At 48.4% G+C, this 72089-nt stretch overlaps 1 protein-coding gene across 1 annotated transcript; it reads left to right on the forward strand.

The window, feature by feature from the left end:
* Window positions 1-42129: 42129 nt before the first annotated feature.
* On the forward strand, window positions 42130-44458 carry LOC119315082 (alpha-1,3-arabinosyltransferase XAT2-like). Its single transcript, XM_037589752.1, has 3 exons — window positions 42130-42569; window positions 42679-42771; window positions 42875-44458. Exons 1-3 carry the CDS (start codon window positions 42443-42445, stop codon window positions 44173-44175), a joined length of 1521 nt encoding a protein of 506 aa, XP_037445649.1. The 5' UTR covers window positions 42130-42442; the 3' UTR covers window positions 44176-44458.
* The last annotated feature ends 27631 nt before the right edge of the window (window positions 44459-72089 follow it).

The raw sequence follows: 72089 nt of genomic DNA on the forward strand, positions 1-72089 counted from the left end.
GGCAACTGGTATATGGACACTGGAGCTACCGCGCATATGGCCGCCTATCCCGGTAACCTCCACACCTCTTATCCCGTCCACACGTCCGCTCGCATCACCGTCGGTGACGGTTCCTCCCTTCCCATTACTCACATAGGACATGCATACTTTTCGTCTAATTTCACTCCCATATACATTTCTAATGTCTTAGTTTATTCTGAGCTTATTAAAAATCTTGTTTCTGATCGTTCTCTTACATGTGAAAATCCTGTTACTATTGAGTTTGACGAATGTGGTTTTTCTGTTAAGGACGCTCACACCCGGATGGTACTCCACCTATGTGACAACCCTGACGAGCTCTACCCGGTTCACTCCGCCACCTCCGCCACCCTTGTCGCTCTCGCCACCGGAGTGGATCTTTGGCACGCTTGCTTGGGTCATCCCAATCCCGTCACCCTTCATCATATACTTCAGAGTTTTTCTTTCACATGTAATAAGAACGAGGATCACTCATGTCATGCATGTCGCCTCGGCAAACATGCTCGTCTCCCGTTTAGGGCATCTTCTCATGTTGCATCGTACCCGTTTGAGTTAATTCACAGTGATGTTTGGACCTCTCCTGTTGCAAGTAATATAGGCTATCTTTATTATCTTGTCATACTTGATGATTTCTCGTATTATGTGTGGACCTTCCCGTTGAGTCGCAAGTCGGATGTTATATACACTCTCGCCGCCTTCTACTCTTATGTTCTCACGCAGCTTGGTTGTCCCATTATTGCGTTCCAGACAGATAACGAGAAGGAGTTTGACAACCTAACTGTCTGCACTCTCCTCACCACACATGGTACAACTTTCGTCTCACCTTCCCGTACACTTCGCAGCAGAATGGTCACGCTAAGCGTGTCCTTCGCACTCTTAATGACTGCGTTAGGACTCTCCTCTTTCACGCCAATGTGCCACCACACTAAGCTTCCTCGGCCGACCCCACCGCCTCGGCCGGCGCCCCTTCCTCGGGCGCTACGGACTCGGATGCCGCCTCGCCCCGTCACACGGGCTCGAGCTGGCATTCACCGTCCGAGTCTGCGGTACTAGAGCGACGAGTACCTCCTCGCCGCCTCCACCGCGGAGCCGTCCCCTCTTCCTGTGTCTGCTCGCGCAGCCCTTCGTGGTCCTCACTAGCTCGCCGCGATGTAGGAAGAGTTCGACGCTCTCCAGCGAAACCGCACCTGGACACTGGTTCCCCGGACTCCTCGCGCCAATGTCATCACTGGCAAGTGGGTCTTTCGCCATAAGACCCGCTCGGATGGTACACTCGAGCGCTACAAGGCTCGCTGGGTGGCTCGTGGTCTTCGCCAGCGTGCTAGAGTTGACTTCACTGAGACGTTTGCCCCGGTTGTTAAACCGGACATGATCCGCACCGTCCTCCAGCTTGCGGTGTCCCGAGGCTGGCCAGTTCATCAGATGGATGTCTCTAACGCCTTCCTCCACGTCCATCTTGAGGAGCATGTTTATTATGAGCAGTCCACCGGTTTCGTCGACGCATCTCTTCCTGTTCATGTGTGTTTGCTGTCCCGGTCTCTTTACGGGCTCAAGCAAGCACCTCGCGCCTGGTACCAGCGGATCGCCGGTTTTCTTCAGACACTAGGCTTCAGCGTCACTCGCTCGGATGCCTCACTGTTTTTCTATCACCATGGTGACACGACTGCATATTTGCTCCTCTACGTCGACGACATTATCCTGACGGCCTCCTCCACAGCACTTCTCCAGCAGATTACTCTCCGACCGCGTGACGAGTTTGCCATCAAGGACTTGGGTGCTCTACATTATTTCCTTGGCATTGAGGTTGTTCGGCAACCGGACGGCTTCTTTCTTCAGAAGTATGCGCACGAGCTCCTTGAGCGTGCTGGCATGCTCAATTGTCATCTTGTTGCTACTCCTGTTGACACGTAGGCCAAGGTTTCTGCTCTTGAGGGCTCGCCAGCGTTGGATGCTCCCTTCAACCGGTCTATAGTCGGTGCTCTTTTGTATCTGACTCTCATCAGACCGGATCTACAGTATGTTGTTCAGCAGGTGTGTCTCCACATGCACGCCCCTCGTGACTCCCATTGAACTCTCGTGAAGCGGATCCTCCGTTACATTCGCGGCACGGTGACTCTTGGATCACCCTCATGGCGTCCACTTCTCTGGAGATGGTGGCCTACTCCGATGCGGACTAGGCTGACTACCCCGACACCCGTCGGTCCATTTCTGGCTACTGCGTCTGTTGGGGAACGTAGCAGAAATTCAAAATTTTCCTACGTGTCACCAAGATCTATCTAAGGAGAAACCAGCAACGAGGGGAAGGAGAGTGCATCTACATACCCTTGTAGATCGCTAAGCGGAAGCGTTCAAGAGAACGGGGTTGAAGGAGTCGTACTCGTCGTGATCCAAATCACCGGAGATCCTAGTGCCGAACGGACGGCACCTCCGCGTTCAACACACGTACAGCCCAGTGACGTCTCCCACGCCTTGATCCAGCAAGGAGAGAGGGAGAGGTTGAGGAAGACTCCATCCAGCAGCAGCACAATGACGTGGTGGTGGTGGAGGAGCGTGGCAATCCAGCAGGTCTTCGCCAAGCACCACGGAAGAGGAGGAGGAGGAGAGGCAGGGCTGCACCAATAGAGGGAGAAAACTCATGTCTTGGCAGCCCCAAACCCTCAAGTATATATAGGGGGGAAGGGGGCTGCGTCCCCTTTAGGGTTTCCCACCCCAAGGGGTGCGGCCAGCCCTAGATCCCATCTAGGGGGGCGGCCAAGGGGGGAGGAGTGCCTCCCAAGTCAAGTGGAGGCCTCCCCCTTTAGGGTTTTCCCCTTCCCATGCGCATGGGCCTTGGGGGGGCTGGTGCCCCTGGCCCATTAAGGCTAGGGCGCCCCCCTACAGCCCATGCTACTGTATTGGACGTGGTGGAACAATTTCCGGACCTCCGGACCCCTCCGGAATCCTCCGGAACCTTCTGGAAGCTTCCCGGTACAATACCGAAAAAACCCAAACTTTTTCCGGAACCCGAACAACAACTTTCCATATATAAATCTTTACCTCCGGACCATTCCGGAACTCCTCGTGACGTCCGGGATCTCATCCGGGACTCCGAACAACATTCGGTAACCACATACAAACTTCCTTTATAACCCTAGCATCATCGAACCTTAAGTGTGTAGACCCTACGGGTTCGGGAGACATGTAGTCATGACCGAGACGTTCTCCGGTCAATAACCAACAGCGGGATCTGGATACCCATGTTGGCTCCCACATGTTCCACGATGATCTCATCGGATGAACCACGATGTCAAGGACTCAATCGATCCCGTATACAATTCCCTTTGTCTAGCGGTATTATACTTGCCTGAGATTCGATCGTCGGTATACCGATACCTTGTTCAATCTCGTTACCGGCAAGTCTCTTTACTTGTTTCCGTAACACATCATCCCGTGATCAACCCCTTGGTCACATTGTGCATATTATGATGATGTCCTACCGAGTGGGCCCAGAGATACCTCTCCGTTTACACGGAGTGACAAATCCCAGTCTCGATTCGTGCCAACCCAACAGACACTTTCGGAGATACCTGTAATGCACCTTTATAGCCACCCAGTTACGTTGTGACGTTTGGTACACCCAAAGCATTCCTACGGTATCCGGGAGTTGCACGATCTCATGGTCTAAGGAAAAGATACTTGACATTAGAAAAGCTTTAGCATACGAACTACACGATCTTTGTGCTAGGCTTAGGATTGGGTCTTGTCCATCACATCATTCTCCTAATGATGTGATCCCATTATCAACGACATCCAATGTCCATAGCCAGGAAACCATGACTATCTGTTGATCACAACGAGCTAGTCAACTAGAGGCTCACTAGGGACATATTGTGGTCTATGTATTCACACTTGTATTATGATTTCCGGATAATACAGTTATAGCATGAATAAAAGACTATTATCATGAACAAAGAAATATAATAATAACACTTTTATTATTGCCTCTAGGGCATATTTCCAACAGTCTCCCACTTGCACTAGAGTCAATAATCTAGTTCACATCACCATGTGATTAACACTGACAGGTCACATCACCATGTGACCAACATCCAAAGAGTTTACTAGTGTCATTAAACTAGTTCACATCATCATGTGATTAAGACTCAATGAGTTCTGGGGTTTGATCATGTTCTGCTTGTGAGAGAGGTTTTAGTCAACGGATCTGTAATATTCAGATCCGTATGTACTTCGCAAATTTTTAGGTCATATTGTAAATGTTGCTTCCACGCTCCACTTGGAGCTATTCCAAATGGTTGCTCCACTATACGTATCCGGTTTGCTACTCAGAGTCATTCGGATAGGTGTTAAAGCTTGCATCAACGTAACCCTTTACGCCGAACTCTTTATCACCTCCATAATCGAGAAACATATCCTTATTCCTCTAAGGATAACTTTGACCGCTATCTGATGATCCACTCCTTGATCACCTTTGTACTCTCTTGCCAGACATGTGGCAAGGCACACATCAGGTGCGGTACTTAGCATAGCATACTGTAGAGCCTACGTCTAAAGCATAGGGGACGACCTTCGTCCTTTCTCTCTTTTCTGCCGAGGTCGAGCTTTAAGTCTTAACTTCGTACCTTACAACTCAGGCAAGAACTTCTTCTTTGACTGATCCATCTTGAACACCTTCAAGATCATGTCAAGGTATGTGCTCATTTGAAAGTACCATTAAGCGTTTTGATCTATCCTTATAGATCTTGATGCTCAATGTTCAAGTAGCTTAATCCAGGCTTTCCATTGAAAAACACTTTCCAAATAACCCTATATGCTTTCCAGAAATTCTACGTCATTTCTGATCAACAACATGTCAACAACATATATTCATCAGAAATTCTATAGTGCTCCCACTCACTTCTATGGAAATACAAGTTTCTCATAAACTTTGTATAAACCCAAAATCTTTGATCATCTTATCAAAGTGCACATTCCAACTCCGAGATGCTTACTCCAGTCCATGGAAGGATCGCTAGAGCTAGCATACCTTTTAGCATCCTTAGGATCGACAAAACCTTTCTAATTGTATTACATACAACCTTTCCTTACGAAAACTGGTAAGGAAACTCGTTTTGACATCCATCTGCCAGATTTCATAAATGCAGCTAATGCTAACATGAATCCGATGGACTTAAGCATCGCTACGGATGAGAAAATCTCATCGTAGTCAACTCCTTGAACTTGTGAAAAAACTCTTCGCCACAAGTCGAGCTTCATAGACGGTGACATTACCGTCCACGTCCGTCTTCTTCTTAAAGATCCATTTATCTTAATGGCTTGCCGATCATTGGGCAAGTCCACCAAAGTCCATGCTTTGTTCTGATACATGGATCCTATCTCGGATTTCATGGTTTCTTAACCATTTGTCGGAATTTGGGCCCACCATCGCTTCTCCATAGCTCGTAGGTTCATTGTTGTCTAGCAACATGACCTTCAAGACAGGATTACTGTACCACTCGGAAGTAGTACGTATCCTTGTCACCCTACGAGGTACGGCAGTGACTTGATCCGAAACTTCATGATCACTATCATAAGCTTCTACTTCAATTGGTGTAGGTGCCACATGAACAACTTCCTGTGCCCTGATACACACTGGTTGAAGTGATGGTTCAATAACCATATCAAGTCTCCACCATCCTCCCACTCAACTCTTTCGAGAGAAACCTTTCCTCGAGAAAGGACCCGATTCAAGAAACAATCCATATTGCTTTCGGATCTGAATTAGGAGGTATACCCAACTATTTTGGGTGTCCTATGAAGATGCATTTTATCCGCTTTGGGTTCGAGCTTATCAATCCTGAAACTTTTTCACATAAGCGTCACAGCCCCAAACCTTTAAGAAACAACAACTTAGGTTTCTTTAAACCATAATTCATACAGTGTCATCTCAACGGAATTACGTGGTGCCCTATTTAAAGTGAATGTGGTTGTCTCTAATGCCTAACCCATGAACAATAGTGGTAATTTGATAAGAGACATCATGGTACACACCATATCCAATAGGGTGCAACTATGATGTTCGGACACACCATCACACTATGGTGTTCCAGGCGGTATTAATTGCGAAACAATTTCCACAATGTCTTAATTGTATGCCAAAACTCGTAACTCAGATATTCATCTCTATGATCATATCATAGACATTTTATCCTCTTGTCACAATGATCTTCTACTTCACTCTGAAATTACTTGAACCATTCAATAATTCAGACTTGTGTTTCATCAAGTAAATATTCTCAACATCTACTCGAATCATCTGTGAAGTAAGAACATAACGATATTCACTGCATGCCTCAACACTCATTGGACTGCACACATCAAAATGTGTTACTTCCAACAAGTTGCTATCTTGTTCCATCTTACTGAAAACGAGGCTTTTCAGTCATCCTGCCCATGTGGTATGATTTGCATATCTCAAGTTATTCAAAAACAAGTGAGTCCAAACGATCCATCTGCATGGAGTTTCTTCATGCGTATACACCAATAGACATGGTTCGCATGTCTCAAACTTTTCAAAAACGAGTGAGTCCAAAGATCCATCAACATGGAGCTTCTGCATGCGTTTTATACCATTATGACTTACATGGCAGTGCCACAAGTAAGTGGTACTATCATTACTATCTTATATCTTTTGGCATGAAAATGTGTATCACTACGATCGAGATTCAATAAACCATTCCTTTAGGTGCAAGACCATTGAAGGTATTATTCAAATAAATAGAGTAACCATTATTCTCTTTAAATGAATAATCGTATTGTGATAGACATAATCCAATCATGTCTATGCTCAACGCAAACACACAATGACAGTTATTCAGGTTTAATAATAATCTTGATGGTAGAGGGAGCGTGCGATGTTTGATCACATCAAACTTGGAAACACTTCCAACACATATCGTCAGCTCACCTTTAGCTAGTCTCCGTTTATTCCGTAGCTCTTTTATTTCGAGTTACTAACACTTAGCAACTGCACCGGTATCTTAATACCCTGGTGCTACTAGGAGTACTAGTAAAGTGCACATTAACATAATGTATATCCAATATACTTCTATCGACCTTGCCAGCCTTCTCATCTACCAAGTATCTAGGGTAATGCGGCTCCAGTGGCTGTTCCCTTATTACAGAAGCACTTAGTCTCGGGTTTGGGTTCAACCTTGGGTTTCTTCACTAGAGCAGCAGCTGATTTGCCATTTCATGAAGTATCCCTTCTTGCCCTTGCCCTTCTTGAAACTAGTGGTTTCACCAACCATCAACAATTGATGCTCCTTCTTGATTTCTACTTTCGCGATGTCAAACAACGCGAATACCTCAAGGATCATCATCTCTATCCTTGATATGTTATAGTTCATCACGAAGCTCTAGCAGCTTGGTGGCAATGACTTTGGGGAAACATCACTATCTCATCTGGAAGATCAACTCCCACTCGATTCAAGTGATTGTTGCACTCAGACAATCTGAGCACAAGCTCAACGATTGAGCTTTTCTCCCTGAGTTTGCAGGCTAAGAAAATCATCGGAGGTCTTATACCTCTTGACGTGGGCACGAGCCTGAAATCCTAATTTCATCCCTCGAAACATCTCATATGTTCCGCGATGTTTCGAAAAACATATTTGGTGCCTCTACTTAAGCCATTTAACTGAACTATCACATAGTTATCAAAACGTGTATGTCCGATGTTCGCAACATCCACAGACGACGTTTGGGGTTCAGCTCACTGAGCGGTGCATTAAGGACATAAGCCTTCTATGAAGCAATGAGGACAATCCTCAGTTTACGGACCTAGTCCGCATAACTACTACTATCAACTTTCAACTAAAATTTCTCTAGGAACATAACTAAACAGTAGAACTGAAGCGCGAGCTACGACATAATTTGCGAAGACCTTTTGACTATGTTCAGGATAATTAAGCTCATCTTATGAACTCTCACTCAGATAGACATCCCTCTAGTCATCTAAGTGATTACATGATCCGAGTCAACTAGGCCGTGTCCGATCATCACGTGAGACGGACTAGTCATCATCGGTGAACATCTTCATGTTGATCGTATCTACTATACGACTCATGCTCGACCTTTCGGTCTCTGTGTTCCGAGGCCATGTCTGTACATGCTAGGCTCGTCAAGTTAACCCTAAGTGTTTCGCGTGTGTAAATCTGTCTTACACCCGTTGTATGTGAACGTAAGAATCCATCACACCCGATCATCACGTGGTGCTTAGAATCGACGAACTTTAGCAACGGTGCACAGTTAGGGGAGAACACTTCTTGAAATTGTTGTAAGGGATCATCTTATTTACTACCGTCGTTCTAAGTAAACAAGATGCATAAACATAATAAACATCACATGCAATTATATAGTAGTGACATGATATGGCCAATATCATATAGCTCCATTGATTTCCATCTTCGGGGCTCCATGATCATCATCGTCACCGGCATGACACCATGATCTCCATCATCATGATCTCCATCATCGTGTCTTCTTGAAGTTGTCACGCCAACTATTACTTCTACTACTACAGCTAAAGGTTAGCAATAAAGTAAAGTAATTACATGACGTTTATGTTGACACGTAGGTCATAAATAAATAAAGACAACTCCTATGGCTCCTGCCGGTTGTCATACTCATCGACATGCAATTCATGATTCCTATTACAAGAACATGATCAATCTCATACTCACATATATCATTCATCACATCCTTTTGGCCATATCACATCACATAGCATACCCTGCAAAAACAAGTTAGACATCCTCTAATTGTTGTTTGCATGTTTTACGTGGCTGCTGTGGGTTTCTAGCAAGAACGTTTCTTACCTACGCAAAGACCACAACGTGATATGCCAATTGCTATTTACCCTTCATAAGGACCCTTTTCATCGAATCCGATCCGACTAAAGTGGGAGAGACAGACACCCGCTAGCCACCTTATGCACAAAGTGCATGTCAGTCGGTGGAACCTGTCTCACGTAAGTGTACGTGTAAGGTCGGTCCGGGCCGCTTCATCCCACAGTACCGTCGAAACAAGATTGGACTAGTAACGGTAAGCATATTGAACAAAATCAACGCCCACAACTACTTTGTGTTCTACTCCTGCAAAGAATCTACGCAATAGACCTAGCTCTTGATGCCACTGTTGGGGAACGTAGCAAAAATTCAAAATTTTCCTACGTGTCACCAAGATCTATCTAAGGAGAAACCAGCAACGAGGGGAAGGAGAGTGCATCTACATACCCTTGTAGATCGCTAAGCGGAAGCGTTCAAGAGAACGGGGTTGAAGGAGTCGTACTCATCGTGATCCAAATCACCGGAGATCCTAGTGCCGAACGGACGGCACCTCCGCGTTCAACACACGTACAGCCCAGTGACGTCTCCCACGCCTTGATCCAGCAAGGAGAGAGGGAGAGGTTGAGGAAGACTCCATCCAGCAGCAGCACAACGGCGTGGTGGTGGTGGAGGAGCGTGGCAATCCAGCAGGGCTTCGCCAAGCACCACGGAAGAGGAGGAGGAGGAGAGGCAGGGCTGCACCAATAGAGGGAGAAAACTCATGTCTTGGCAGCCCCAAAACCTCAAGTATATATAGGGGGGAAGGGGGCTGCGCCTCCTTTAGGGTTTCCCACCCCAAGGGGTGCGGCCAGCCCTAGATCCCATCTAGGGGGGCGGCCAAGGGGGGAGGAGTGCCTCCCAAGTCAAGTGGAGGCCTCCCCCTTTAGGGTTTTCCCCTTCCCATGCGCATGGGCCTTGGGGGGGCTGGTGCCCCTGGCCCATTAAGGCTAGGGCGCCCCCTACAGCCCATGCTACTGTATTGGACGTGGTGGAACAATTTCCGGACCTCCGGACCCCTCCGGAATCCTCCGGAACCTTCTGGAAGCTTCCCGGTACAATACCGAAAAAACCCGAACTTTTTCCGGAACCCGAACAACAACTTTCCATATATAAATCTTTACCTCCGGACCATTCCGGAACTCCTCGTGACGTCCGGGATCTCATCCGGGACTCCGAACAACATTCGGTAACCACATACAAACTTCCTTTATAACCCTAGCGTCATCGAACCTTAAATGTGTAGACCCTAGGGGTTCGGGAGACATGTAGTCATGACCGAGACGTTCTCCGGTCAATAACCAACAGCGGGATCTGGATACCCATGTTGGCTCCCACATGTTCCACGATGATCTCATCGGATGAACCACGATGTCAAGGACTCAATCGATCCCGTATACAATTCCCTTTGTCTAGCGGTATTATACTTGCCTGAGATTCGATCGTCGGTAATACCGATACCTTGTTCAATCTCGTTACCGGCAAGTCTCTTTACTCGTTTCCGTAACACATCATCCCGTGATCAACCCCTTGGTCACATTGTGCACATTATGATGATGTCCTACCGAGTGGGCCCAGAGATACCTCTCCGTTTACACGGAGTGACAAATCCCAGTCTCAATTCATGCCAACCCAACAGACACTTTCGGAGATACCTGTAATGCACCTTTATAGCCACCCAGTTACGTTGTGACATTTGGTACACCCAAAGCATTCCTACGGTATCCGGGAGTTGCACAATCTCATGGTCTAAGGAAAAGATACTTGACATTAGAAAAGTTTTAGCATACGAACTACACGATCTTTGTGCTAGGCTTAGGATTGGGTCTTGTCCATCACATCATTCTCGTAATGATGTGATCCCGTTATCAACGACATCCAATGTCCATAGCCAGGAAACCATGACTATTTGTTGATCACAACGAGCTAGTCAACTAGAGGCTCACTAGGGACATATTGTGGTCTATGTATTCACACTTGTATTACGATTTCCGGATAATACAGTTATAGCATGAATAAAAGACTTTTATCATGAACAAAGAAATATAATAATAACACTTTTATTATTGCCTCTAGGGCATATTTCCAACAGCGTCTACCTCGGTCCTTCACTCGTCTCGTGGTCGTCCAAATGACAACCCACGGTTTCGCGCTCCAGCGCGGAGGCTGAGTACCGAGCTGTGGCTAACGCTGTTGCTGAATGCACCTGGCTACGACAGTTACTACAGGAGCTGCATCACGATGTCTCTCAGGCTATGGTTATCTACTGCGACAACGTCTCTACGGTGTACCTCTCCGCCAACCCCATTCATTATCGCCGGACTAAGTACATTGAGCTGGACATTCACTTTGTGCGCGAGCCGGTGGCCCTTGGACGTATTCGGGTTCTCCATGTTCCGACTGCACAACAGCTCGCCGATGTGATGACGAAGGGACTGCCGACTTCCACCTTCGAGGACTTTCGTTCCAATCTCTACGTCACTAGCGCCGCTTCGACTGCCGGGGGGAAGGGGGAGGTGTTGACTATATTGTGTACGTGTATATTGTGTCTGGGGCCCACCTCCTGTTCCCTATGTATAGTTGAGGTTGTGGGCCTCTTCTGTACTCATATATACATGTTTGGTGCATCGATTAATGCATTGTGATTGCATAGCCCATACTTATCCTTCTACAGTCGGTACACGCAGACACAGCTTGACCCGCAGCGAAGCAGTTCGTTGAGTCGCAAGCACAAGCATGCTCCATGTACGTAGTACATCCGCTGCACTGTTGTTCGCATGGCAGGTCGCTGTTTGGCGCGGCCGTCTCGCCGAAATAGTAGCAGAGGTTCGGAACCGCCTGTGTACGTACGTATGTCGACTGTCAACCCCTACAAAAAAGTTACTGTATATACGTACGGGCAGAAGTGAGTGTGACTCGGAAGCAACGGCCGTGCGTGCCTCCGACTGTTAAATCTTCCTAACCAAGACACGCTGATTAATTCTGAACAAGAGATAGTATTTCCTCCGTCCGAAAATACTTGTCTGAGGAATGGATATATCGAGACATATCTTAATTTTAAATACATTCATTTTTATTCATTTTTTCTACAAGTATTTCCAGGCGGTGGGAGTACAATGTACAGTTGATGCCTTGCATCCTGGTGAAATGATTGTGAAGGCAACAAAAAATGTCACATCCTCTGCAATCTTACCAAGATTTGCAAGGATTCCGGTCTACGAAGATGTTTTCCCAATATCTGTTACTAGAATTGAAAAATATATTAAGCAGGAGCTAAGGTAATCCGAGACAAGCTGCTTTGAGTTGAAAATGATTGGGAGCGAAGCGCCGAACGCTAATATCTGTGATGACGCGATGCTGGGTCCCCGATCATCAGCTCTCATTCGCGTGCCCCATATATCCAGCCACATGTTATGGTGTTAAACCACCCTAGCCCCCAATTATTTCTCATTTATTTTCCTGCACATGGACATTAGCGTTTGTCCTAACAGAAAGAGACACGGAAGTACGCCGTCACCAAAGCGAAAAGGAAAAGGGGGTGACCCGGCCGCCACTCCTTTCTCGTCGTCGACGGGAACGTCTCCTCCCACTGAAAGCGCATCGCCGAAAATCTTAAAAATAAATTCAAGAATAATGCGAGCACCAGGATTTGAACCCTGATGGATTGGGGATACCACTGTCCACCTAACTAACTCAACCACAGGCTCCTTATCAAACCAAACAAGCAAGATACAACACCTACATGTACGGGTAGCAGGGTGCTAGCTGATTGGCGGAAATCACGATATTAGCATAACCTAATCTCCCGCTGCGGGGCCGCCGGCGACCGCGATGAATCAATCAACGGCCTAGGATTAGGACTAAGATTGTTACCTTTCTCAATAAATTCATCTTCGTTAATGAATGACACAACGAAGTTCTTTTTTAGTTGACCGCCAAAACTGAAAATAAAACTAAGACTGGGAGAACTTGGAAAATTGTTGTGGGATGCCCATTGTTTTTTGTTTGCGAAAAACTTTTGATTTATTCATCTTTAATCATCGCAGTACAACAAACACTAGAAATAATAAAACTTACACGCAGATCCGTAGACCATCTAGCGACGACTACAAGCACTGAAATGTGAATAACATATATATAGCATTTGATGCCACAAAAAAACAAAGAATTTGTAAAACAAGGTTGGAGTGGATGCCATTCCTATGAAATGTAATACACATAATTAATTGTTTAGAATAAAATTCCTATAAGATTCAATATTACAAATAAAACGACGAGCATAGAAAAATGTCTAAGGATTCTAACGCTCCAAAAATCTTATGGAATTCATTTGAATCAAAGGAGCCCTAAAGACAGAAAGAACATCTTCTCCACAACCCTGCAACTGATTTTCACATCTTGGTTTCTCATCAAGTAGTTGCGGGATTTTAAAAATCTTAACCAATGTGGAAATTAGATGCTATCCCCGTGGAGGGCATCTCTTTTCTCACATCACCATCATGCGATTGTGAACCCAAGAGATGTTGGCTCGTTTTGCACACAAGTGATTTCTCGAGTATTAAAATGTCGTTTTATATGTAGGCCAGGTCAAACTCTCTATTGATTTGATGGGCTAACCTTTTGCCTTGGTTGTCTAAAAATGTTGCCACTCTGTGAGTAATCAAATATGTTATGTTGGCCGCAAACCATTTAGCCATGTAACTATAGTGCTGCCGTGTAAAAGAGGAAATTTTCATTTAAAATAGTCTCAAGTTTAAAAATGTGGTTTGATATGTAGGTTGTGCTTCAAACTTTCCAATAGTAACCATATGGCTACTAAAAAAATGTTGCCAATTTGTTGGGTAGTCAACTTCTGGCTGAAGATCATCTACACGTGTACTGCATCATTTTCTTTCTACTTCTCGCCGCATTCGCCGTCGATGAAACCCCCTCCCGGCCATTCCGGTCTGAAGCATCAAACACAAGAGCTCGTCGCCGCGCACAATGAGAAGCCATGACCTCACCGCTCTGAGGAAATCGATGTCTAATAACCAAGTAGAAGTAGGATGTAATTAAGCGTCGGGCCACGTCTTCAGATGCAATGCACATGATCACTTACTACATCCTTCCTGCGTTGGTTGATTTCATATTGAGAACCAAAATAAGATAAGTAGAAATTGATTATCACCAACCGACACTATGTGCATAGAGGAACCCGTGACGGTCGTAGCCCTACAGATGAACGCCGTTGAAACTCTCGATTCAGTCCGAAGCACCTAAATCAAGACTCAGCGGTGCGCACACATGATGAGAACCCTAACCTTACCGGCCCGAGGAGACGGTAAGATTTACAGCAGAACTGGTGAATGACCAAGCAAGAGTAGGAATAGTAATTAAGTGTTGGCCTACGTATTCACTACAGTACACATGATCAGTACATCCTTTCTTGCATTGACTGATTCCATATTATTATGAACCGAAGTAGGATAATACGGAATTTTTCATTAAGTACATATTGTTGGAAGGAAAAAAGAGCACGCTTTTGAAGTCAAAAAGTCAAAAAGGAAAGCTTTGGCCATTTTTCATGAAGTAATTTCACACTTTGAACAGTAGGTTCTTCTCTTTGTATTCGTGTACACAAACTTACGCCTGTTGGCACGTCACACATCACTAGCTCAGTAGCTAGAACTACCCTGACACGGTCATGGCTCGTCCATCAGTCCATGCATCATCATTTCCTTGACGTCGACGCACACCACGACACCCGGCCATACATGAAAGGAAACGGGGCAGAATTAACAAATTTGACCTCAAAACGAAAGTATTTCACAAACTAAACTGTTTTCAAAAATATTTCGCACCGTTGACCCTTTTGTGCAGCTCCCAACAGTAAGGCGCTGCACTCTACTGTGCAACTCCTTACAGTTAGGCGCTGCACAGTGTAGTGCAGCTCCTTATAGCTAGGCGCTGCACAGTGTGGCGCCTGTGTGTTAGGCGCTGCATAGTAAGAGTGTAGCGCCTTGTTGTTGGACGCTGCATATTAGAGGTCAGCTAGATGAAATATTTTTAAACATAGTTTAGTTTGTGAAATAGTTTCGTCCTAAGGTCAAATTTATGTTTTTTTGCCAGGAAACGGCTCCGGCATGATCATATCCCACTTTTAGTGGCGAAACCTCTTCTCGAGTAGAGCTAGAAAGTGGGCTAGCCACTTAGCCAGAACAGGTCCGGTAGCAGCCATGTCCGCATCCGTGCAACAATCAGTGCTACTGGTAACTGCGACATGTGCCGTCATTTCGTGCCCCGGTTCGCTCACGGTTAACCTAGCTGGCTGGCTAGCTAGCCAGGAAGCTTCACGTATCACACTCGAGTCGATGTGGACTCCGTCTCACATGGAGGACACAAGCCACGGGAATTCTGAAGCAACGATCGGTAGTTGGATCCTGTAAGGCCTTGTACAATGGGAGATAATGGGAGATGTTTAGGAGGTATTTAGAAAAATAAACCGGATTTTTCTGAAGTATCGGTGCCTATTTTTATAGAAGAGATGTTTAGTTAAGCGTCTACTCTGTATAAATAAGCATTGATGCTTAAAAAAAATTGATTTATTTCTTTAAGCATCATTTCTAAACACCTTTCATTGTACAAGGCCTAAAACGTACTGCTCACACTAGCCATCGTACTAGTATCATTCTTGGTCATATGCAACGTTTAAAAAGGATGATGAATTGTCTCCAACAGGAACGTTAAGGCCTCTTTTGGTTAATAGGATAGGATTATCATAGGAATAGGAATCTTGTAGAAAATAAGATGACATGTATCTCAAATCCTATGAGTAGAAATAGGAAACAAGATGTCATTTGGTTGACATCAAAGAAATTTTTCCATTAAGTTTAGATTTTTTTTCTATGAAATGTGGAGGATAGGAACCAATCCTATATAGGAATAGGAATCCATTCCTATGAACCAAATGGCTAAAGGAAAAATTCTATAAAAATTATATCCTCTAAAATTCCTATGAAAATGAAATTTCTCTAAACCAAACCAAAGAGGCCTAAAAAAAGCCCCCGCGTCATCCGAGTGGCTGACACGGGCTCTGGCAGGTCCCGACGGCGGCTGTGCCTTCACGGCTGCAATGGCAGCGTGGGGTCCGCTCATGGTGGCCGGTGACGGCGGATATAGGGTTCCTGGCCCATATCTGTTCCGCGTCAGTCCTAGGGTTCTTCTAGCGCGAATACGGTGTTCTGCTTGTACTCGTCGGGTGCCCAAGTTGCGTCGTCAAACCCCGTCACTTGAACTTGTCTCGCAGTCGTAGCTTAGCACACATGACAAAAAGGCAGGGTATTGATCCTGTGGGTGTGGAGCACGCCGCCCGGCCGGCCCCGCGGACGGAGAGTGACCCGTCGGCGGGACGACGGAGACGCGACGGACACCGACGGCGACGCCACGGCACCCGACTGCACTTCCTTCCGTTCCTTTTTAACGAGTGGCGGCCGGGAACTTGTACCAGCGCTTGTGTGCATATGCACATGCACATATCGTTGCCGGCCCGTTCGTGGAGGAAGCCGCCTGAGACATTTCGTTACGCACGTAACGCGGTTGGCTCGATCGGCACGTGCTACCTACCAACGTTCGACGTACATGTGTGCACCACGAGTACAGCCACGATCGAGATGGCCAGATGGGACAATGGTAGGAGTACATGCAATGCAAATGCAAGTTGCATGGGCACGTGGCGTTGAATCGATCTTGCCATAGGAAAACAGAGGAAGCAGACGTTACAATAGACACCCTTTTTCCTCTCGAGATAGGCACAAGAAGGTTATCTATTCTTCGTGCGCGGCCGGGAAGCGAACGGCTTGGGAGGCAGGCTGGCTGGTTTCATGGCAGGTGGTCGGTGCAGCAGTTTGACCATCGTCGGTGAAGCAGTTCGTCCGGTCGCAGGCACAAGCATGCTCCGTGTACGTACATTACATCCGGTGCACTGTTGCTCGCATGCCAGGTCGCTGTTTGACGCGGGGGTTCCACCAATACGTACGGTTGTGCGTGCGCGTCTCACCGAACTGGCAGTAGAGATTTAGAACCGCGTGTGTACGTACGCATGTGTCTCTGTACGTACGTCGACTCTCCAACCGCTGCAAAGAATTCTACATGTACCGTACGTGCCGGCAGAAGTCAGTGTGACTCGAAAGCTACGGCCGTGCTGCCCGCCCGGCCGGTACTCTGTCTATCAACACTGTTTATTTATCTTGTCTAGTATAAATCTAACCAAAGCACTTTGATTTGTAGGATTGTTAGTTCCAGTATACAAAAAATGTTTTCCCAACATCGGTTCGTGCTACCCCGCAAAAAAAAAAACATCTGTTCGTGCTACGACTTTCCGCCTGTCTACAAAACAAGGTTTACTCGGATCTTATGAGGGAGGGGCGACGATGGTTGTCTACGGACCTAGATATATTTTTTTCACTTCTATTGCTTTTTGGACTATCTTAACAGTTGATGAATATACAAGTATTTCAGCCTGCAAAAATGGCTTCTGAGTATCTGTTTGTACCGTAAAGAAAAAGTAACCGGGATCTAGGGTAATTCGAAGCAAAGCCGCTTTGAGTCAAAAATGAATAAATGATTGGGAGCAAGGCGCCAAACAAGATGACCGGATGCCGGGTCCCCGATAATCAGCAACTCTCTTGCCCGTGCCCCATATATCCAGCCACATGTTATGGTGTTAAACCACCGGAGCTCCCAATTATTTTCCACTTATTTCATACACATGGACAATAGCGTTTGTCCTAACAGGAAGAGACACGGAAGTACGCCGGTCCTGGCTGCTTACCAAGCAAGATATCACATCTACATGTACCGGTAGCAGGGTGGTAGCTGATTGGCAGAAATCACGAGATTAGCAGGACCTAATCTCCCGCTGCGGGGCCCGGCAGGCGACGGCCAGGAAACAATCAACGGCCTAGGACTAGGACAAGGAGTAGCTGATTAGACCATGCCAACAAAAAAGATGTAACTGAGATTGTTAGTATGTTTCTCAATAAGTTACATATTTGTTAATGAATGAAACAGCTGAGATTTTTTTAGCTGGCTGCCAAAACCGATGCCACAGGAAAAAAAACAAAGAATTTGTAAAAGGTGGTTGGAATGGATGCTGGATTTTCTGAAAAATGCAATACGTGTAATTCCTTAGGAAAACATTCCTATAAGATTACATCCTACAAAATCAAAGATCCACCGTAGAAAAAAAATGCTAATGTTTCCTCATCAATGCCAGAAAACAATAAAAATTACATTCAGATCCGTAGACCACCTAGCGGCGACTACAAGCACTGAAGCGTGAATACAATATACAACATTTGATGCCACATGAAAAACAAAGAATTTGTAAGACGAGGTTGGAGTGGATGATATTCCTATGAAATGTAATGCGCATAATTGCTTAGAAAAAAATTCTACTAGATTCAATGTTACAAATCGAACGACCAACGTAAAACTTCTAATGATTCCAACGCCCCAAAAATCTTATAGAATTCATTTGGATAAATGGAGCCTTAATAAAGATAGATATGACATCTTCTCCATGCCCCCGCCGGCGCTTTCGCATCTTGCTTTCCCGTCAAGTTGTTGCGGGAATTTTAAATCATACCCAACCTGGAATTTAGATGATATCTCCATGGTGATGACCCTGTTTCTAGCATCACCATCTTGCGAGTGCGAACTCGAGAGACGGTGGCTCGTTTCACACACAAATGATTTCGAGTTCAAAGATGTCGTTTTATATGTAGGCCAAGTCAAACTCTCCATTGATTTGATGGGCTATCCTTTTGCCTTGGTTGTCTAAAAATGTTGCCAATCTATTAGGTAGTTAAATATGCTGGCCCCAAACCATTTAGCCATGTAACTATAATGACAATGTTTGAAAGAGAAATATGTCATTTTAAATTTCCTCGAGTTTTAAAATGTCGTTTAACATGTAGTCAGTGGGTCAAATTTTCCACTGCAAACTATACAACTACTCTAGAACGTTGCCAATTTGTTGGGTAGTCAACTTCTGCCCAAAGACCATCTAGACATGTACTCCATCATTTTATTTTATTTCTTCTGGCCGCATTCGTCATCATTGAAGCCCTCTCCTCACTCATCGGATCTGAAGCACCCAGCACCAAAACTCGTCGCGCATGATGAGAAGCCCTGACCTCACCGCTCTGAGGAAAAGACAAGGCTTACCATAGAAATAGATGCATAACCAAGTAGAAGCATAATGTATTAAGTGTTAGCCCGCTCGTATTGAATGCAGTCCTGCAATGATTGATTTCATACCGAGAACCAAAATAAGATAGAAATTAACAGTATCATGAAAATTAATTTGCACGTCTGAAAGGAAGGCTGTCAACTTATGCCATGTAATAATTTCACGCTTTTTCAGCTTAAAACAACCTTGAAACAAAATAATGTCAACAAGAGTTTCCCCCTAAAGAAAAGAAACAAGAGTTTTGTTTTATTTTTGGGTGCGGCTAGGTCTCAGTCGACTAAGACTTAATGAAGTCTCAGTCAAGCCATATAACATGCAAGAAAGAAGAAAGAAAAAAACTAAAAAGAAATCTGTGCACAAATCTCAACGTAAGATCTTACGAGTATAGTGTCGACTGAAATTTAACCAAGTCTTAGTTGACTGAGATTTAGCAAGATTGGTTTTTCTATATTTGTATGCACAAACTCACTCGTGTTGGCGCGCTCTGTGCATAGGGAAACCCGTGATGCTGGCACATGCCACATTCATGCTCTCGATCGGCTGTCTGGGCATGCATAGTCTATCTGTTCCTAAATATAGGTATTTTTAAATATCCAATATAAATAACATATGGATGTATATAAACATATTTTAGAATATATATTCACTTATTTTGCTTTGTATATAATTTAGATTGAAATATCTAAAAAGACTTTGATTTAGGAACGGAGGGACTACATCTTTTCTTGTGGCCGAAAACAGAATAAACAATAATATTTCCTGCAAAAGAAAGAATAAACAATAATACCACCCGCTCAACAACAACAGTGTGGGTGTGGGCGTGGATCGAACCATGTCCACCCTGTGCGGCCGGCCCAGCCCGGGAATGTCAACGGTCCACCACGGACGTCGTGCCTGCCAGTCTCTCCACACGACAACCGCTAGTCGTTCCCACGCCGGTACTAATCCTGGCTGCTGCAATAATCTCTCACCTATGAGTTGCCACAGGAGAGAGCATTCGGATTCCTTATCACCGCCTCGTTTAACCGTCGGCAAGCGGAGCAGCTGAGGGCAGGCCCATCCAGATCCGGCCGGAGATATCAAAGTCCTACGTTTCGGATGTTTGGATTCCCGCAAACATCTTTCATTTCATTCCCAATTTACGGAAAAAAATACACAATCCAAACGGATACGGGTGGTTTGTGGATTCGCCTTACAAATGCCCTTACGCCGTCAAACCGCGTCATTTGAACTTGTCTTGTAGTCGTCGTAACTTAGCACACGACAGAAACCAGGATACTGATCCTGTGGAGCATGCCACCGACTGCCCCGGCGGACGGAGAGGGACCCATCCGCGGCACGACTGAGAGCATCTCCAGCCGTTGCGCCCCCAAGACGCGCCGAAAATCGCCGCTTGGGGGCGAGCCGGCTTTTTTTGGCGTGGGGGCGAGCACGTCCCCAGTCGTTGCCCTCAAGTCGGACCCCAGACGTCACCACAGTTCGGCCAAATTTCAGCAAACACGGCCAAATTTCAACAAACACGACATATTTCGGCGAAATTTAGACGTTTTTACACGAATAAAATGGACGGAAAAAACCCTAAACTACGGGCCGAAGTAGGCGCTGAACAGGGCGTAGTCGTCGCCGGCGTTGTCCTCCTGCTTCTCCTCCTTGACACGGTCGGCGCCGCTGCTCGACCCCTCGCCCCGGCGCGCTGCTTCACGGCAGCGGCGTTCCGTGATCTTCTCCAGGGCGCGGCGCTGGCGGTCCAGCTCCATGCGCGCGTAATCCTCGCGCGCCCACTTCAAGGCGGCCTCTTCTTTGTCAGCCTCCTCGGCGAGAGCAGGCTCCGGCTTCACGGCGGCGAGCCCCGGCTCCGGCTTCACCGCCGACAGCCCTGGCTCCCTCTTCGGCTTGACCAGGCAAGGAGGGGCCAAGGAGGAGGAGCCAAGACCGCCGTCGTTGATGACGAGGCCGGCGCCGCGGGTGCGCCTACCGAGCGGCGTCTCAGACGGCTCTGGCTTAACGCTGACCAACGTCGGCGCGCCGGAGGAGTGAGAGGAGGATCGGGAGGAGGAGGAAGAAGAGGAGGATGACCATCCCATCGTCCTCCTCGGCAGCCACGCGCCGCCGCTCCGAGCAGTCGGGTACTCGAACGGCGGATCGTTGCCGCCCTCGAGGTGCGCGAGGATGCCGCTGAGCGTGCGGCCCGGGACGCCCCACCACAGGCGGCGGCCCTCGCTGTTGTTGCGGCCGCGCGGCGTCGGCGCGTTGTTGGTGGAGGCGAGCCACTCCTCCTGCCGGCGTTTGAAGTACGCCGCCCACGCCGTGTGGTTGCCGGTGGCGTACTCCGAGAGCGCCCGCTCCGCGACCGTCAGGGACGCCCGCGCACGCTCGATCTCGGCGTGGAAGTAGGCGGGCGTCTCGGGGACGGGCATAGGGGGGACAGGGACCCCGCCAGCGCTGAGCCTCCACCGCGACGGAGCACGTACGTCGGGCGGCGCGAGGTAGTTGGCCTCGTGGAGGAGGTAGGCCTCCCACTCATGCAGGCCGCCGCCGCATCGCCGGGGTACCTCGCGCTCATGGTTACCGGGGGGGAGAGGGGCTCGAACGACGGAGAGAGGGGAGGAAGTGCGGCGGCGAGGAGGACTGCCGATGCCGATGGATGGGTGCCTCACCGGCGCGGCCAAGGGCGGCTTTTATAGCGGCTCGGGGGCGGCCGCGTGCAGACGCGTGGCTGAAGGCGGGACGGCATCGCCGCACTTCGCCGCCCGTGAAACAATGTCAGGCTGACCGGCGGCAGCCTTGGCATTGATTCTCCACGGGAAAATCGAGACGATGAGGACGACCACCCTTTGTCTCGTTGATGCGCCGGTCCCGCCACTCTTTCGCACCAAAACGTTCGCGCCGGCGTCCTCGGGCGCCTCCAGCGCGCCGGGTTCGGGTTAGGTGCGCCGGCGTCAATTTCGGCCCAATCCGGCGAAAAACAGGTTCGTGTAGGCGCGACTGAACCGATTTTTCAACACCGGCGCTAAAAAAGACCTTAAGAAGAAAGGAAAGGAGTCTATTGAAGACGCGGCTGGAGATGCTCTGAGACGCGGCGCACGCAGACGGGGACGCCAAGCCACGGCAACCTATACGTATGCACGCACTGCCACGAGCGAGATGACAAGATGGGAGAACATGCAGATATGCGGTGCGTGCGCGTCTAGAGGTTTAGAACCGCCTGTGTACGTACGCATGTTGTACCTCCGTATGTACGTACGTAAGTCGACTCTCCAACCGCTGCAAAAATATATAGGAGTATATACAAGCGTATATGTACGGGCAGAAGTGAGTGTGACTCGAAAGCAACGGCCGTGCCCGTGCGTGCCTGCCCGGGGCTCGGTCTATCACAGTTTTCATCTTTTGAATCTATAACCAAAGTAAAGGCATTTCGATTCTTACTGCAAAGGAATTAACCGGGCGCTGCCTTGAGCGGAAATGACTGGGAGCAGAGTGCCAAACGAGATGCCGGGTCCCCGATGATCAGCTCTCTTCCGCTTGCCCCGTATATCCAGCCACATGTTAAAGCATATCTGTAGCACGCCTCTTAGAGCAACCTTAATGAAGCGACTCATTTTGTTCACCGGCGTCTGTTTGGGTCAGCGCGAATAGAAATGTCGGCCCAACGCGTCGACCCAAACGAATGCGCGTTCGCTTGCGTCCGCCTGCCGACGCGGACACGAGAGGGACACACGCGCTTGCCCTCTCCCCTCCCCAGGCCCGCTGGTCGGTGTGACATTGGCCTCTTCCCATCGAACAGGACACCCTCGCCCGCCTCCTTCATCGCCGACGCCGTCGGCCATTTTTTCGATAGATAAAGGATACACAGATAGTTCTAGTATAGACATAAAAAATTAACTACTCGTCGTTTTCCGACTCTGACTCGGTAATGTCCTCCTCCGACGTCTAAATGTAGGTGTTAGTATACCGCTCGTCCTCGGAGTCCCAGGACGACGCTTCTCCTAGTTTCATGTTTAATTGCGCGTTCTGCTTCCGCCCACGCTTGTCCTCCCGATAGGCGGCTCGCTCCGTCCTCCTCGCCTCCCTCTCCGTCCTCCTTTGCTTGTAAAATTGGCGTTCATCGACGATGTCCTGCGGGAAGCGTTCACACTACATAGCCATGGCTTCCACGTCCATCTCGGCGATGGCGAGGCGACGCTGCCGCCTCCGGTGGTCACGACGATCCTCGTCGGTGAACAGCCACGGGAGAGGCGCGATATCCTGCGCCCACTGGCTCGTCGACACGTCGGGAAAATTCATCTCCCGACGAGGCCGCAGGAGGCGCCACGCCGCTGCGATATACGTGCGGGCCGCCTCCTCTGCGGTGTCGAAGTTGCCGAGAATGAGGCGTTTCTCGCCAAACCAGATCTTGAAGGAGAAGGCGCCAGAGCGGCGCTCGCGGACTCCGCGAAAATCCAAAGCACCCAGACAGCGCATCGACATGGTGGCGCAGAGGCGGCGAGGCTAGTGAGAGGGGGCGAGACGAGTGGGCGCCGGACAGAGTGTGGAAGGAGCACCTTCTAAATAACGAGCGCCGGCCGCGGCACGCCAAAACCAGCACACGCTAGGCCAATTTTCCCCGCACGCGCGAACCTTTCCTGCGCGCTGGAGCGCCAAAACCAGGGCGACGACATGGCCCCTGGTATGATCTATGCGCGTGTGGTCATGAAATGGGTCGACGCATTGGGCGCACTGCCGACCCAAATCTAAAAGAGGGCGCCGGGCGGGCGGCCGACCCAAACGGACAGAAAATGGACAAAAGCGTCGTCCGTTTGAGTCGGCCCGTTGGAGTTGCTCTTAAAATGCACTAAACTGTAAAATAACTGTCAGCTTACAGTTTTAGACGGAAAAGGCGACCCGAATAGAACCCGTAAACGACTCTGATCTGTAAATTTCTTTTAAGGGGCACGGAAAACATTCCGATCAAATATGTGAAAATAAGGATTTTCGAGACAACCCGGGGTGCCCTGTATACGCGAAAGACCGTTGGCGGAAATCCAACTGCCATCGAAACCTTCATGAATCGCTCTCATCCGCCCGTCCTCAGCGGCCACGCTCACCTCGACCACCGCGCTCGAATTGCTACCTAGCTAGCTAGCTTCAAGCGAGTCAGCCGCGACCGCCTCGGCGGCGGCTGCCGCTGCAGTCAACACTGTTGTTGGCCCCAACCCGGGCGCGTCCGGTGGCGAGCACGAGGAGGCAGTCGCGGAGGCAGGGTGCGCACACGGCGAGGGGACGGAGGTCGCAATGGGAAGGGCGTGAGGAAGGAGATGGTATATTTAGATAATATTCTTTTTCACGGGTTGATCATACAGGCTCTGTTCGGCCGCAGCTAAAATCAACCTTTATAATGCGTTTTTCTCGGCCCTTAAAACACTTATGTGGGTCACAGTTTTAAGGGGTCTGTTAGAGATGCTTTTTATGGTGGTAAGGGCATCTCCAATCGCGGACCCGTAAACTTTCTGCAACCGTTTGGACCGCACTGTCTGAACCGCGGAAGCCATCCAACACGACCCTGTATGGGTCCGTGAGGCGGTCCGGACGCGATTTATCCCGCAAACCGGAGATCAAAATGGAGAGGTTTGTGGGAGTCCGAAACGATCTCAAGCCTGTTTCTGACTGCCCGGGCCAAACCAAAACCCCCCCACATCCCTTCCGCGCGTATTCGATCGGCGCCACTTCCGAGCGTCAGCGCCTGCATTCTTGCCCGCCCAAAGCAGACGCGGCCGCTCACTGGCGCCGGCATTGAAGTGGCGCGCTGATCGAGAAAGCACCATCCGCGTCGCTTCCCGGTGCATGCGACTGCCGCGCATTCAAACGACACAATGGCCGGCCGCCTGTCCGTCTGTCTGCCAGACGCATTGATGGCACGCGGTTGCGAAGGCGTCTCCTTCGGCCCCATCCGTCCGTCCATCTGCGGCCCACCAGTGCTATATAAACCACTCTCCTGATGCCCCGGCCATAGCCACACTCATCCCTCTCCACACCACTCCCCGCCATGGATCCCTCTACGGCCAAATCTCTTTGGGACGGGCTGACGCCAGAGCAGACGAAGACCATGACCACCATTGCTATCGAAGATGCCGGCACGTCCGCAGGCACCGCCTGCAGCGAGGAAGAGTAGTGCACGGTAGGTAGCCGCCGCTCGTGTCCTAGGAAGGCCACTGCTCCTCCCCTCCCGTCGACGCCAAGCTTGATGGGCTCAACATCTTCTTAGTCACTTGACGGTGACGTGGAGGCGGATTGCTAGCCCAACAAGCTGAAAAAGGCGAAGCTTCCGTTCTCTTGGTTCATGGCCGGAGACGGGGACCGGACGACGGCGATCATGTAGATTAGCCCGTCTAGGACCGCTTTCATGTATTTGTAATGAAATCCGTCATGTTTATATAAAATCAGTCCGTGTTTATATGAAATCCACACTTGTTTGCACGATTTTCTTTCGGTTGATTTGAGTTGTTGTGAAAATATATGCTGCTAGCGTTGGATAACTGCCTCCCGCATCCATGTCAGGTTGCCAGTGCAGATGCCCTAAACCATCCCAGCCCCCAATTATTTCCCGTTTATTTGCTGCGCATGGACATCAGCGTTTGTCCTAACAGAAAGAGACACGGAAGTACGCCGCCGATACCGCGTCACCAACGCGAAAAGGGACGCGACCCGGCCGCCGGTCCTGGCTGCTTACCAAACCAACCAAACAAGATATCCCATCTACATGTACCGGTAGCAGGCTGCTGGCTGATTGGCAGAAATCACGAGATTAGCATTACCTAATCTCCCGCTGCGGGGCCCCGCCGGGGACGGCCAGGAAATAATCAACGGCCTAGAACTAGGACAAAGGGTAGTTGATTAAAGATTGTTATGTTTCTCAATAAATTACATCTTCTTTAATGAATGAAACAACTAAGTTTTTTTAGCTGACGGCCAAAACTGAAAAAAAAAACTAAGGCCCTCTTTTATTCGAAGGAATTGGAAAACTGTAGTGGGATACCATAGCGTATATAGCATTTGATGCCACAGACAAAACCAAGAATATGTAAAACGATGTTGGAGTGGATGCCATTCCTATGAAACGTAATTACACATAATTGTTTAGAATAGCATTCCTATAGGATTCAATATTACACATAAAACGATCAGCATAGAAAAATGTCTAAGGATTCTAACACTCCAAAAATCTTATAGAATTCATTTGAATCAAATGAGCCCTAAAGACAGAAAAAACATCTTCTCCACAACCCCACAACTGATTTTCACATCTTGGTTTCTCATCAAGTTGTCGCGGGATTTAAAAAAGCATAACCAACCTAGAATTTAGATGCTATCCCCATGACGGGGATCCCGTTCCTCGCATCACCATCACGCGATTGTGAACTAGAGAGATGTTGGCTCGTTTTGCACACAAATGATTTCTCTAGTATTAAGATGTCGTTTTATATGTAGGCCGGGTCAAACTATCTATTGATTTGATGGGCTAACCTTTTTGCCTTGGTTGTCTAAAAATGTTGCCAATCTATCGGGTAGTCAAATATGGTATGCTGGCCGCAAACCATTAGGCATGTAACTATTGGCTCAGAAAACAAATTAGCCATGTAACTATGATGCCGTCGTGTGAAAGACAAAATTGTCATTTTAAATGTTCTCGGGTTTTAAAATGTGGTTTGATATGTAGGCCGTGCTTCAAATTTTGCACTAAACCATATAGGTACTAAAAAAATGTTACCAATTTGTTGTGTCGCCAATTTCTGGCCGAAGATCATCCCGACATGTACTGCATCATTTTACTTTAACTTCTCGCCGCATTCGTCCTCGCTGAAACCCCTTCCTGCCATTCCGATCCGAAGCGCCCAAAAGTAGAGCTCGTCGTCGCGCATGATGAAAAGCCATGACCTCACCGCTCCAAGAAAATCGATGTATGGCCAGGCACAAGTAGGATGTAATTAAGCGTCGGACCACGTCTTCAAATGCAGTACACATGATCACTTACTACATCCTTCCTGCATTGGTTGATTTCATATTGAGAATCAAAATAAGCTAAGTAGAAATCAATTATCACAAACCATAACGGAGGGGTCTGCGTAAAAAATTAATCCGCGCCTTCGAAAGCAAAGCCTTCATTTTCTGTCACTTGGTAATTTCACACTCTTAAGAGCATCTACAAACGGACCTCTCTAACCCATCTCAAACGCCCGGACAAGCCGTCCGGTCGCTGCCTCGTCATGAAATTTGGACCCAGACGGGCCCCTCAAACGCCCGGACTGACCGGCACCCCCCATATCCAGCCCAAATATGAGATGGATATGGAGGGTGCCCGGTCACGCCCGCCACGTCGGCCTGACAGTGTGGTCCCACACGAAAACGTCCGGAAACCCAGCGATTCGACGACCGCCACGTCTATCGGCGCGGTGGGAACATCACGCGGCGCCGTTCCGGCTTGCTGTCCAAGACGACATCCGGCTATTTAAGCCGGCCGACGTCCCGCAATCCTAACCCATCCCATTCCCCCTCTCCGCGCCGCTAGTCCGAGCCCTTCCACGTCCTTCCTCTCTCGCTCCAGCGCTCTGCCCACGCTCCGGCACTCCAACATGGTCAGGAGCAAGATCACCTACTATGCCATTGCTGATGCCAGAGCGGTGATACGAGATCCAGCAGTATATCCGGACGAGGGAAGCCGCGCGCGCCGCCCGCATCGCTGTTGGGCTGCCTTCGGACTCGCCGGAGCCGAAGGAGGAGGATGAGCAGCCGGGGAAAGAGGAGGAGATGGCTCCGATGCAGGTGGAGGAGGCGGACGAGCTGGATCAGCAGGTGCCAGCCTTCAACATGGAGCAGGCGGAGACAGAGTTCATTGTCTCCCAGTCCGACGAGATGGCCGTGCAGCAGGCCATCCTGGAGTCCATCCAGGATGAGGCCTATGTAGAGGCCACCCGGGCTTTCCTCCGGCGGCATCAGGCGGAGACCGACACGCTCTTCGACGAGCTCAACCCGAAGATAGAGGCGGAGGAGGCCGGAGCTGCAGCTGCTTCCCATGCTGCCGAAGCCGGGCACAGAGATTGTTGTGATATCCGACTAGGAGTAGATAGGATCGATGTAGTACGCTCTTTAGAAAAGGAGGAAGACCCCGACATCTGCATCTAGGCGATGCATGCAGCCACTTTATTAATTATTCTCAAAAGACTTTGCAAAAAAATACAAAAGTAAGTCTGAAGTCACCGTCTAGGCAACATCTGTCGCTACTCCTATCCAGTTGATGTAGAAATGTTGATAGTCCGGCCTAATACCACAAACCTCGCAGCCAAGCCTAACATCTAAGACCTAGGGCCTCAACCAAGCCACATGTCGGGTCTGGGGCACACATCGGTCCGGCGGGCTCTCAGAGGCCGCCGCCGCCAACCGCCACCACTCCATCTTCGAGCTGTATGACGCATCAACCTTGCCCAGTCTAGATGCCCTCGATGCCACCATGGCGCCCAAGGGCACCACCTCCCCGCGCGCGAACAGCTGAGCACGTCGCGGTCGCTACCGGTACACCTCAGCACCATGCCGCCAAGTACCACCAGCCGACACAGCTTGAAGTCTATGGAAGATCTGTCGTGCGTAGCACCTGCCGACTAGGCATGACAAAGCGTAGCACTTGTCGATTAGGGATGACTTGATATCTCCACTGAAGCTTCGTGCAAGATGAAGCCGCTCCACCTCCTGCCTCTGACTTCCAGCGCTGCTCCACAAACGATGCTCCGGAGAAAGAAACGAACCCGTAGTACTGCCGTTGTCAGGACCCCGACTCAATGCCATATCGATCTAGCATGTAACACCTCATATCACTTTGCGGCCTCACGCACGGTATCCCCACGGGTGTCGCATTACCTTTGCCCGGGACCGTTTGCGCCTTTTGGCACACGTATATGACAGTGTCGCTAGCATCCATATGATAAGGAGCCCGGGCTGACATGGCTAGTCGTAAACCCAAAGTGGCACAGACTTACAGGGACAGGCATCCATGACCCAGCATCGAACGTGTCGGTCATCAGCGAGTGAATCCAGGCTGTAGCACTGGGCTAGCAGGACTCCGGTGAACCGGGCTGTAGCGGGCTAACAGGACTCCGGTATTCATCGCGTGACATTTCCCCGAAGGGACAGACACAGGAACGAAGAAGGACACATGCCGGCCAGCCTAAGTGTCCCGGAGCAGTAGCAAGCTACCATGGCTCGGTGGAAAACACTAGGAGACATTTCCCGGTAAGAGAGGCTACCAAGGATAAACAACTAGGTTGTCAGATCCCACACATACCAAGCATTTCAATAACATGCACACAATATGCTTGATATGTGCAAATACAACATGGCATCACAACATGACTCTACAACTCAAGTATTTTAATCAATAGGCTCCGAGGAGCGAGATATTACAAACATGGGTCTCACGACCCAACAATCAGAGCATACAAGTCAAAGCACAAGCGGAAGCTATCATGTCTGGGTACAGACATCTATAAATGAAGAAGGCTGAGAAGCCTGACTATCTACCAAATCCTGCCGAGGGCACAAGATCGTAGCTGAGGTAACAAGCTAAACGTCGAAGTCCATGCGAAACTACTAGCGAGACCGAAGTCTCTCTGCAAAAACATAAATAGGCAAACGTGAGTACAAATGTACTCAGCAAGACTTACATCAGAACTATCTACATATGCATCATTATCAACAAAGGGAATGGTGGGGTTTAACTGCAGCAAGCCAGCTTTGACTCGGTGGCTATCCTGAACTACGACTGCGAGTAACTCTTTTGAGGTGGCGCACACGAGTCCACATATTCACCATATCAATACACCACTATGGATCCGCTCCCGTCTCCCTACGAGAACGCCATCCATAGCACTCACGCTTATCTTGCGTATTTTAGAGTATCCACTTTCACTTGTCTATGAACTGATATAAGCAACCCAGAGGTCCTTTTCCGTGGACACGGCTATTCGAATAGATTAGGTTAACCCTGCAGGGGTGTACTTCTTCACACACGCTCTCACCACTTACCGCCGTTTACACGACATGTACTCGGCAACCTTCAAGCGGAAGCCCAACGTGGGTGTCGGCCACGGCCTGCCTAAACACTCAAGTCTCTAGTCCAGGTTTATCGCCTATTCGGGTTCCATCCATGAGGAGATCCGGCCGGAGTTTCGCTCACAGCCCCAAACGATGTGTACAGGGTTCCGTGACACCAAACGGGTGCCCGGTTTACCCGGCCACGTGCCTACCGCATCACAGCCCACCCCTACGGTCAGCGCTGTCCACGGCCTCCCGCATACTACAAACACCAGAAACTACTTGCAACTCCTGGACAGAGGACAAGGGTGATTAAGAAGCCGAGAGGGTCCATTGGTTTCGGGCCCAATGCGTGGTAGTAGCTGAGTCATGGATCACAAACACAGAACTCAGTTCCTGAGGACGGCTGCAATGAGACAACCCACCATGTACTCCTACATGGCCTCTCACCGCTACCTTTACCAAATCGTGTTCACACACTTAGCTCACACACAGTAGGACATGTTCACACACCTCTGATTCATCCCCGATGAATCAGACCCGACTCAACTCTAAGCAGTAGCAGGCATGACAAACAAGCATGAATGAGTAGGCACAACAGGGCTCAAACAACTCCTACTCATGCTAGTGGGTTTCATCTATTTACTGTGGAATGACAGGTCATGCAGAGGATAAAGGGGTTCAGCTACCGCAGCAAGTAACAGATGAATCGGTGTTGTCCTAATGCAGTAAAAGAGAGCAGGAGCGAGAGAGTAGGATTGTATCGGAATGAACAAGGGGGTTTTGCTTGCCTGGCACTTCTGAAGATAACATTGAGTCTTCATCAGTGTCAACGATCACATCATCGGTATCACGTCTATCGAGAGGGAACAAATACCGGCAACACAGAAGGGAACACAATCAATGCAATGCACAATATGATGCATGATCATGACATGGCAAAATGAATGTGTGTTGGACTAATGCAACTAAAACCAGATTAAATGGAGTTGGTTTGAATCCAAGATTCAAATTCAAACTCCATATGTGGATATTTAAATGCCCTTTATATGATTTGTGCTAAACAGCAGCTATAAGTTGTTCTAACATGCATGAAAATGGTACAGATGGATTCCTTGAATTTTTCTGATAATTTTTCATATATAAATTATTTAATTTGGAGTTACGGTTAATTTTCTATGATTTATAGAAGTTTATATAATTTTCTGGAATTTCCTGAATTATAAAAAATCCAGAAAATGGTTTATTGCGTCAGCCCCACGTCACAGTGACGTCAGCAGGGTCAACGGGCTGGTCCAGGTCAAACCTGACGTGTGGGGGCCACACGTCAGTGACACAGGAGCTAATCCCGGTCAAACCCAGCGCTGACTGGGGTTTGACCAGGGGTGGGGCCCGCTGTCAGTGGCCTAGGGGGTTAGTTAGTGGGGTCATTAGCGCTAATGACGACGCCACGTCAGATGCGCCGGCGATGAGTCGCCGGTGACCACAGAACACGGCGGGGCACGCCGGACTTGCGCTAGGGGCATCGGATTCGCGCGCTGAGGGCACCGGGGCGTAGCCCGGGCTCTCCCGCATCTGATGGGGTAGGTGGGAGGCTGCGGGGACGCCGGGGCTCGTCGGAACGGAGCTCGCGGCAGCGCCGGAGTTCGGTGAGTGCGGGGTTGGCGCTGTGGTGCACGGGAGGGCGAGTTAGGATATGCGTTAGGCTCCTGGTGGCTTCCTGAGTGCGGTGACACGCTCCGAGACGAGCTCAAGCGGCTGTAGTGACGGCGGTGACGAGGTCAGCGGCGGCCGGAGTTCGGCCGCGGCGGAGCTATGGCCTAGAGCTTGCAAACGCGAGGGGAGAGAGAGGGGTTCTGCACGGAGGCTCACCGCGGAGCTGTAGGGAGGGTTAGTGGGCTCGGGGGCGGCCGGAGTGCAGCGAATCGACAGCGACGATCTCCGGTGGCCGAGGAGGGGAACGGCGACGTGGGCGGCGATGCAGGGTTTCCGGAGGGCCGTGGATCGGTGGGGAGGAAGAGAGGGTCGAGGCGGAGCTCGCAAGCACAGCGAGGGGTCGAGGGGGAGACGGTGGCCGCGGCGTTACGGTGGCGCGGCTGCGGCTGCGCTCGGCGAGTGAGAGAGAGAGGAAGCAGAGGAGAGATACAAGGGAGAGGGAGAGAGCGAGGGGGTCCAGGGGGGTCGGGGCGGCGCCGAGGAGATGACGCGCAGCGTCGCGGTGGCCAGGCGATGCAGACGAGCAGGGTGGTGGCGTGGCGAGCTCGGGCGCGCGCGCCGTGTCCCTCCTCTGCCTACTGGCGCGAGGAGGAAGGCGACAGGGAAGGGAGGCGGCGGTGGGCTGGGCCAGCGGGAGGAGCTGGCCAGCTGGGCCGGCTACAGGTAAGTGGCCCAGGTAGGCTTCTATTCTTTTTATTTTTTTCTCTCTGTTTTGTTTTAATTCTGTTTTCTATTTTGCAGGTTTGTTTTGAATTTGGTTTTGAAACCAATTCAATTTATTTTGCTTCTGATAATATTTTTAGGAGCTAAAAAGAATTAAAACAATGCTCCACAAAAATATTTCAGAATTATTGGACCTATATTTATTTAACAGTAGATATAAGTCCAATTCAAATAGCTATTGATTTAATTCAAATACCCAAAATAAATGTTTCTGAGATACCGAAAATATTGGTTTGGATTTTACCTCTTGCCAATATTTCCAGAGGATAACAAGAACATTTTCTTGGACTTATTTGAAGCAATTTTTATCTTGATCATTTTTTTTAAAGGATTCTGAGGCTTTGAAAATTCCTCAATTCAAATTTCATTTGAATTAAAACATGAAGCTCACATGAGGTCTAGCCTAATGCATAACAGGACCAGGGATGTGACAACTCACCCCCACTGAACAAGAATCTCGTCTCGAGATTCAAGCGTAGGGTAAGGTGAAGGGGAAACGCAACTAGTATAATGTTCACGATCCAGGGTGCACTTCAAATGAACGTTGATTTGAACACCATCTTTGTCTTGTCGTCTTGCTCTGAGAAATCCTGTCAACATGACAGGGGGGGGGGAAGAAGGAGACTCTAGAAGGGTCGATCTCCTCGAAGATCGAACAACTCAAGATTAACTTACGGAATGAGACATAGAACCATCTTTCGGGTTGAGACACGAGATACACATCAATAGGGGTGGAAGAAACGGATGACGAAGGTTCACTAGGTAGACAACAATTTCATACCTAAGAAGGTGGTAAACGATTGTCAACATAGCGAGGAGTTGAGTTGCCATGATACCATAACGATACACCTTAGGGAAGGTGACTCGTAGAGATATCCCCTTAAGTGGCAAAAAGAATTACTTTTGATTCAGAGATCATTGAAACTCTTTAAACCAGCCTAAGGCAATTCTCGAGCGATCGTTTGGAGGGGGTCGGTAGAATGGCATACTCGGACTTGGATGATGTGGATTACCTTGTTGAAGACAACGTAATGGATGAATTTGCTTATCACCGGAAATGGAAGAGACCCATGGTAGAATGGCACATTGGCGGTGCAAGCTAGGAACAAAATGCAAATGCTAGGAATGATTCTGGTAACTGGGGAAGAACCCAACAATAGGGAGTGAATTCACTGTTTGAAGAGGTCATAGCATTGCCGAGGAAACTGAGAGTAATCCCAGTTAGAGCCGATGATAACACGTAACGCTTGTGCGTGCTCTCAAGAACTTGAGCATTTCCATATTCATCAAGGTTTTACCAACATCCGTGTCAAGGGTCCAGCAACACAACTTGCTACCATGATGAATGATGATGGAGGATGTAGATGCAAAGAAAGATAACACCTTCTCAGATTTCATCTTAGCGAGGCCAAGGAAACAAAATCTGGATGATCGACCGAGAAACATTTAGCACTCCGCTTCTAATGTTCTCCTTGATGTGCTAGTGTAACCCATTCATAGAAATGGTCTGGTATCTAGGACATCAAGTAAAAGGTCGGACTTCGGGATCTCAAAATCCATAGGGGCAACTAGGGAGTAAATCCTACGAAATCCCTATGGGGAGGTGGCCAACTTCCTCAATCAAGATATTATAATAACAGGTCTTCCGGCTGGGTGTGTTGGCCACGACATCCACTTTATCGGTTATCGAGGGACCAATATTATAGTTCTTGGAGAATGTTCCAACCATCATATCTGCCTGAGATTCAGATCTGGTTGGTGTCAGGATATCCCAGACTCATCAAGTCTAGAAAGAAAAATGAAAGTTTGCAACACAAATCGACGAGATGACGTTGTGAGATTCTCGGGAAATGAACTACGATAGTAAGCTCCAAAACATGAGCTGGTTCTGCTACAAACATGTGAACACGTTGTCCCGGACAAGCATGACCACGTGGTAGTCTTACAATAAAACACTACCGAGTTCTGGTTGGGAACCATCACCGTGGATAACGAAGTCCTTGCATAAGTCATATGATTAGCTCTTATGAAGGAACTTCTTCCCCTTGAACAAATCAATCAGTGGCTTGGTGTGCTCGGGACACATATGGAATGAAGGTTGCAAGTCTCCAGACCACAGAATACTTCGCACGTGTGCATGACTAATTTGGAATGATTCCAGGGAAACAAAACAATCTTCCTCAAATTCATGGTGGCAACTTGCATCATATGCACATGAATTAGGGAAAATCACTACTTTCATTCAAACATATGCTTCATGAACGAAACACGAAGAAATGCTTACACAAGTTTCCAACACTAGGTTGATGTTCAACATGATTCATGGGGGGAGACAAAATGCTACTGATGGGCTCAACAGCAACTCATCGGAATTTCCATATCACTGGACTTCCACCATCATGTGAACACGGTGATAGCATTGGTCAGACCAAAGATGTAATGGTGTATGCTCGAGGGATCAACCACGAGTAGGACAACATTACGAGCATCGTTGGTACTGATTTGATTTGACGATAGCCCACACTCAAATCAAGGGATTGATAAGACAATAGGTCCAGCAACTGATCACAGGGACCAATCGATGAAGATATCATCTTTCTTCAACACACACTACACAAGAATATCCCTTTGGAACGAACTAAGTCAGACAAGTTTTTATCCTCCAACTCTCCAAGTTGTTGTCTAGCTTAACCAACTAGCTCAGGGATATCTAACACCGATTCTTGGAGAGAAGGTGGTTCACAAGAAACCAACTTGATCTCGAGCTCAACATAACGGTCAGGTGACGACCTGGTGATACTTCCGAGAAGATATTCAGAAAATCATGAACCACCGGTATGTTACTAAGCTCGAGAACAATCTCGCTTTTGAGGGCAAGACGATATGATCAAATGAGTGAGGACTTGACAAGATCCTAACTCATCAATCAAAGGGTGCACCGAAATAAGGACTAGGTAGCACGATCAGTCTTAGAAGGATGATTCAAAAACCAACACGCTAAGAATGAAATTATTATCCTTTAGCTACCAAGCAACGAGGTTGCTGGGAGTATTGATTTCACACGCCATGATTCACTTGTCGGCACTCCGGCTGCAACAACACGGAACCGAGGAATGAAAAAGGATGGCGAGAAGTATCACTATGTCAAGAATTCACAAAAGGTGGTGCAATTCTCATGAAATTCCTGTCATAAAGAAGGTAATACTTCAGGGTAGAGCAGACCAGAAGCTGAATTGTAACTTGATCTGCGGAACACTTTGACCCAATCCTAAATATGGATGAGGTACTGGAGTTTGTTTCTCCTATTCATTCTGAAATAGAATGGCCTGGCGGACCACAAGGGTAATAGGCATCGACGAACGAATGCACGCATACTCTTGACTATCAATTGATAGACGAGGGTCAGAAGACAACTAAAGAGGGACAACTCAAAGGAACATACGATTTTCTGAGTTGTGGATGCATGGTTTAGCATGTCGAACGAATTCCACATATTTCTTCCGGATAACCCATGCAGAAAGGTAGAACTGGCAGAGTCACAATGTAGAATCGAGAACCCATCGAGAGCACTCTGATTGTGATCTTTCGATCAGCGAGGAACATCTGCCATAAGCGGTTCATAGTATTTGGAGGAAAGGAATACCACGAACATCGAGGACTAATGCAAAGGTTACTAATAACCTAAAGGAACGAGCAAAACTATCAACATGAAGCAAGTAGGGTGAATCTCGGGTTCAAAACCCAGGGATAGAATACCTACTACTAAGTAGCATCACGGGATGCTTCCGAGAATAAAGGCCAGAATCTTCACACTAGGACACAAATCATGGCTAGACCACTAGATGATCCCCTAAGCACTTAGGGTCATAATAATAATTCCAACATATATGTCGAGGCAATAATTACCTCAACACACCGATTAGTGTGGTTAATCTGGCCCATGGGAACATCGGAAACAGAAGGAAGGGATTTGCAAATGCATCGGACTATTTAGAAACCTGGGATGACTCGGACAACATAACGGCTATAATTGCTCAAAAAGATTTGAGACAATCACAAAAATGGTGGCATAACCACTCAGAAGCACAATATCAAGGTTCCGAGATCAACAATTAACATACGGAAGTAGTAGGAACTGAACTGAGACTTAAATCCAACAATCTTATAAGTCTACTGATTAGTAACACGTGATCCTAATAGAAAGAAGAGATAGCCTAGTTCTTAATCCCCGTAGAAGAGAAGATGATGACTCAGATCAGAAGGCCATGAGGTATAAGGAGTAAAAGGAGCCTTACGTTCCATCCCACAATCAATTCCCTTATATAACTAAAGAATTTCTAGACTCAACTTCGACCAGTTTGGCTTAGTAATCCTACAGGCAGTCAAGCTCTGATACCAACGCTGTCAGGACCCCGACTCAATGCCATATCGATCTAGCATGTAACACCTCATATCACTTTGCGGCCTCACGCACGGTATCCCCACGGGTGTCGCATTACCTTTGCCCGGGACCGTTTGCGCCTTTTCGCACACGTATATGACAGTGTCGCTAGCATCCATATGATAAGGAGCCCGGGCTGACATGGCTAGTCGTAAACCCAAAGTGGCACAGACTTACAGGGACAGGCATCCATGACCCAGCATCGAACGTGTCGGTCATCAGCGAGTGAATCCAGGCTGTAGCACTGGGCTAGCAGGACTCCGGTGAACCGGGCTGTAGCGGGCTAACAGGACTCCGGTATTCATCGCGTGACATTTCCCCGAAGGGACAGACACAGGAACGAAGAAGGACACATGCCGGCCAGCCTAAGTGTCCCGGAGCAGTAGCAAGCTACCATGGCTCGGTGGAAAACACTAGGAGACATTTCCCGGTAAGAGAGGCTACCAAGGATAAACAACTAGGTTGTCAGATCCCACACATACCAAGCATTTCAATAACATGCACACAATATGCTTGATATGTGCAAATACAACATGGCATCACAACATGACTCTACAACTCAAGTATTTTAATCAATAGGCTCCGAGGAGCGAGATATTACAAACATGGGTCTCACGACCCAACAATCAGAGCATACAAGTCAAAGCACAAGCGGAAGCTATCATGTCTGGGTACAGACATCTATAAATGAAGAAGGCTGAGAAGCCTGACTATCTACCAAATCCTGCCGAGGGCACAAGATCGTAGCTGAGGTAACAAGCTAAACGTCGAAGTCCACGCGAAACTACTAGCGAGACCGAAGTCTCTCTGCAAAAACATAAATAGGCAAACGTGAGTACAAATGTACCCAGCAAGACTTACATCAGAACTATCTACATATGCATCATTATCAACAAAGGGAATGGTGGGGTTTAACTGCAGCAAGCCAGCTTTGACTCGGTGGCTATCCTGAACTACGACTGTGAGTAACTCTTTTGAGGTGGCGCACATGAGTCCACATATTCACCATATCAATACACCACTATGGATCCGCTCCCGTCTCCCTACGAGAACGCCATCCATAGCACTCACGCTTATCTTGCGTATTTTAGAGTATCCACTTTCACTTGTCTATGAACTGATATAAGCAACCCAGAGGTCCTTTTCCGTGGACACGGCTATTCGAATAGATTAGGTTAACCCTGCAGGGGTGTACTTCTTCACACACGCTCTCACCACTTACCGCCGTTTACACGACATGTACTCGGCAACCTTCAAGCGGAAGCCCAACGTGGGTGTCGGCCACGGCCTGCCTAAACACTCAAGTCTCTAGTCCAGGTTTATCGCCTATTCGGGTTCCATCCATGAGGAGATCCGGCCGGAGTTTCGCTCACAGCCCCAAACGATGTGTACAGGGTTTCGTGACACCAAACGGGTGCCCGGTTTACCCGGCCACGTGCCTACCGCATCACAGCCCACCCCTACGGTCAGCGCTGTCCACGGCCTCCAGCATACTACAAACACCAGAAACTACTTGCAACTCCTGGACAGAGGACAAGGGTGATTAAGAAGCCGAGAGGGTCCATTGGTTTCGGGCCCAATGCGTGGTAGTAGCTGAATCATGGATCACAAACACAGAACTCAGTTCCTGAGGACGGCTGCAATGAGACAACCCACCATGTACTCCTACATGGCCTCTCACCGCTACCTTTACCAAATCGTGTTCACACGCTTAGCTCACACACCGTAGGACATGTTCACACACCTCTGATTCATCCCCGATGAATCAGACCCGACTCAACTCTAAGTAGTAGCAGGCATGACAAACAAGCATGAATGAGTAGGCACAACAGGGCTCAAACAACTCCTACTCATGCTAGTGGGTTTCATCTATTTACTGTGGAATGACAGGTCATGCAGAGGATAAAGGGGTTCAGCTACCGCAGCAAGTAACAGATGAATCGGTGTTGTCCTAATGCAGTAAAAGAGAGCAGGAGCGAGAGAGTAGGATTGTATCGGAATGAACAAGGGGGTTTTGCTTGCCTGGCACTTCTGAAGATAACATTGAGTCTTCATCAGTGTCAACGATCACATCATCGGTATCACGTCTATCGAGAGGGGACAAATACCGGCAACACAGAAGGGAACACAATCAATGCAATGCACAATATGATGCATGATCATGACATGGCAAAATGAATGTGTGTTGGACTAATGCAACTAAAACCAGATTAAATGGAGTTGGTTTGAATCCAAGATTCAAATTCAAACTCCATATGTGGATATTTAAATGCCCTTTATATGATTTGTGCTAAACAGCAGCTATAAGTTGTTCTAACATGCATGAAAATGATACAGATGGATTCCTTGAATTTTTCTGATAATTTTTCATATATAAATTATTTAATTTGGAGTTACGGTTAATTTTCTATGATTTATAGAAGTTTATATAATTTTCTGGAATTTCCTGAATTATAAAAAATCCAGAAAATGGTTTATTGCGTCAGCCCCACGTCACAGTGACGTCAGCAGGGTCAACGGGCTGGTCCAGGTCAAACCTGACGTGTGGGGGCCACACGTCAGTGACACAGGAGCTAATCCCGGTCAAACCCAGCGCTGACTGGGGTTTGACCAGGGGTGGGGCCCGCTGTCAGTGGCCTAGGGGGTTAGTTAGTGGGGTCATTAGCGCTAATGACGACGCCACGTCAGATGCGCCGGCGATGAGTCGCCGGTGACCACAGAACACGGCGGGGCACGCCGGACTTGCGCTAGGGGCATCGGATTCGCGCGCTGAGGGCACCGGGGTGTAGCCCGGGCTCTCCCGCATCTGATGGGGTAGGTGGGAGGCTGCGGGGACGCCGGGGCTCGTCGGAACGGAGCTCGCGGCAGCGCCGGAGTTCGGTGAGTGCGGGGTTGGCGCTGTGGTGCACGGGAGGGCGAGTTAGGATATGCGTTAGGCTCCTGGTGGCTTCCTGAGTGCGGTGACACGCTCCGAGACGAGCTCAAGCGGCTGTAGTGACGGCGGTGACGAGGTCAGCGGCGGCCGGAGTTCGGCCGCGGCGGAGCTATGGCCTAGAGCTTGCAAACGCGAGGGGAGAGAGAGGGGTTCTGCACGGAGGCTCATCGCGGAGCTGTAGGGAGGGTTAGTGGGCTCGGGGGCGGCCGGAGTGCAGCGAATCGACGGCGACGATCTCCGGTGGCCGAGGAGGGGAACGGCGACGTGGGCGGCGATGCAGGGTTTCCGGAGGGCCGTGGATCGGTGGGGAGGAAGAGAGGGTCGAGGCGGAGCTCGCAAGCACAGCGAGGGGTCGAGGGGGAGACGGTGGCCGCGGCGTTACGGTGGCGCGGCTGCGGCTGCGCTCGGCGAGTGAGAGAGAGAGGAAGCAGAGGAGAGATACAAGGGAGAGGGAGAGAGCGAGGGGGTCCAGGGGGGTCGGGGCGGCGCCGAGGAGATGACGCGCAGCGTCGCGGTGGCCAGGCGATGCAGACGAGCAGGGTGGTGGCGTGGCGAGCTCGGGCGCGCGCGCCGTGTCCCTCCTCTGCCTACTGGCGCGAGGAGGAAGGCGACAGGGAAGGGAGGCGGCGGTGGGCTGGGCCAGCGGGAGGAGCTGGCCAGCTGGGCCGGCTACAGGTAAGTGGCCCAGGTAGGCTTCTATTCTTTTTATTTTTTTCTCTCTGTTTTGTTTTAATTCTGTTTTCTATTTTGCAGGTTTGTTTTGAATTTTGTTTTGAAACCAATTCAATTTATTTTGCTTCTGATAATATTTTTAGGAGCTAAAAAGAATTAAAACAATGCTCCACAAAAATATTTCAGAATTATTGGACCTATATTTATTTAACAGTAGATATAAGTCCAATTCAAATAGCTATTGATTTAATTCAAATACCCAAAATAAATGTTTCTGAGATAGCGAAAATATTGGTTTGGATTTTACCTCTTGCCAATATTTCCAGAGGATAACAAGAACATTTTCTTGGACTTATTTGAAGCAATTTTTATCTTGATCATTTTTTTAAAGGATTCTGAGGCTTTGAAAATTCCTCAATTCAAATTTCATTTGAATTAAAACATGAAGCTCACATGAGGTCTAGCCTAATGCATAACAGGACCAGGGATGTGACAGCCGTCGTCCGATCTGGATTACCAAATCTTAGGGTAAACCCTGAAGAAATACGAGTGAGTCGACAGAAGTTGCACGACGATGCCTTCATGAAGGTAACGATGCAAGACGCCGCCATCGGCTCGGTTTTCACCGGCAACTCTGTTTCCCCAACTTGCACCCGGGACTAGATGACGGATCTGGAGATCCGACCACCCAGCCTCAGGCCGACCATCTCTGATGGAGAAGGTGGCCACCACCGCCACGCCCTGGGCCGCAGCCCCCGGCGTCCTCGAGTTGTAGGTCGATCCCAGGGACAACAAGCCATTAACGGAACGGTACACGAGGTTGCGGCCCGCTGGAGTCCATCTGGCCCCAGATCAAGCGCCGTCACTGGACCTGCAGCCGTACGCCGCCGCCGCCCCGCACACATTGTCGTAGATCCGGCCATCACGAGCCGCCGCCGTCCTGACCGAAGCGCGGGATGAGGAGAAACGCCGCCGCCGCCGCTGCAGCACACAGGCTTAGCCTGCGATGCCCCCGGCGGCGGCGGGGGGAGGAGGAGGCGCCGGAGTGAGGGCCGGATTTGCTATATGTGGCTGTAGATGCTCTAACCAGAGTTTCATTTTTTATTATAAATTCGTATATATACACAAACTCACGCGTGTTGGCACGTCGGTCCGTAGGACGGACAACCCGTGACGGTCGTAGATACCACATTCATGCTCCCGGTCGGCCGGTCCGGGCATACATGCCTCTTCTCCCGTGGACGAAAACGGAAAAAAACAATAACACCACCACCCCACAGAGAGAGATCAGGGAAGAGGCGACTCAACAACAGTGTGGGTGCGGGCGTGGGTCGGACCGTGCACGCCCACCCTGCGTGGCGCGGCCGGCCCAGCCTGCCCGGGCCGGTCAACGGTCCGCCGCGCACGTCGTGCGTTCCAGTCCCTCCGCACGACGACGGCGGCTAGTCCCGGGTGGCCAGGCTGCTAACCATCCTGGATGGATTTCGCTGCAATAATCCCTCACTTATGAGTTGCCGCAGAGCATTCCGATTCTTTATTACCACCCTCGTTTAATCATCGGCGCTCGGCAAGCAGAGCAGCTGAGGTCCATCCAGATCCAGCCGCACGAGAAAGTTTCAAAGCATCTCTCTCTCCCTCTCTCTCTGTCTCGAGAAGAGTCTTCCTCCTTGGGGGGAGGCAGGCGGCAGGGAAGAAGCAAAGCCCAGCAAGCAAGCAAGCTTCCTTGCTTGCTCCAGATCTGGTCTAGGTCGGAGGAGGAGCGGGAGGGCGCGCTGGGGTCGGCGTCGGAGATGAAGGCGGCGCTGCGGAGCCGGCAGGAGCCGCGGCGGGTCAGCAACGGCGTCATCATCGCCGCCATGCTCCTCTCCCTCTGCGTCCTCAGCATCGTCAAGGCCAGATACTGCTCCACCCCCTTCGGTATGTCTTCTATCTTCTTCTTCCCCCTTCACTTCTTGCTTCTTTCTTCTTCTTGGGTATGGCTGGATGGATGGATGAGAGCTTGGATGTTTTCTTGGGACGGCCGCAGGCAAGCCGGACGACCAGCTCAAGGAGCAGATGAACTCCAGCATCCGGATGGAGACCGACGACGAGCCCACGCCCGCCGCCACCACGGTCGGAGGTGCGCCCCTGTCTTCCGGATCGATTGACCGAGATTGAGTGCTAATTTGGGGGCGAAATGTATGTAGTATGTTGCTCAAGACTCTTCCTTTTTTGCTGGTCAGTGTCAGAGGAGGACGCGGAGGAGGATGTGGAGGAGGACAGCGCCGCCCCGGTGCCCAAGGTCACCGCGGAGAGGGCGGAGAAGACAGCCGTTTTCTCCGGCGCCGGCGCGGGGAGGAAGGATAAGGATAAGGGGCACAACAAGAAGAAGAAGCCGACCTGCTTCATGACGAGCAAGCGCTCCGAGCGGTGCGAGGCGGCGGGGGACATCCGGGTGGTCGGCAACGCCTCCACCATCTACATCGACTCGCTGGACCGGGAGTGGCGGACCAAGCCGTACGCGCGGTACCACGACCCCGTCGCCATGACCCACGTCCGGGAGTTCCTCCTCAGGCCCTTCCCGGCCGACGCGCCGCCGCCGGCCTGCACCAAGAACCACTCCGTCCCCGGGTTTGTGTTTTCCAACCGCGGCTTCTCCGGCAACCTCTACCACGACTACACGGACGTGCTGGTGCCGCTCTTCCTCAGCACGCGCAGGTTCAACGGCGAGGTGCAGTTCCTGCTCAGCGACCTCAAGCCCTGGTGGGTGGCCAAGTTCCGGCCGCTGTTCCGGCAGCTGTCCAAGTACGAGGTCGTCGACGTGAACAACGACCTGGAGGTGCACTGCCTGCCCCGCATCGTCGTCGGCTCCGACTTCCACAAGGACATGGGCATCGTCCCGTCCAAGGCCGGCGGCGGCGTCTCCATCGTCGACTTCAAGCGCACCCTCCGCGACGCCTTCGGGCTGGAGCGCGCCGCGGCGTCCCGCGGCGGCGCCACGGGCGCCGGCAAGCCGCGCCTCCTCATCATCTCCCGCAAGAACTCGCGGCGGTTCCTCAACGAGCGGGAGATGGCGGCCGCCGCCACGGCCATGGGCTTCGACGTGCGCATCGCGGAGCCCGACCAGCACACCGACATGTCCACCTTCGCGCGGCTGGTGAACTCGGCGGACGTGATGGTGGGCGTGCACGGCGCCGGGCTGACCAACATGGTGTTCCTCCCCGCGGGGGCCGTGCTGATCCAGGTGGTGCCGTTCGGGGGCCTGGAGTGGCTCACCGGCGTGACCTTCAAGAACCCGGCGGCGGACATGGAGGTGACGTACATGGACTACAACGTGCAGCTGGAGGAGAGCTCGCTGCTGGAGCAGTACCCGCGGAACCACCAGGTGCTGACGGACCCCTACGCCGTGCACAAGCAGGGGTGGGACGCGCTCAAGGCCGCCTACCTGGACAAGCAGAACGTGCGGCTGGACCTGGACAAGTTCAGGGCCACGCTCCGGGACGCGCTCAGCCGGCTGCCGCCGGCGTCGACGCCGGCGGCCTGAGCCTCAGCCCGCCCTGCTCGGCCGCGCCCGTCCCCGGTCCGGTAGATGTAGATCCGTCCGTGTATATCTATCTGCTCTGCTCCATGCCTGCCTCGTTTTGCTTAACTTGATTCTTGATTTCTTCTTCTTTTCTTCTTCTTCTTCCTCTTGCTCTTCTTCTGGTAAGACCCCATTGACGGCGAGCAAGAACTTGTGGTAACAGAGGATGTTTGGTTCATATCCTTTTGTGATTATTTGCTTCTTCTACCAAATTAATTTACAAGAAAAATGCCAAGAACATATAGCTCAAGTGCACTGAGCAGCAGTCGATCCCCTTCTCCATGTTGTCGACCCATGAATCCATGTGATCCTACCATCTTCCACCCCATCTCCATTGATAATGGCGTGCCAGAAACTCAGAATCCTTCGGCTAGCGCCGGAGAAATTTCTTGGTCATGGGGGGAGAGGAGGAGGACTGCGACTTGGCGAGCTCCTGCGCCGTGTCAGCTAGCTGGTAAGTAGGTTTGTTTGTCTCGCTCGTTGGAGATGGATGCAGCTGCCGCGGAGTCGTGGAGCGATTTCGTCAGCTGATCGATGTGTTGGTTGATTGTTCGGCGAGTGGAAAGGAGAAAAGAAATCAAAGCTTGGCTGATTCGCCGTGGTTCGTGGGCGCGTCGCTGTCGCCGAACTGGGGAGCTGCCAACTCCGAGCTACCACCGGCCCCGGCCTGCCAGCGTCATCTCGTTGTGACATCGTGTGAGGCGCACGGGCTGCCCGAAGCTTCGGCGGTCTTCTTCTCTTCTCTTATCTTTCCAGGGGAAGAAAGCTCAGCGGCGGCCGGCGTGTCGCCGTCCGGTCACATTTCGCCGTCTGGTTAAAAGGCAGACTGATTCAACGATTTTCTTCTTCTTTCGAGACCGGACCTATTCAAGGAGTATATTCGCGGCCGGACCACTTTAATCTTGTGCACGAGAGTGAAATTTGTTGAGTGGATTGAGAATTAACTTTCATGAGACTGAAATTTACTGTCTTTTTCTTCTCGATACATGTCCTTTTATTAAACTCGAAAATCAAAATACATGTCCTTTTTTTAGAGTAGATCTATTCAACGCGCATAATTCATGGCCGGACCACTAAATCTTGTGCACCAGAGTGAAATTTGTTGTCTGGATTAGAAAATGATTTTCCTAAGATCAAAGTCCATTGCCTCTTCCTTTGATAAATATCAATTTTATTAAACTCAAGATATAGCTTCAGTAGTGATCTAAATGATCTTATATTTTTTCTTACAGACAAAGTACAACGGATAATGAGTGGACATCGTACTTTGCATAATTAGGATGTACACAACCAACATTAACAGTCTCACAATGTAAAAAGAAAAGACATAATGGCCGAGGTTTTTTTTTTAAATGTCTAGGAAAGACATGTGAAAGAGGAGAGATGCATGTGAAAGAGAGGAACAATCTAGTGAATTTTTTACCTGAAGTATAAGGAAAATGCGGAAAATATCCTGTACTTGGGGAATTCCAATTGAGGTCAAGAGACTTGATCATTTAAAGCAAGTACGGGAAAAGTGGAGCAACTTCTTCTTCAATACAAGTGAAATAGTTATCTATTGGAGTACTTACCAACACTTGCATGAACAATGTTCCATTGTGATCAGAAGACTGAACTTCTACGGATAATAGAAAATAACACTTTTGTATTATTGAGCAAGAACTTGTGGTTACAGAGGACGTTTGCTTCATACCCTTTTGTGATTATTTGCTTCGTATATCAAATTAATTTACAAGAAAAACGCCAAGAACATTTAGCTCAAGTGCACGGAGCAGCAGACGATCCATGTATCCATGTGTTGCTGCCATCTTCTATCCCCTCTCCAAATCTCCATTGACAATGGCACATCAGAATCCATTGGCTCGCACTGCAGAAATTTCTTGGCCATGGGGGGAGAGGAGGACTGCGACTTGGTGAGCTCCTGCCCCGTGTCAGCCGGCCAGCTGATAGGTTTGTCTAGTTCGTTGGCAGCTGCCGCGAAGTGGTGGAGCGATTTCGTCAGCTGATCGATGTGTTGGTTGATTGTTCGGCCAGCGGAAAAGAAATCAAAGTTTGGCTGATTCCTTCGCCGTGAACCGGTTCGTGGGCTCGTCGCTGTCGCCGAACTGGGAGCTGCCAACTCCGAGCTACCTCCGGCCCCGGCCTGCCAGCGTCATCTCGTTGTGACATCGTGTGAGGCGCACGGGCTGCCCGAAGCTTCGCCGGTCTTCTTCTCTTCTCTTCTCTTTTCCAGGGGAAGAAATGCCAGCGGCGGCCGGCGTGTCGCCGTCCGGTCTCGTTATCTTTCTTCCGCATTTCGCCGTCTGGTTAAAAGGCAGAATTATTCAACGATTTTTTTTAGATGAAAAGGGCTCTTGCCCCGGCTTCATTTCCATTAAGAAAACGAAACCACAGAGTGCAAAATCAGTTACAGACCGCGGGAGGAGATTGAAACATCTCTCTGGCACAAACATCCTGAGAATTTTGAAAACTCTAAGACAGCTCAAACTAGCAGGCAAGGAAAGGTTCATTTATCAGAAATCGGACTGGCCACTCTCCAACCACAGTAGGGACACCAGGTCTAACTACTAATTAACTCCCATGTCCACCCAGCCTCCCATCTTCTGCATGGAGTATTGCAGCCACAGTTCGTTCCTCTTCAGCCTGGCTCTGGCCAGAGCAGCAGCGGTGGTTTTCTTGCAGCCTCCCAGATAGCTACAGTAATCTCCTCCACGCGCTCTCTTGCCACCTCTTTGCACAGGATCTTCCAGATGCTGCAGTATCCTGCAATCTTTCTCAGAACCATCTGCACACCCATCCAAATTGCGTTATTAAAACACAAGTCATTTCTGCATCTCCAGATAGCCAGAGAGTAGCTGAAATAACCAGATTTTTAGCTTGCAAGTTATTATGTCTACTCCACATTTCCGCCACTTTATTAAGGGCAGGCAGATGTGAGTAACCTAAAATGGAATGGACATTTCTCCAAATTTTCATGGCTACCACACATTCAAAGAACATGTGATTTATATTCTCACCATCAGAGCAGAACAAGCAAGTCAAATCATTTAAGTTTTGTCTCTTAGCAAGGTTCTCCCTAACCAGTATTTTGTTATGAGCAAGCAGCCATAAAAATGTGGATATTGGGAGGGACATGAATTTTCCAAATGTCAGGAATATGAATTGGGCTAATGCCCCTAAAATTGACCATGGCATACATAGATCTAACAGAATAAACACCACCAGCCTCTAGCTTCCAGATTAATGCATCCTCATCATCATTGAAAGTAACAGACTGCACAATATTCAGCATGTCATACCACAGGAGAAGCAATCTGTTATCAATACATCTCCTAAAAGTGATCTTAAGGTTACTACCATCCCAAAGGTCAGCAATAGCTTGATTATGCTCATTAGCAATACTATACAATTCCCAAAACTGAATAGCCAAGCTACATGACCCAAACCAATGATCTTCCCAAAATTTAACTCTCTTCCCATTGCCCACCTTCCATTGATACCCTTGCTTGGCTGCTTTAGCAGCCCATAACACCCCTTTCCAAAAAGGGGAAGAGTTAGAATCAGGGCAAGAGAATATATTGGGATTATTGGCTCTATATTTATAGTCAACAATCTGCTTCCACATCTTGCTATCACCATTATGAAATTTATAACCCAGGAGGCTAGTAGACTTAAGTTCATCTCAGCAATATTTGGAATCCCTAAGCCCCCATATTGTTTTTTCTGGGTCACCAAGCCCCAGTTGGCAAGATGGTACTTATGGTGACCCTCATAATTGTCCCAAAAGCAGTGGGCCATCTGTGAGTTGATCAAATTAACAGCCCATTTGGGGAATTTAATCATGCTCATCAGATAGGTGGGAATACTAGCTAAACAAGATTGAACTAGAACCAACTTCTTCTCATAACCTAACAATCTACCTCTCCAACCAGCAGCCCTCTTCAACACCTTATCAACCACTGGTTGTAGGTCTTCCCTCCTCAACTTGGTGTAATGAAGGGGAAAACCCAAATATTTGAGAGGAAAGGATCCCAAACCACAGGACAGGGCTTGAGCTACCTTATGGGCTTCCTCCTCTTGGACATTAATAGGGATTAGATCACATTTATGAAAGTTTATTCTAAGCCCAGTGTCGGTGTCAAAATCGGCGGATCTCGGGTAGGGGGTCCCGAACTGTGCGTCTAGGCCGGATGGTAACAGGAGGCAAGGGACACGAAATTTTACCCAGGTTCGGGCCCTCTCGATGGAGGTAAAACCCTACGTCCTGCTTGACTAATATTGATGATATGGGTAGTACAAGAGTAGATCTACCACGAGATCGGAGAGGCCAAACCCTAGAAGCTAGCCTATGGTATGATTGTAATTGCGTATGTTGTCCTACGGACTAAAACCCTCCGATTTATATAGACACCGGAGAGGGTTAGGGTTACACAAAGTCGGTTACAATGGTAGGAGATCTGCATATCCGTATCGCCAAGCTTGCCTTCCACGCCAAGGAAAGTCCCTTCCGGACACGGGACGAAGTCTTCAATCTTGTATCTTCATAGTCCAGGAGTCCGGCTGAAGGTATAGTCCGGCCATCCGGACACCCCCTAGTCCAGGACTCCCTCAGTAGCCCCTAAACCAGGCTTCAATGACGACGAGTCCGGCGCGCAGATTGTTTTTGGCATTGCAAGGCGGGTTCCTCCTTCAAGTACTTCATAGAAGATTTTGAACACAAAGATAGTGTCCGGCTCTGCAAAATAAGTTTCCACATATTGCCATAGAGAGAATAATATTTACACAAATCTAATCTGCTGACGTATTCCGTAGTGTGACACACCACGGCCAAGCCTTTATCCGAGTCGTTTCATTATCCCACCTCAGTGTGTCATGCGAGGCGGTTTCCTTGGCACGTCTTGTCAAAGCAGAGATCGTGTCCCCTTATTCCGGGATTCTCATCAATACGGGCGTGAGTAACCCAACCGCGCCATTGATTATGGCGCTTGGAGATAAGCGAGTTTTACTAGACTGGTGGGGACACGTAGTTGCGTCCACCCATATAAGGGGATAAGGATCCACCTTTTCACCTACGCCTTCTTCCTCCTTTGCCTATCCATTCTCGCGCACTCGAGCTTTAGCGCCCAAGTCCGCACTCCCACCTTAACCTTCTCCAGCCATGTCCGGAGCAGGAGGCAAGTGGATGGTCTCCTCCGTCACGGAGGGACACATCAAAAAATTGAGGAAGGCCGGATACTTGTCTAACGACATCGTGCACCGGCTTCCCGAAAAGGGGCAGCTCATCCCCACCCCTAGGCTCCATGAGAAGGTGGTGTTCCTCCCCCATTTCCTCTGCGGACTGGGCTTCCCTCTCCACCCATTTGTCCGGGGGCTCATGTTCTACTATGGACTGGATTTCCATGATCTGGCCCCGAACTTTGTCCTCAACATCTCGACGTTTATCGTCGCGTGTGAGGCTTTCCTCCACATCCGCCCCCATTTCGGCCTATGGCTCAAGACTTCCAATGTCAAGCCTAAGGTGGTGCGTGAAAACCAGGCGGAGTGCGGAGGCGCCATGGTGGGCAAGATGGCCAACGTCTTATGGCTCGAGGGCTCCTTCGTGGAGACCCTGAAGGGGTGGCAATCGGGGTGGTTTTACATCACCGAGCCGCGCGACCCCGAATGGGTCGCAGCCCCCGTGTTTCGATCCGGACCCCCTACGCGGCTCACCTCCTGGAAGGAGACGGGCCTGTCGTGGGGTAAAAAAGGAGAGCTGACTGGACTCCAAACATGCATCGAAACCCTGGCGGACAAGAAGCTCAAACTTGTCAACGTTGTCCAGGTTATTCTCATCCGCCTGATCCTCCCGTGTCAACAACGGGCTTTCAACCTGTGGGAGTTCGACCCGGCGCGGCACCAAACCCTGAGCAGGCTCTTTGACACGACGTACGAAGATGCCTGGAAGGTGCTTTTCAATGGCGCCGAGGCCCCCGCATCCGCTACCGAGGATCGCGGATTTAGTACGCAGCGTCGCGCTCATGTGGTAAGCTATTTTTTTCCTTTTACAGGGTATCAGTTTTTCATAGTTTGACTCCATGCGGGATCTAAGCTCCCTTACCTTTGACAGGATTGGCAGGTGACGTCCGGACAGATCAACTGTCCGGCTCCTTTGCCCGAAGGCCCAGCGGACGCTCGCTTGGCGAAGCTGCTGGTTCCGGCACCCTATGTGGTGCCGGAGAAGAAGGCCACGAAAAAGGCCACGGGGACTTGAAAGAGTGCCCGACGCCAGGAGGTGTCGGATCCATCATCCGACGGTTCCGAGGCGCATTCCTCTCGTGAAGACGAGGAGGAAGAAGAAGAGGCCTCTCCCCCTCCAGCGGGAGGAGAGAAGAAAAGGAAGGCCGACCTCTCTGGGGAGGCCGGAGGGTCCAAGAAGGGGAAAACCCTTCCTCCGGACTACTCTACCAACGCCGATGACGGCAGAGAGGAGTGGCTGCCCAGGGCCAAGCCCCTGGCAAAATCGTAAGTATCCGGATACCAAAGTAATTCATAGTATTCGTTTATTGCACAGCTTTCCCTTATGTCGAATATGTTTATGCAGCCCACCCAAAGACCGGCTCGACGCGTCGTCGAGCGGCTCACTGGACTCGTCGGATGTGAACTCGCTTCCGAAGGCTTCCTCCCCCCGCCCTATGGACGACACCAAAGTGTTGTCCCAACAGGTTCCAAGCCGGGAGGAGGTGGTCCTGGAGGCGCCGCAAGGCGACCTCCCAGACTCCAGGAGTAAAGGGGACGAAACCCCCCAGGGCTCCAAGTCCGCTCTAGGCCGGACACCGCTCCGGAACCTTCAAAGGTTCCAGAGTCCGGCGGGGGACCTCCTTCCAAGAGGAGCGAGCCCACCGTGCTGGTGACCCCCGTCCAACCAGAGGCGCCGGACAATCTGTTGGAGACGCTCCAAGGCGCCTCCATCAACGAGGAGCACCGCACCATTATGAGTGCGGTGGTCCAGAAGGTTCAGTCCTCCAAGAGCGGACTGACTGAAACTTGTACTAGCCTTCTAACAGGCTTTGAGGTAAGTAAAAAATGTGTAAATAATATTACCACATAGACAGTAGCCCCTGATGCTCTGTTTGGTGTTCGGAAAGAAAAGTCGAATAGAGGATCAAATCAAATTCGCAGGAGTCTAACAAAAAGGAGTCAATATGCGTATGCAGGCTTCTCTGCTTGCGTCCGCCGCACTGACTGCGGAAGTGGACACACTAAAGCAGAACCTCGAGCGGTCCGAGCAAGAGCTCGGGCGTGCCAAGAAGCAGCTCGAGGACAATGAAGGTAAGAAATACCTTGTTTAAATATATATATAAAGATGCAATTGCAAAAAATGACAGGATTATCATGGCTATTGTAGGGGCCACGTCTGAGGTGGCGACCCTTAAGCAAGCGCTGGTCGAGGCCGAGAAGAAGGCGGCCACGGAGCGCATCGAGCGGGAGAAGTATGAGGCCGAGGTTAGCAAGGTACGGCAAGAGCTCCAGGCTCTCATGGAAAAACATGAGAGTTTGGAGCTTGACTCAAAGACGCGAGCGTCCGAGCTCGCGATGGCTATTGAAAATGCCAAGTATGCCAAGGCCGAATCCCAGAAGACCCTCCAGGAGTTGGATGAGGTGAAGAAGATAGCGGCGGGTAAGGCATTCTTTATGCAAAGAAAACACATAAACGTGAGTTAATCGTTACTTACCCGAATCCGGAGCTCTCCAGGAGCGTTCGCAGATCTTCCCCGGAGTGTGTCTGATGCCGCCGCATTCTATCGAGCCGAGGAGGGCAGCTCGACAGAGAAGGTGTTCTGGTCTCAGTATGCTGAGGCCGGACACCCCGTGCCCCTGAGCGACCAGCTGAAGCAACTGGTCGAGCTCCACAAGGCGGCCGAATAGGCTATGAAGGGCCTCATAGTTCGGCTGTGGCCCGGAGGGGCTCTGCCTGGGAGCTATTTCGGGTTGGTGCGGCGGCTGGTGGAGGCCTGTCCAAGGCTCGAAGTCATCAAGCGCTCCGTCTGCATTGAAGGTGCCCGTAGGGCCCTTGCCCATGCTAAGGTGCACTGGGGTAAGCTGGATGCCGAAAAGCTTGTGAAGGACGGGCCACTGCCGGGGAAAGAGCATCGCAAGCCCGAGAATTATTATAAGGATGTTCTGAAGGGTGCCTGCCTTGTGGTGGATGAGTGTTCTAGGGATATAATTTTTGAGTGAAACTTGCTCGTTTTGTCCTGTGCGCTGAAAACTTGTTCATATGCGCTAAGCAATGCTGTTTGGAATTTAAAATATTACCTTCTGTGCGGCTGTTTATCAATTCTGAGAGATGGCGAGTCGTCGGCTTCTGCCCCCGTGCCGCTAGTGCTGGGGTGTTCGGGGATAAACCTGAGTGCTCTTTTCCCATGTTTGGGTCCTTCGAGGGAGGCGCTCAGCCCAACGAACAAGGCAATCGGACTATAATGCGTGAACACTCTCACTTAGCCATAGAATTCTATAATTTTAAATTTCAGCGAAGCCCCTGGTATTCGGAAGACCGAGTTCGGGGCGCTATCCACGCCTTGGCCAGACAGAGCCGGCTCCTCGCTCTAAGCGGCATAAGTCGTTAGGGACTCGAAAAACCTCTCAAACAGCGACCAGCTCTCGCTTCATCATGATAGTCAGTTTTAGCTTTCTCCACTGAGGTGCTCCACCCAGCTCAACTGGGGCACAATCGCAGTGGTTCTCCTAGTGCTACCTTAGCCGATATGGCGGAACGTAAGGCACCAAAACATAGGAGGCGGGCAAACCCAACTATTGATCCAAGACATGATTCAGAGCCGATGCATATAATGCTATAAGTTCGGGGTGCCGCACTTGTTAAAGTGTTCGGACTTCTCACACCATATTGAGGGGTACTAAATCCCCTGGCGTATTTTGCTCGTACCAAAGTGTACAGATGCAACATGTCGTTAAGGAACATATATTAAAAAAGAGTAATGCAAAAATAGAGAAAAGCTATGCACTATTTATTAAAGATGGCTGCGATCAAAGCAGAACGATACAAATAATGCGATAAGCAAAATGTTGGACTATGTAACATGTCCGTTCCAGGGGCAAGCTGCAGAATAGTATGCGAAACAGGTATACTGCTCGTGATAGAGACCACCTGGGAGTTCCGTAATGCGGCGTGGCTTGTCTGCTTCCTTGGTTCTTGCATCGTTTGTGCGGCAATTGAACTGCCGAACAGGCCTTCCAAAGTGTGGAGTTCTGAAAGTAAGAGAGAAAAAATCGGCAGCCCCTGGTGCGGTTTAAGCCGTGTTTCGGGCGTGCCGTGATGGTGCCCCTTCCCCTGTACCCATGGTATTTCTAGAGCGTAGTTATGTATACGAAGTACTGGTGTCGCATTTTTGCGAGGGCCGGGGTTGGGGCCGCATTGCTACGCCTGCTTGGATCGTGCCAGGAGGTCTTGTTGTAGGTTACTCCGGGCGCGCTTGACGGTGTCCGGTCGTTTAATGGCCGGACTGGAGAACTGCCTGGAGAGGCTGCTTTGTACTTCCGCTGCAAGGGCCGCCGTGTGCTCCTCCTTTCGGAGGGAGCGTTCGGTGTTTCCATTCTCCGTAATTACTCCTCGAGGGCCTGGCATCTTGAGCTTAAGGTATGCGTAGTGCGGTACCGCATTGAACTTGGTGAATGAGGTTCGCCCGAGCAGTGCGTGATAGCCACTGCGGAATGGGACTATGTCGAAGATTAACTCCTCGCTTCGGAAATTATCCGGAGATCCAAAGACCACTTCAAGTGTGACTGAGCCTGTACAGTTGGCCTCTACACCTGGTATTACGCCTTTAAAGGTCGTTTTGGTGGGCTTAATCCTCGAGGGATCTATGCCCATTTTCCACACTGTATCCTGGTAAAGCAGGTTCAGGCTACTGTCGCCGTCCATAAGGACTCTAGTGAGATGAAATCCGTCAATAATTGGGTCTAGAACCAATGCGGCAAATCCGCCATGACGGATGCTAGTGGGATGGTCCCTTCGATCAAAGGTGATCGGGCAGGAGGACCATGGGTTGAACTTTGGGGCGACTGGCTCTATCGCGTATATGTCCCTTAACGCGCGCTTCCGCTCCCTTTTGGGGACGTGGGTTGCGTATATCATGTTCACCGTCCGCACTTGTGGGGGAAAACCCTTCTGTCCACTGTTGTTCGGCGGCCGGGGCTCCTCGTCGTCATCGCTATGCAGCCCCTTGTCTTCATTTCGGCGTTTAACTTGCCTGCCTGCTTGAACACCCAACAATCCCTATTGGTGTGATTGGCCGGCTTTTCGGGGGTGCCATGTATCTGGCACAAGCGGTCGAGTATTCGGTCCAAACTGGACGGGTCCCTAGGATTCCTTTTGAATGGCTTTTTCCGCTGACCGGATTTAGAGCCTCTGAATCCGGCATTAACTGCCGTATCCTCAACATTGTCGCCGTTAATGCGGCGCTTCTGCTTGTTGCGACGGGACCTGCCACTACTGTCCCTGGTATCCGAATTACCAGGGTTCTTGGTCATATTGTTGCTACGAGCAAGCCAGCTGTTTTCTCCCGCGCAAAAGCGGGTCATGAGTGTCGTGAGTGCTGCCATGGACTTTGGCTTTTCCTGTCCAAGGTGCCGGGCAAGCCACTCGTCATGGATATTCTGCTTGAAGGCTGCTAGGGCCTCAGCGTCCGGACAATCGACTATTTGATTTTTCTTTGTTAGGAATCGTGTCCAGAATTGCTTGGCCGATTCCTCTGGCTGCTGAATTACGTGACTTAGGTCGTCGACGTCTCGGGGTCGCACATAAGTGCCCTGGAAATTGTCGAGGAATGCGGCTTCCAGGTCCTCCCAACAACTGATTGATCCTGTTGGCAAGCTGTTAAGCCAATGCCGAGCTGGTCCTTTAAGCTTGAGTGGGAGGTATTTGATGGCGTGGAAATCATCGGCGCGGGCCATGTGGATATGAAGGAGATAATCCTCGATCCATACCGCAAGATCTGTTGTGCCATCATATGATTCGATATTTACGTGTTTAAAACCCTCGGGGATTTGATGATCCATTATTTCGTCTGTGAAGCATAGTGGGTGTGCGGCGCCTCTTTACTGGGCTATATCACGACGTAGCTCCAATGAGCTTTGTCTACTGTCTTCGGCACTGCCGAATTTGTGGCCGGCGTGACGGTTACCGTCTCGAGCCGTGGGGCGCCCACGCGATCCGTAGATCGATCTTGTTTGCCTTGCCTTGTCCTCCAACATATCTCGTAAGTCCGGCGCATATTCCCGTGCCTTGGTACGGGGTGCGGCTTGAGTGGAGGGCCGAGAGGCCTCTCTGTCGCGGCCACGAGGTGGCCGGTCGGCCGCATCAAGTGCTTCCTCCTCTAATCAGGGTAGCAACCTGCGCTTTGGGTAGCTCTTGGAGGGGCGTTCGAGTTTATGCTCTTCGGCCGCAAGGACTTCAGTCCATCTATCGACTAGCAAATCTTGATCAGCTCTAAGCTGTTGCTGTTTTTTCTTGAGGCTTCTTGCCGTGGCCATAAGCCTGCGTTGAAAACGCTCTTGCTCGACGGGATCCTCTGGCATGACAAATTCGTCGTCGTCGAGGCTTGCCTCGTATTCGGAGGGAGGCATATAATTATCGTCCTCGACCTCTCTGTCTGCCGCTCTCTCATGAGGGCTGGTTTCTCCATCCTCCCGTGCTAAATATTGCTGTAGAAGGTTTTCTTCGGCACTTTCTGGAGTATTATTATCTCCCGTGCTAGAATCACCGTATTTGTTTTGGCGGGATTTTGAGCGGCGCCGCTGACGCCGGTGCTTAGGCTGTTTCTTGGAGGGGTCATCCTCCGCTGTTCCATCGCCATCTCCTTCTTTTGGGGTGTCCATCATGTATATGTCATATGACGAGGTGGCTTTCCAGGGCCTGATAGGCGCTGGTTCTTCATCGTCTCCTTCATCGGCATCCATACCGTCGATGTCTTCGAAGTCGAAGTCGAGCATGTCGGTTAAGTCGTCGACAGTGGCTACAAAGTGGGTGGTGGGTGGGCTTTGAATTTCTTCATCGTCCGAATCCCAACCTTGCTGACCGTAGTCCGGCCAGGGCTCTCCTGATAAAGAGAGAGACTTCAGTGTCTTCAGGATATCGCCGAAAGGCGAGTGCTGAAAGATGTCCGTGGCAGTAAACTCCATAATCGGCGCCCAATCGGATTCGATTGGCAGGGACGCGGAGGGTTCGGAGTCCGGAGAGGAGTCCGGCCTCTTGGAGTCACGAGTCTCGCAGAGTGCGGGGCTGGTGTTCGGCTCGATCGTCGTTGGGATCGCAGCCCCCGAGGCGGCGTCCAACCACCCATCCTCGATCGGCGCAGTTGGCTCCGAATTAAGGGTCGAAGCCGATGCGGGTGCGGCCTCCAGGGCACCATTCGGCGGCAGAGCTAGATCATGCTCGTCGTGACAGTGCGACGCGCTCGGCAGTGGCTCGAATCCGTCGAAGATCAAGTCCCCGCGGATGTCAGCCGTGTAGTTTAAACTTCCAAATCTGACCTGACGGCCAGGGGCATAGCTTTCGATCTGCTCCAGATGGCCAAGTGAATTGGCCCGCAGTGCGAAGCCGCCGAAGACGAAGATCTGTCCGGGGAGGAAGGTCTTACCCTGGACTGCATCGCCATTGATGATCGTAGGAGCCATCAAGCCTGACGGCGACGACACAGAGGAACTCTCAATGAAAGCACCAGTGTCGGTGTCAAAACCGGCGGATCTCGGGTAGGGGGTCCCGAACTGTGCGTCTAGGCCGGATGGTAACAGGAGGCAAGTGACACGAAGTTTTACCCAGGTTCGGTCCCTCTCGATGGAGCTAAAACCCTACGTCCTGCTGATTAATATTGATGATATGGGTAGTACAAGAGTAGATCTACCACGAGATCGGAGAGGCCAAACCCTAGAAGCTAGCCTATGGTATGATTGTAATTGCGTATGTTGTCCTACGGACTAAAACCCTCCAGTTTATATAGACACCGGAGAGGGTTAGGGTTACACAAAGTCGGTTACAATGGTAGGAGATCTGCATATCCGTATCGCCAAGCTTGCCTTCCACGCCAAGGAAAGTCCCTTCCGGACACGGGACGAAGTCTTCAATCTTGTATCTTCATAGTCCAGGAGTCCGACTGAAGGTATAGTCCGGCCATACGGACACCTCCTAGTCCAGGACTCCCTCACCCAGACATATGTTCAAAGCAGGATAGGAGCCATTTTAAATTTCTACCTGAGACCAGGTTGTTATCAATAAAGAGGAGGGTATCATCTGCATATTGCTGACTTGTTACCCCCAGTGGAAATAGATTGGTCATCAACCCAGTCAATATGTTACTTTTTGCTGCTTCATTAAGCATCCTACTAAACACATATGCTACTAAGTTAAAGAGCAGAGGGGAGGCAGGGTCACCCTGTCTCACACCTTTAAAAGTCTTAAAAAACTCACTGTTACAATCATTAATCCTAACTCCCACTGAACCTTTGTATAAAATGGATTCAACTTTCCTCATCCACTTGGGGCTAAAACCCCTTTGATACATAACTTTCAATAGGAACTCTTTACTAACTCTATCATATGCCTTCTCATAGTCTAACTTAAAGACAAATCCTTCTTTGTCATGTGTCACAACATCATGAATAATTTCATGAGCTGTCACCACACTTTCAACAATAAACCTGCCTTTAATAAAAGCAGTTTGGTTTTGTGAAATAATTTCCACCAATGTCACCTAGTTGATTGGCCAAACACTTAGCAAAATTTTAAAACTACAATTGGACAAAGCAATTGGTCTAAATTTTTGAATGGTGTCAGCCCCAGGTTCTTTTGGGATGAGAGTTAACAAAGAAAAAATCAATCTATATAAATCTAAAGACCCCTGATTCCAAGCCTCCACCAACAACATAAGGTCATCCTTAATGGTTGACCAGAAATGCTGGTAGAAAAGGAAAGGAAAACCATCAGGGCCTGGAGCCCCTTCAGCATAGGATCCAAAAACTGCCTTCCTCACATTTTCTTCAGTGATATCAGTTTCCAGGATCTTATTTTGATCCTCAGAAACTCTTTCAGAAGGGTCCAAAAATCTTCATCCAAAGAAATATCTAGGGTTTCTTCCTTGCCAAACAGGGTTTTGTAGTAATCAACAGCAATATCCATCATATCACTAGTTGATTCTACAGGGCCATCTAGTCCCACAAGCAGGTCTATCTGCTTCTTCCTCCTCCTATGGTTAGCAATAGCATGAAAGTAAGCAGTGTTTCTTCCTCCCTCTAAAATGTTTCTATCCCTGGATCTCTGTCTGGACTTGATTTCCTCTAGTCTCCATATTTTTTGGAGCTCAGAGGCAATCTTGTCCATCTTACTTTTAGAAGAAGGGGAGAGGATTTTACTCTCAGATTCTATATCTACAATATTATATTCAGGAACCAGCTGCTGTTTCTCTCTGTTCTGGGCAGCCTCATAATTGGCATTCCAGCCTTCACATACTCTCCTAAGCAATCTAATTTTATACTGCCACCTATTCATAGGGTCCTTGATAGAGCATGGAGAATTCCAACATTTCTTCACCATGTCTTCAAAACCTTCTACCCCTAACCACCATTTTTCAAACCTAAATTGTTTGTTTTTAGGTGGTTGGATAGCCCCAGTGTCCACCACTAGGGGGGTGTGATCACTACCCACTCTAGGAAGAGCTTTAAGTTGAACAGCTGGGAAGATAGATTCCCAGCATGTGGACATGAAAACTTTATCAATGTTGGCCATAACCAGATTATCCTGGTTATTGGCCCAAGTAAACTTCCTACTAGAATTCTTAAGCTCAATCAAGCCATATTTGTTAACCCAGTCATTGAACAAGGTCACCCAATGCATGTTAACAACACCAGTACTTTTCTCATCACTACTTCTGACCAGGTTAAAGTCACCCCCTATAATTGTGGGCCCCAACCATGTGTCAAGAATATTATGTAACTCATTTAAGAACTCTAGTTTGAGTCTGTCATAAGCTGGCCCATAAACAGAAATAAATCTCCATTCCACCTTATTCTTTTTATCTTTAAGGATGCATGAAATAGATAAATCTAAAATATCTGTAGAGACCATCTCAGAATTGTTTGTGTTGATCCCCACAATTACACCCCCAGCAGTGCCCACAGCAAGCAACCATTGCCAAGAGTATTTACTCTGTGGATCTAAACAGGTAATTTGAAAGTCATTAAAGGACTCTTTCTTGGTTTCAGAAAAACCAATCAAGTCTGCATGGGTGTCTCTAATGAGCTTACCCACTGCCTTGAGTTTCTCAGGTTTATTCAAACCTCTAGCATTCCAAAATAGACTTACTGCCATTATTGAAATCTAGTTTTCTACAGCTACTCTTCCTACCAAAGACAACCTCTGCCCAGGTAGGGGCGTCTACAGGGTGCTCACTAATGTGACCACATCCTGGGGCTGAACTCTCTACCAAATCTACTCCAAAATCATCAGGTTGCAAATCTAGATTAACATGGAGGAAACACTCAGGGTGAGTGTCTTTAAATGCAGATAACCTGCTTTCCTCCACTTGCTTCATGACTTGTATGTTTTGAGAAATAACCATATCATTCTCACCTAATTTCAAACCTTCCTTTCTAGCTTTCAGAAGTAAATCTTCATCATTAAAAGCAGAAAAGGAATTATAATTCTTATTACCTTTAGGGACCTCCAAATCTTTGAGTCTTCTAAGGTCCTCAACTTTCTGTATAGCATTTCTCCCATCTTTTTTGATCCTGTTGCTCACCCTGGGTGCCACCACAGGCCCCCATTTGGATTTTTGTGGTCTTGGCTCCTCCAAGGTGGTACCATCTCCATCAGACTCCTCATCAAATTGCTCCAGCAGTTGAACAACAATGTTATCTTCAAGTTTCTTCTTCTTCAATTCTATCTTCTTGCTAGGCTCAGCTTTCAGTCCAAGTATAGCACTTTGCACCTTTTCTTCCAATGAATGCACTAGCTCCAAAGGTGTTCTGGACCTAGCAGGGGCTTTCTAAGTGTTCTGAACTGGTCCTCCAGAATTGGGTTTGTTGTTTTTGTCTTTGTCAGCTCCCACATCCTTTGGGTCTTGCATATGCATATCTTTTTCAGGATTACCTTCCAGCAGATCATCATCTGACTTTTCACCACCACTAGTGCTTTGGCTTCCATTGCAAGAGATTGGAGCAGTGTCAACAAGGAATGAAATAAGAAATAATTCCTTGTCAATTTCCACCAGCCTTTCTGTTGGGATCTTAGAGATGTCCCTCACAGCCACCTGGACCTTAACTTTTTCATAGAAGCTCCTAAATATTTCATGCCAATCAACATTTATCAGAATGCCCAGGATATAGATAATTTGAGAAATCACCTTCTAAGTCAGCTTGTTGACAAGAATCCCAATCATGGTCACCCACACCTCTTGCAATTCAGCATATGCTTCCTCTTCACCATCCCATTTATCAAAGGAGACAATAACACCTTTCTTCTTGAGGTTGATGGAGGGAAGCTCAACCAAATCTTGCACCTTCTTGTGGGGAGGAAACCTGACTAGGAACCTTTTCTCAGTCAACTGCCTCACTTGCCAGGGCCAATTAGTCTTCCAGATGTCAGAGAAATTATTTTTTAGTTCTTGTGATGTGATAGATCCTTCCTCAATGACAACAACACACACATTAGACATGTTCAGCCAATTAACAACCTCCTTGTCATCAGATTCTATGTGGAAGAAGCCTAACCCTGCATTAGCACTGCCATAATACTGTGTAGTAGCTTGTGGCTTGCACCATTCCAGACAATTGTCCATATGGTGCCCTGCTTTGTGACATATGAAACACTTTTTGGGCACTGGACAAGTTCCCACAAAGTGAGCTGGCTCTCCACAGTTGTAACAAATGACATCTCTCAGTTTTGGATCATAATTGATCACAGCTTCGTCATTTCTGCTCTGAGAACTGTCAGCCTTTTCACTTCCAGACTTCCCTTGCTGCACTTTCTCGGAGTTGAAGCTCTTGTTTTTCCTTCTTTGCTGGTTCTGAGAATTCTGTTGCTGGGTGCTGGATTGCCCTTCCCCAAAACCTTGTGTCTGATTGCCAATGTGATTATGCTCAGAGGAGTGCCCATACTGCATAAGTTGTTGTTGTTGATGCATAAGAGGCACCTATTGCTGTTGTTGTTGCACTACAGGCATATTGGACAGATATTGCTGCGGCCACTGGCTGTATTGGGGAAATTGCATTCCCTGCCAAGGTGGCAACCCTGGCAAATTACCCGCTCCCCCAAATTGATGCAAATTCTGGAAATTACCTAGGAGCATCTGCTGCATTGGCGGCAACCCTTGTGGATTCATGTCCCCTGCCTGGATCGGGAGCTGCCCAAAGGCCTGGGGGTGTGTCTGGCCGACCAGGCGAAGCTCTCCGCAGCCAGCACCACTCCCCCACCTCGGCGCCCTCCTCCCCTGCTACCAGCCATTCCTTTGACCACTTGCGCGTAGGTCGCCCGATCTGTACCACCACGCCACAAGTCTCTCGAGAAGCTGATCTTCTTCACACCAACCTGCTTCCCACTCTCTCTCGCCGGATAACAATCTGCTGGGGTGAATTTTTTGGAGAGGAAAAGGTCTTTGCAGATCCAGACCAGCCCCCCTGATACCGGAGGAACCCTAACTTTGCTTGGGGACGACACCGACCAGAGCTGACCAAATATCTCCACCAGCTCCTCCTCGTCTTGAGAAGGCGGCTTCCTGAAACCCGCTTTCCGCTGATGAAAACACTTGTCACCACCTGCCTTTTGCGCCTTCGGGTTGGTTCTCCAGGCCCACTGGTCAGCCTCTCCAACTTGACCACTCACCGACACAGGCCGATGGCGAGCAAGCCTCGCCGGCATTGCGCCGAAAGGGGAAGGAAGATGAGGAGTGCCTGTGGGCGGCTCGCTCTGCCCCAGTGAGACCAAGACCTCCCCAATCATCACCTCATTCAGCTGCCTTGTGCTCACCAGGGATCTCGCCGGAATGGGTGCCACCACACCCTCTGAATCCTCGATGTTGATGATGCTTCCTCCGCCGCCCAATCCAGCACCTGATCCGGCTCTAGTGCTGAGCCCAAGCGAAACAACCTCTCTGTTTCCTCCTCCGTCACCCTTGTCATAATCCGCTCGACGAGGGCCAACTTCGCATCCCTCGCCTTCTCCGCCGCCCGCTCCGCCGCCTTCTCCAGCCTGTTCACCGTCTTCAGAAGCGCTTCTAGGTCTTCCGTTGACGACCTCTGTTCCCTCGGCATCCCGCTCATCCCGAATCTGATCGAAATCGCTATTTAGAGCGATCCCCAACCCGATCCCGGGGCCTGAGCGGTCGAGCGAGCGGAGCCTCACACTTCTCGCCTCTGAGATCTCGCCGGCGCCGTATTTCGCACGAAGACGGTGGTGGTTGGTGGAGAGATTGGGTGGAGAGGAGGGAGACGCGGTCATCCCGAATCTGTTCATTTGAGACTGGACCTATTCAAGGAGTGTATTCACGGGCGGACCACCGAGTCTTCTTCACGAGAGTGGAATTTTTTGAGTGGATTGAGAATTAACTTTCATCTGGGTGAAATTTGCTGTCCATTTCTCTCTTGATAAATGTCGCTTTTATTAATTTAAAATGTAGCAGGACTCTGTGTAACTAGGATGCACACAACCAATACTAACAGTCTTACACTGTAAAAAAACATAATGGCAGAAGTTTTAGAAAAGAAATTGTCTAGGAAAGACATGTGAAAGAGAGGGCCAATCTAGTGAAATATATATATTTACCTAGAGTATTGGGAAAATGCGGAAAACGCCTTGTACTTACTCAGGAATTCCAGTTGATGTCAAGTGACTTGATCGTCGAAAACGAGTACAGAAAAGGTGGAACAACAACTTCTGAAATACAAACGAAATATTTATCTATTGGAGAGTACTTACCAACACCTGCATGGACAATTGTGATCAGGAGAATGAACCTATACGATAAAAGAAAATAACACTTAGTTAATTGTCCTACCAATAGCATGTCTTCCCAAAGATTACAGGCGACTTGGATTCCTGAATCTGACCACTATTAAACAGAGATTATTATGCAAAAGCTTGTGGAAATTGGAGAATGCCGAAGAGCGAGTGATAGGTGCCGGTGCGCCGGCCGAAATTTCGACCGGTCGCACCGCAGACGTACGATCTGAGTAGTTTTAGCCACATGATCTCTCCCAAATGTTGCTTCAGAAAAAAAATAGAAAAGGAAATCCATGGCGATTTGTCCACCGCGTCAATGCCGTTATCCCGGGAGATGCCAGCGAGCTCGCCGTCCATGCTCACCCACTTGCCTCGCTGACGTTCGCCGCCCTCATCGCCGGTGGTCGCCCTCGCCGCACCAACCTCGTCGATTCTAGTAGGACGTGCCACCCCTTGTAGCAAATCACCGCCGCCCTGTAGCACGCCCGCCGTCTCTATAGTTGCAGCACGTAGCCATCCCGTTGTAGCACGTCCGTTCCAGCAGCCCCGGCGACCTTGCAGCGTGTCTCGCCGTGGGTGGCCGTCGCAACTCACAGCGGTGACCTATCACAGATCTAAAAAAACAGCTTCGATTGTCGCAGCTTTGGAATTGCTGGTTCCAGCAAAACTAGATGTTGGTTGAAGCAAAATTTCTCACCGGCTGTATCAAAAATTGCTTACCAATCCCAATGAAGAAAAAATGTTTTGCATCTCTGGAAACACGGGCTCCAGCAAAAAAAGATACTGGTTGAAGTAAAACTGCTTGCCGGTTGTATCAAAAATGACTTGCCGATCCCAACGAAGAAAAATGCTTCCATACTCACATTCATAAAAAATCATTGGTTCCAGCAAAAAAGCCTGATGGTTCCAGCAAAAACAATGGTTGGTTGAAGCAAACAAAAAAGTCATGGGGCTCACATTTCATGGAGATGGATGTAGCAAAAATTTACAAACACTGGTAGTAACAAAAACCAAAACGGTTGTAGCAAAATTGTTCGCCGGTTCCAGCAAAAATCAACGTGCTAGCAGATTTTGGGTGGGTGGGTGGTAGCAAAAACATGGGCTAGTTCCAGCAGAAACAAACATGGTTGTAGCAAAATCCTGCGGCGGTGGGCTGGCGGCCATGGAGAGCAGCGCTTCAGCTGCGAACGGCCATGGCGACCAGCGCTGGTTCGCACCGCAGCACAGTCGCGACGCCGGTGAGCCCCACGCATCATCTCCACTCACCGGGGGACGCGCCGCATTAGTGCTTGGTGCTTTAGGCATGCCGATGCTATGCGATGCATGCCTCGGGATGAATATGTGCCATGGCATCAGGTCAGAGGGGGAAGGATGCGTGGGTGGCCATGGATCAGTGGCTGGAATAGTCGAGGGGATAAACTGGCTGAGAGGTGGGAGATAGAGAAGAGAATGAATGGCTGTAAGGGAGGGACGGAAGAGGTAAGGCAAAAAGAAAGCGGTGCGTGCATGAACAGAGGAGGGAAACGATGAGACCGGTCCAAGTTTCGGCTGGTGCGCCATTTCCAAGCATTTCCCATGCCGAAGGGACCTGGTATACTTCGCTGCCAAATAAACATGTGCAAAACCAAGTTTTGCCCCCCTGCCAAAAAAGGAGCGTGTTTCACATTTCTGCCAAAACCTGATGGGAGTAAATCCCTTTTCCTAGAAGTTTGCTAAAAGTGATTGTTAGTGGGCTAAAACCATATTCCTGGAAAAAAAATTGTGTGAATGGATCACTATGGATTACTCAATTCCCAACACTATACAATAAATGTCACATTCTCTAAATTGTTCACAATGTAAAGGATGGTAGATGGGGTTGCATCAGATTCAGAAGAACTCCATGGGGAAAGACCATAGAGCAATTTTCTAATCTGGAGAATTCGGTGAATGCTTATAATTCGAGTGATGAAGAAGACATGCTGAGATTGAGAATTGGGATTAAAACAAGTTTATTATTAGAGCTGTATATTGGCAACTTAAATCTTTTGATATGGCTGGTTATAGGTTTTATGTGGAACCTGAGAGATAACGATATTCCTCTAGTCGATGCTTAAAAATGGTATCTTGACCAGGGATATCTTCTCAAGAGAGGCTGGAATAGAAATGACCGTTTGATATTTGATTGTGACCTAGCTAAACTAGTTTGGCAAGTGACCCTTTTTATGCATTTGGTATAAATAGACCCCCTGGCATAATTGATGATCTCTTCAATGAATAGATGCCTGCTTTCCCATCGTCCCAGTGCAAACTAGTTCTCTATCGTGGAGCGTCTGTTTGTTGCACGATTCAAAAAACTAGGAAAATGTTTGCTTTAGACAACATCATATGAGTAATAATGTTGTTTATGCAACACCCTATGACACATGGAATGTTTTTCAAAAAAATCAATATCGATGAAGCAATGAAGGAAGAATTCCAGTGATAGAGATGGTGGTTTTGGAGGCCATGGGCAGATTTAATGTCCTACAATTTGGGTAGTTGCCTAGGCTTGACGGTGGAGTCCTGCCTTACCTTCATTGTTTTCATGGTGATTTGAACTACAGTTAGCCTCTTGAGAACGTTAAATTTGTAGTGTGTCGGGGCTTCAAAAATATTCTTATGTCCGCCACTTGAGGAGGTGTAGGCGCGAAGTCATGGCTTGGTACCAACTGTGGATAAGACACAAACCGGGGGCTTTTGAGCACTAGCTGTTGGTGACAATTGTTCTTTGAGAATCACAGCTTGTGGTGGAAGTCCTCTTCTGCTTCCAGTCTCAAATAAGCTCGGGGTGACAGTAAAATAGATTTTTTTTTGAAAAATTCTGAATTTTTTGTGCCAAACTTTGACAAATTTCATCACAAAAAGACATTCGTGCAAGTCATGGCAAAAAATAGAACTCCAAAATGCTTTCGAGAATAGCTTTTTTGGAGCATCAGGTTTGTTTTTTCGCCATGACATCCATGAATGTCCTTTCCTGCTGAATTTTTGCAATCACGCAAAACAATTTCTCAAAGTTTAGCAGAAAATCATTTTTCTTATCTTTTTAACTATTTTTGATTTTCCTGTTCATCAGGGAGCTTTTGAGCTCGCTAGCAGATACTTCACATCCAGCTTGTGGTTGCTATAAGTTCCTACAATGTACTAAGTATATGTCCATTTAGAGAAAGTACTATGTGTATGTTGAGACTACTTGTTTTGTTTCTCCTTCGCATAGAACTCTTTGTTTAATTGTTCCTCTAATAAAAATCAAGGAGGAGTATTATTGTTTTAGAAGAAAAACACATGTGATCGAGTCGACCTGGCTAATATTATTTACTGTATGCTCTGTCTAGGAATAATTTATGTCGAGCAAAAACATTTTTCCATCACACACAGCAGAAGTTTCCATTGCACAAAAATTTGATATGCATAAACCAAAAGTAGTTCGACCTCTTGGTTCAGAAAATCTTGATGAGGGGTACAATAAGAAGCTGTCTGATGAGGGGAAGGATGGAATGAACATTGATAAGGGCAACGATGATGGTGATATTATGCATGAAGAATTGGTGGAATATTGTAGTATGAAAGGGTGCATTTCTCTCAAGAGGAATTGGATCCTGAGTCACATGATCCATTTGGAGAAACAGTAGCTAAGGCCCAAGGAGTTGATGTTAAAGATCTGTTAGCTGGTGTTAAAGGTAGCCAACAAGAAGCACATACTGCTAATGCTAATGTTGAGTTCAGTATATTTTAGAGGTCAAAGGATCAAGAGGATCTAGTCACAATTGCTTTTGCCATGAAGAGGATGGCTGGAAAATATACTATTTCAGGTAAGTATGCTAATGTTCCCACAGTTCTTAATACTAAGAATGATGATGATCTAGTGAATATGACTAAAAATTTAGGTGTTGTTAATAATGATTGTGAAAATGCTATGTCGATTTCTTCAATTAAAACTTAAAAATGGCTAGTAAAAATCCTTTTGTGGAAAGAAGTAAAGATTAAAAAAATACAAGAAATTCTTAAGGACAGTGATGGTGATGAGAGTGATTGTTTTGGTTCAGACGGTGAAGATGAGAAAATTCATGGTGCATATGCTAGTTTGGAGAAAGCTAAGTTATTACATTCAGGTGATAAGATCATAAAGTTGTTCTCCTTTTTTTAAGGTTGAGCTAGCTAAAAAAAGGGTAGATACCCAAAGAACAAAAATTAGAATGTCAGGAATATTTCGCAATTGTAGGGGTTTGGGATGCCCTTATAAAACAAAGATTCCCGAGGTAGATGATTTTTGGTTTGGAGTCCAATTCATAGGTTTGTCAGAGACTAAGATACATGGATTCAACTGGAGTTGGGCCAGAAATTTTTCTATCCATAAAAACGTCTTTTGGCCGCACCTAGATCCTAATGGTAGGTTAGGTGGTTTGATGCTTGAGGTCAACTCTGATAATAATGAGGTTGTTAACTTTGAGTTGGAAAACACTATATATACATACAACTTAAGGAGAAGAAAATCTTAGCAAGTTGACAATTAATTATGTTTTTATGGCCATGTTCCAAGAGAAGACAAAGATGGTTTCCTTGTTGAATTTGCTAGTGTACGCAGTAGATGTAAGGAGAGGGGGGAGGGTCATGAGTGGCGATTTTAATATCATCAGAAGGACCAGGAAGGAAAACAAACCTTGTGTTCTTACCAAAGGGAGTCACACTTTCAATTCTATCATCGATGTTAATGGTTTGAGAGAAGTGCAGCTCCAAAGAAGACTGTACACAGTCTAATACCCATGAAATGCCCACTTTTGATAAACTAGACATGGTTGTAGTTTCCTCAGGATGAGATGTTGCTTATCCATTAGCAATAGTGGTTGGCCTAAATAGAGAGATATATGATCATGTTCCTTTACATTTGATATCTGGGATCACACCCACTCATAGTGATAATTTTAGATTTAAAATTTGTTCGTTTGAGACAGGTGATTTCATGGGTTTAGTTAGGAAGAGCTAGCATGCTCCAACCTATTGCATTCATGATTTAGATAAGTGGTAAGAGAAAGCCATTAAACTGGTAATACAATTAAAAGGCTTGCATATTAATATGGAAGGAGTACGAAAATTTGAAGGAGATTTTGAGTAAGTTAGATGAGTTGGATGAAAGGAGTGGAACTGTAGTTTTATCAACTTGGGAGAGAGATCGGAAATTGGTTCTGGATACCAATTTGAAAAAAAAATTGTTGACACGGTCAAAATCGATTTACCAAATACCAAATTTGAGACCCCCAATTGATTGTCAAGCCTTAAAAATTAGGGAGCATAGTATATTTTGATATTTCATTTATGGGCCCAAAGCAAACCTATAATTCAACAGTACTCCAATAACTCCAATTGGAGTATATCTTGAGATTTGAAAGCTTCGAGGCATGCATGTGCTCAGAGGTGTTTCCTTCTCCAGGTTACATGGCTGGGTAGTTTTACTTATTTTTTTACTTTTGAGCTTTGTAACTGTGTGATGGTTTCTTTGATGGTAATTGATGAGGGGCTCGTTGTTTAAAAAAGATATGACCTCTTCTCTTTAGGAAGTTCACATTCCATCGGTTGGAAAACTTTTCTAAAGCTCATGTTTTTTTAATAGAGTACAGACACAGAAGTTCATACATACGCACGTATACTCGTCCCTATTAACGAACGCACACACATTCTACCTCTATGAGCATCTCCGAGAGACTAAGCCGGCACATTATTTTAAAATTGACGAAGTCGCCGCAGATGTCATCATAGTCGTCGGGGACGTCTCCTCCCGCCGAATGCATGTCGCCTGAAGGCCTAAAATAAATTCAAGCACCGGTGTCAAGTTTGGCATTTAAACTCTGGTGGGCTAGGATACCCTTGTCCTCCTAACCATCACCTACAGGTTGGTTATCAGCTTGTGTTTAGAAAATATATGACCTCTTTTTTTAGGAAGTTCACATAAATTTTGGAAGATTCCATCAGTTGGGAAACTTTTCTAAAGCTCGTGTTTTTTAACAGAGTATTAACGCAGGTGCTCATACATACGCACCCACACTTACCTTTATAACACACGCACACGCATGCAACTCCTATGAGCACCTCTCAGAGATTAAGCCGGCACATTATTTTAAAATTGACGAAGTCGTCATAGACGCCTTCGTAGTCGAAGGGGACGTCTCCTCCCACTGAATGCACGTCGCTGAAAGGTCTAAAATAAATTGAAGAAAATATGAGCACTGGTGTCAAGTTTAGCACTTCAACTCTAGTGGATTGGGGATACCATTTTCCTCCTAATCATCTAAACACAGATTGGTTCGCAGCTTGTGTCTTGTAAGACTGAAAACTTACACGATATGGTACGTTGTTTTTCAACATTGCAATGCTGATCCTTGCCTCTTGGTATCCTTTTTCTCTTCTCGAATGTGATACTTCCTAGGCACTACGTAGCTAGCTGATCCGCGAGTGAATCGGATGACAGCACAATCCGGAGTATTTGACAAAAAACTACCACATTAGGGGTATCCGTCCCACAGAACTACCACTTTCAAAAAAGTGACTAATAACTACCGAAAATTTTAAAATTTGTGACAAAAAACTACCAAGTCGTGTTGATCGTCCAGTTAGCCATTTTAACCGCTTAACTGACAGGGATGGCCCACATGGCAGGCCGACGGCGGCCCTAACGGCTAACGGACGCCGCTCGCGGCCGTTAGTGGCCCGGCTCGGTCGGAACCAGCCAGGGGCTAGGTCAAAACGAACGACCGACCGGCCGACCGGCCGAACCACATCTCTCTCCCCGAGCTCTCTCCTCTGTATTCCTAGGCGGCGGTGGTAATGGCGGCGTTGGATCCAAACCCCGACGGCGATTTGTTCGGCGGCCAACCTCCTGACGTAGTTGGGGGCCGCGTCGACCTTTCGGAGGTTGATACGTGGCTAGGAAGCTCTAGCTTTGCGACCCAACAGCCTGAATCTGGAGTTGGCGGCGGCGGCTCGACCACCGGCGAGCCATCCCAGGAGTTGGCGGCGGCTCCACCACCGATGACGGCAAGAAGTGCACCTCGTGGCCGGCGCAAGCTTCCTCGTGCGGGAGGCGGCAGGTACAACATATCTTCTTCCTTTTCAGTTTTATTGACAGGATGTATTTTAGGTCAATTTCCCCTAATGTATGATAACAGAGTAATTGCAAATTGTTAGAAACTTTAGCAGTGTGCATTCTTTATAATAATTCATTCCATTTTTGTCCAGTATTGATGACCCAAAATGGGGAATTTGGTTCCATTTAGAAGGCAGAGATTCAGTTGTTAGAAACATGTACCAGTCAGACATATCATTTGGGACTCTGATATCTCTTATTAGGAGTGAGGGTTGCTGCTCTGATGATTATATGTACTATGTTAGTGATGCTCATAAAGGGATAGAAGGCTTAGAGAAAATATCTTCTGAAGATGATGTGCAGCAGATGTTGCTCCACTCTCTAAATGAAAAGAGTGTGAACATAAGAGTTGTGAGAGCAAATGAGCTGTGTAATGCAGATGAAAACAGAGATTATTATTTTGTTGATCATTGCATTAACACCCAACAAAGTTGCACTAAGTTGGTGGATACAAGCATGGACAGAAAGGAAGAGCTTAAGAAAAGTATTCTTCAGAGAGAAGCTGACCTCAATCATTTTGAAGGTGACACTGATGTATCAGAATTTCTGTCTGATTCAGATGGCAACAGTGTGGAACTGCAAGCAGTTTCTTCATCTGATGATGAAGATAGACCAATGGCACAAAAACTAAAGCCAGTGAGAAATCCTGGTCCAACAATTAGATCACACAATGAGGCTGAGAAAATGGAAAAACCAGATTGGTTGCCTGAAGCTGATGAAAAATGTTTTCCTGGTGATTATGCCATTAGTGATGAAGAAGATGAGCCTGAAGGATCCTATAAACTACCAAGTGGTAGGAAGAGAAGGAATATGAAGTTGAAGGAAAGGGTATGGTTCAATCTCAAACTACCAAACCCAGAAGATCAGTTTTGTAAGGGATTGTGCTTCACCAGTTTATGAGTACAGAGATGCACTTAGGGATTTTCACATTAGGACATTGAGGAACTTTCAATACCATAGAAATGCCCCGGATAGGATTATGTTTGGTGCTCAGAGAGAGCACAAGGATGTGATTTTTATATCACTGCCTCTAAAATAGCTCATGAGAAAACTTTCTGCATTAAGAAGTGTGATATTGTGCACACTTGTGGAGCATGTGCAGAGTCCACAAAGGTTACTACAAAGTGGTTGTCCAGATCAATACAGGAAGCATTGAGAGAAGACATTAGATCTCCTGTGGATGCATTAATTAAAAAGACAAAGACCAAGTTTTCAGTGGATGTGTCAAGGAGTGTGGCATATAGGGCAAGGAGGAAGGCTGTTGATGTGGTGCAAGGTGATCACAAGCAGTAGTATTTGAGGTTAAGAGATTATCTTCAAGCTGTTCTTGATACAAACCCTGGGAGCAGGTGTATAGTGACAACATTTGAAGATCCAGAAAACCCAGCACCTACTCCTAGATTCAAGTATCTTTTCTACTGTTTAGCAGCTTCAAAGGAAGGTTTCCTTAATGGTTGCAGACCATTTATAGGTAACTTTTGAAGATTTAACTGTTATTAATTAGTGGTTTCCTAGTAGTTCTATGTTGTAGCTAATTTGTTACTTAATCCAAGTCTTGATGGATGCTTCATCAAGTTAACCACTGGACAACAAATACTTGCAGCCACAGGAAGGGATGGCAACAACAACATCTACCCCATAGCTTTTGGTGTGGTTGACAAGGAAGACGGAGAGAGTTGGACTTGGTTTTTAACTCAGTTGAGATGTTGCATTGGTAGTGGCAACAAGTTTGGA

This window comes from Triticum dicoccoides, chromosome 6A, assembly GCF_002162155.2.
Source record: "Triticum dicoccoides isolate Atlit2015 ecotype Zavitan chromosome 6A, WEW_v2.0, whole genome shotgun sequence".
Lineage (NCBI taxonomy): Eukaryota > Viridiplantae > Streptophyta > Magnoliopsida > Poales > Poaceae > Triticum > Triticum dicoccoides.

What these genes read in the sequence shown, in the direction of transcription:
- LOC119315082 (XM_037589752.1), top strand. Translation starts at nt 42,443, where the DNA reads ATGAAGGCGGCGCTGCGGAGCCGGCAGGAGCCGCGGCGGGTCAGCAAC. An exon ending in ATACTGCTCCACCCCCTTCG is followed by an intron (nt 42,570 to 42,678) that starts GTATGTCTTCTA and finishes GGACGGCCGCAG; the next exon opens with GCAAGCCGGACGACCAGCTC. An exon ending in CGCCGCCACCACGGTCGGAG is followed by an intron (nt 42,772 to 42,874) that starts GTGCGCCCCTGT and finishes TTTGCTGGTCAG; the next exon opens with TGTCAGAGGAGGACGCGGAG.